The 71365-nt window shown below is 40.3% G+C and overlaps 5 protein-coding genes across 7 annotated transcripts; 1 reads left to right on the top strand and 4 right to left on the bottom strand.

The window, feature by feature from the left end:
- Positions 1-30069: 30069 nt before the first annotated feature.
- On the bottom strand, positions 30070-31492 carry gadd45ga (growth arrest and DNA-damage-inducible, gamma a). The gene is made up of 4 exons (XM_072433065.1): positions 31360-31492; positions 31147-31248; positions 30818-31028; positions 30070-30695 (listed from the first exon to the last, which is right to left on the bottom strand). Exons 1-4 carry the CDS (start codon positions 31410-31412, stop codon positions 30582-30584), a joined length of 480 nt encoding a protein of 159 aa, XP_072289166.1. The 5' UTR covers positions 31413-31492; the 3' UTR covers positions 30070-30581.
- A 4236-nt stretch (positions 31493-35728) lies between these two features.
- creb3l3l (cAMP responsive element binding protein 3-like 3 like) lies at positions 35729-43899 on the bottom strand. Its single transcript, XM_072432678.1, has 10 exons — positions 43753-43899; positions 42066-42225; positions 41048-41402; positions 40045-40148; positions 39612-39704; positions 39331-39437; positions 38990-39058; positions 38276-38360; positions 38073-38166; positions 35729-37461 (listed from the first exon to the last, which is right to left on the bottom strand). The coding sequence occupies exons 2-10, from the start codon at positions 42204-42206 to the stop codon at positions 37067-37069; spliced, it is 1443 nt and encodes a 480-aa protein (XP_072288779.1). The 5' UTR covers positions 42207-42225; positions 43753-43899; the 3' UTR covers positions 35729-37066.
- A 620-nt stretch (positions 43900-44519) lies between these two features.
- Positions 44520-57700, bottom strand: nim1ka (NIM1 serine/threonine protein kinase a). Of its 2 annotated transcripts, XM_072432600.1 has the most exons (7): positions 57617-57700; positions 54177-54500; positions 53422-53762; positions 53194-53306; positions 52110-52231; positions 45688-45834; positions 44520-45602 (listed from the first exon to the last, which is right to left on the bottom strand). In XM_072432600.1, the coding sequence occupies exons 3-7, from the start codon at positions 53715-53717 to the stop codon at positions 44844-44846; spliced, it is 1437 nt and encodes a 478-aa protein (XP_072288701.1). In that variant the 5' UTR covers positions 53718-53762; positions 54177-54500; positions 57617-57700; the 3' UTR covers positions 44520-44843. The 2 variants fall into 2 exon arrangements, with proteins under 2 accessions (XP_072288701.1, XP_072288702.1); XM_072432601.1 differs by lacking the exons at positions 54177-54500; positions 57617-57700 and having other exon boundaries at positions 53422-53809.
- Positions 57701-61933: 4233 nt separating this feature from the next.
- On the bottom strand, positions 61934-65586 carry znf131 (zinc finger protein 131). 2 transcript variants are annotated; one of them, XM_072432597.1, is made up of 9 exons: positions 65447-65586; positions 64773-64917; positions 64589-64690; positions 64259-64403; positions 64060-64168; positions 63663-63833; positions 63205-63577; positions 63003-63133; positions 61934-62637 (listed from the first exon to the last, which is right to left on the bottom strand). In XM_072432597.1, the coding sequence occupies exons 2-9, from the start codon at positions 64897-64899 to the stop codon at positions 62161-62163; spliced, it is 1635 nt and encodes a 544-aa protein (XP_072288698.1). In that variant the 5' UTR covers positions 64900-64917; positions 65447-65586; the 3' UTR covers positions 61934-62160. The 2 variants fall into 2 exon arrangements, with proteins under 2 accessions (XP_072288698.1, XP_072288699.1); XM_072432598.1 differs by lacking the exon at positions 65447-65586 and adding an exon at positions 65214-65350.
- Positions 65587-67167: 1581 nt separating this feature from the next.
- On the top strand, positions 67168-70823 carry selenop (selenoprotein P). Its single transcript, XM_072434056.1, has 5 exons — positions 67168-67270; positions 67729-67958; positions 68341-68553; positions 68639-68756; positions 69265-70823. The coding sequence occupies exons 2-5, from the start codon at positions 67756-67758 to the stop codon at positions 69562-69564; spliced, it is 834 nt and encodes a 277-aa protein (XP_072290157.1). The 5' UTR covers positions 67168-67270; positions 67729-67755; the 3' UTR covers positions 69565-70823.
- The last annotated feature ends 542 nt before the right edge of the window (positions 70824-71365 follow it).

Here is a 71365-nt window from a genome sequence, read left to right as displayed (position 1 = left end):
GCTGCCGGTGTGCACTGCGCTGACATGAAATCAGCGCAGTTATTCTCCCTCACTCATCCCTCTGACAAAGGCCAAAAGTCCCGACACATGATCAAAGACATCTTAAGATCTTTTTCTCTCTCTCTCAAACTCTAGCCGACTTCAAAGCTCCGAAACATCTCACGCTTTTTTGCTTAACAAAAAAGGAAAACGCACGCTGAAAACTGGCAGCAAACCTGAGAACACATGGTTTTAAAAGAAAGGGAGAAAAAAAGAGTCTTTCCCGCCTGCCGCACTTGAAGCAGGTGACAACATGGTGAGTCAGCGTGGACTTTCCAGCTTTTCTGTCTCTGATCTCTCTGGTACCTGCCTCTTTCCTGGTGACTCGGGGCATGTTTGCACTTAGAGATAACCCTGAAGAGGCCCGTGTTTCCACTGCAATGTCTGCAAGAAATATAGACTCTGCAAGTAGACAGTGACATCATGCAGATATTGGCCAAGAAATGTTGCTGTTTTGAAACTTAAAACTTGGTCTGGAGCTGCATTCAAACTCATTGTTAAGACTGAAAGTTCAAATTAATTCATTAATAATAATCGGAAAACAAATTTTCTTCCACTGATCCAAATTTGGTCTATGTTAGTTGAGCTTCGGGCAAATTTTGTCAGTTACGTAAGTCCTTGCTCTGGTAACAAAGTTTTAAACAGTGTTTCTGTGCGTATGTTTCTGAAATTGTTCAATTTACTCCAGATGCAAACACTGCTCTTTCATTATTTTAGTTTTGGGGCAAGAAACGTGGGTTAGCAATTTCTCTCATTCAAACGATCCAAACCAATTCAAAATGAGCATTCAGGTTGAAATGAAAAGGTTTGAGTTTTATGTTTGATTGCTGACTTTACAAAGTGCCAGTTTAGCTGAACTGTTATATGTTGTGAAAATGTGGAATTAGAACTTGTTCTTTGTACTGATTACATAAGGACTTGCTGGACAGACCTTTTAGTTTTTCGCTCTTTTCTGTGAAAGTGCACAACCCACAGAGTTATTTAACACCTTACCTTCTTACCTCTGAGCTGGACCATTTCCCTGAAGTAAAGGACATTCACCCTGTCTAAACTCAAAGGGCCGCTGCCGCCCGGCCCTGACTGCGGATCAGGACGCCTCCAGCACAACCTCATGTCACGGCACAGTGCGAGCCTAATCTTCCACCTTTACCCTCCTCTCTGGCTCTGTTCCTTCGTACTTTGGGACTATAGCATGCATGTTGAGTGTACAGTTACCTAGGTGCGAGAGTGTGCCAATGCGGGGTCCAGTTTCACACCGTTGCTCGAAACTCATTTGAGAAATAGCGACCGTTTCTTAGATATGGCCAAGTAAACAAAACAGCGGTTGGAATCTGCAAGTCGTCAGCTCACGCGGTTGAAGGGAATGTGTTGAATGCATTGACCAAGGACATTGAGTGCCTCTTTAATCACAGTGTAATCAAGTTCAGATAACGCTGTAACGGTTGTGTTACTACGGTGCGTTTGTGTGGCAGCTCCAGTTACTCACAACACAACATTTTTTACAGAATTTCTAAACGGCATGTAAACCAGGGACTCCAATTTTAATGATCTGCATTTCTGGACTTGGATTTGCATGTTTATTTGCAAAACTATGATTATTTCTGCCACTTTTATCTCAAATTCAATGCTGCTACACAGTTGAAGCTAATGATATTTCCTTTTAGTACAGGATCACAACAGTTCAGCCTTTTCTGAACTGTCCAACCAATTTGAGAAATCAAACTGGACTGCTAGTAGTAAAAAACTGCAGAAAAGTGTAGTGATTGTTGTTATCCTGATTTCCCTCCTTTCTTTTAAGAGTTACCACATATTCCCGGGAGCTCAGGGGTGACGGGTTAGAAGAGCTGTGCCTGCAACTGATCATCTGAATTAAATTGATGAAACCGGACTTGGAGGAAGGAAGGGAGATACTTCCTTTTGCTGTAAGACTCTTGAGTCAATGGCGTATACAAACAGGAAGTCTCCTTTTTTGTTGTTCTTAAAGTAACTTTTTTTCATGAATGAGCTCAGGAAATTCAGTATTGTTTATAGAATGTGCGGATGGGAATGCAAAGTTGTTGTTTTTTTGTTTAGCTTGTTTGCTTCAGCATAAAAACATAAAAGAACAGAGAACAGAAACAAGACTCAGGGGGATTGCTGCTGCAGATTGTGTCACATTGTTTTTGTAATGGCCTTCTTTCCAGCTGCCAAAAAGTACTTTCCAAAGGTATCCATTTATTGTGTCCATGGCAGGAGTTTTGTGGCCTAAATACACAGTTTTGAAGCATTCAACAGTAACATGCATAATACTTCAGACCCCTTAAAGAAGTTAATGGAAGTAAATAATACGTTTAGATTAATGTGCTGTCTTCATCATCCAGTCTAGACCAGCTCAGACCTTAAAAGCCTTCGACAAACAGTAGATAGTGGAAAATAATAAAATGTCTTCACCTGCGTGCGGCACATGAGGTCATAGGAAGTAAGTCAACCTGCAGCAACTTGAACATTACAAATACATCCATGTCTGTTTCAGTCTCCAAGCACAATGTATTCCAACTTTGGTTTACCTTTTAGTAGCTTTGCTGGATGGACATTTTTAGAGTTGCATCTGTTATGAATAATGTCTACAAATGTATTTAAATGAGGCAGTTTATGTGTGTTGCTTGGTCATTTCAGGACAACGCAGCTTGCAGCGCTCTCCTGTGAACGGTTAGATCATGCATTCTTGTTTTTTCTCTTATACAATTGTTGTATTGTGGGTTTTATGGTGCAGCAAATGAGCTGATATGTTTTAAGTTGTGTGTTATCTTAGAACAAAGAGAACAAAGACGCATGCCCTCAAAGCACTTTTTGGCACATGCAAAGCTTTACAAGACTGACAATATTTCAGACAATAACTACTTTGTCTAATGATTTCTGACCTACTAACTTCAAAGTGCACACTGACATTCACTTAGCTATTTGTGCATGAAGTGAATGCAACCTCTTCCCACCCAAAACTGTGAGTTCACTTCAGTCTATGCACAGCTGGTACTGTCCTCCAATGTTCGCACTAAACTTGAACACGCCCAGTGCACACACACAAATATGCACCTGTCTTTGCCACGCTAATGGCACGATAAACACAATCATCACTATGACTCGCCTGAGGCCTCGGGCCATTTCAGGAAAACTGGCTACATGCACAATCTGATCTCAAAAGAACTCCTGGGTACAGCCAGAAAAACGAAAGGAAAAAAAATGAATGTGTTTATTAAAAGAGATGCCAGATGATACAGATGGAATATATATGAGTTTGTTCTTTTCTGGATTTGCTGGTACAAACTGAATGTCATCACGTGTATATATAGGTGTATATAGAAAGTAGTTTATGTGTTTATGTGCGGTGAGACAAGGTGCATCCAGAGCAGACAAGCCCTTGGACAGCAAACAATAGAGACCCAGTAATTAAACCATTGCAAATGTTCTGAACCGTAATAAGAATACTACCATTTATCACAAAAGACATGTTGTTGTTGTTTTAGTGTATGCCATTAGATATCCTGCACCCTCGTGACTAAATGTGTTGAGAATGCCATTACTGCAGGGATGAAACTATGGTGACGAACGAAAACAAGCCAGAAATTTTTGCTTTTGGAGTTTATGTGTGTCATTAAATTAAGTTGTAAATAGCAATATATCTTAAAAACTAAACAGATTAGACATTAGCAACCCTCACCTGGTCTGAGTATGTTTTTAAAGAGTTTAGATCATGTTAATTGTGTCCTAAATATGTAAAATATGGATATTTGATTAACTTTCCACCTTCTAATATCATCCATGTGTCTTTGGTATGTTTATGAGAAATACACTTTTTGTATAAGTCTGTGAATATTACACTTACTGAAATAGACAATTAAAATTATCTGATCTTGATAAAATAATGAAAACATTTTGTACTATGACTAATGGCATAATAATAAACTCCATTTACAATTGTATTATCCATCTTTAATCATCTTCCAGCCTCTTCCTTTTTGCATGAACAAGTAGTGAATTGGCAGATTTGACCCTATACCTGTTTTTTGTTTGCTTTTTTGCTGAAGTTGACGAAGTTTTGCTGACATCCCACTTTTTTTAAACTATTCCCAATAAATACAGAAAGAAAAACAATGCCATCAATGTGATTTGATGGGCATGTTTTCAGACACACAAGACAGACAGCTATTTTTACATATACACAACATGTTTTGGCTCGGCTCAGTCGGCATAGTTTCCTGAGGGGAAGACTTGAAAGCTGGTGATAGAACTAGCAGGTAAAAGTGTGCTCGACAGATTGTTATCAGCTCCCTGGTCGTGTGTGGTGTTGTCCTTACAAACAGAGGCGCAGATAGGGCCCTGAATCACTCATATTGATTGTAGTAAAAGTACACACGAGCTGGCGTTTACCCCTCGCAACCATATGCGCCAGTGTTGGATGCAGGCAGGTGGTTGTGTGCTTAGGTACAGGTCAACTTTTTTTTCCTCTCTTTTCGTCAGCAGATCAGATAGTGGAGATGAGAGTGAAAACAAGAGGCGTGTGCATTTGCGTAAAAGGTCTGCATTATCAGCTGACCAGACAACATTTGTGTTTATACAAAGCTTTAAAAGAATACAAAGAGCCCCTTTCTAAAAGAATAATATTGTGATGTCTTAGTGCGGAAAGTTCCCTCGAGCCTGACTTGTTTTCAACCCAAGCATCGTCAAATAAACACTTTTTTCATGACTTTGCATGTTCTATTTTGTCTCTTTTGTTTCTGGTGCGCTTTGTGTTTTGGCATAATCTATAACACATAATGTAATTGTCCAATTTTCATTAGCTTGCTTATATTATGCAATATAAAAGCTGGGGTTCCAGACTATATTCTTGAAAATTAGTGTATTTAACTTTTTTCTCTCGTATAGTTTATTCAAAGGCAGAATTCTCTGACAAAATAAGACCTCTGCACGTGATCTGCATTAAATATTAGTAGAGTGAGTAACTTATCCATTGTTAAAGCTGCGCTAAAGCCATGCGCGTACTCAGAAATTCATTAATTTGAATATAAGCGTGTGTAAAATACTTACTTTTTCATTTTTGCAGTTTGAAAATTGGGTAATGCAGCTTTAAAAAAATTCCACTGGAGCCATATGAACGCGAGTATACAAAAACCAACATCCCCCATATCTCATATCTCATATCATATGTATAAATCTCAAATCATAACAAACATTGATTAAACAGTCAGATAACACAGATTGCCTTCAGCGTTAGTCTTGAACATATTGGACTTGGTTTCTCACTTTTCCTCCCCTTTGGCAAGCTCTTGTGACCTCTTTCCCTGACACATCTTCCACCCTTCAGGTCAAACACAGCTGAGTGCATCAAATAAGCTGCATTCAAACTTGATACATGTTCACTTTACAATTAACTGCTAATAGTTTTCGATCATGACTTCCATATGCAAACTGAGAGCACCTTGAAGTTTCCTAAAGAGGCTTTTCTGAAGTGTTTATTGGGATTAACCAAATTTGGTGTAAAATAAAGTGCACTAGTGTTAGATACTTCAAATTTCCCAGCTTTAGCGATCATATGGCAGCGACACCTGGTTGGATGTGTAGAGGATTGTGGTATTCATTCCCAACTCACCAGGAAAAATGGGCTTTAACAAAATGGCTGTATCCTGAGGTCAAAAGGTACACGTTTATTCAAAATAGTGTGTAAAATTAAGGTGTTGACAAAAAAATTAGTGATGGACAACACATTGTGGAAAATTGGCTGTTAAGTTTTTGCATTCAACATTACAAAAAGTATTATTTTGGGGGTTTGGGACTTAAAACATGCAGATTAATCCCCAGCTAAGTACTTTGGACCCAGTTCTCAGCTGAAGAACAGTAGAGCAGTTATCCAGTTCTTCTAACTGGCAGAGTCCCATTGTATCACAAATGACAATACATTCAGTTCAGCTCAGTTCAGTTGACTTTTTGTCCCCGTAGGTAAGTCAAATTGTGATACAATAATGACTATAACATGGCAGATAAAAAAAACACAGAATTGCGATAAAATTCAGACACGGACGAAGCAGTTTTCTCTATCTTCTGCGCCAATTCATTTCTGTGGTTTTTGATTGCTGACCATCATTTACATTAGAAGGTGTTGAAAACGCTATATTAATAAGATGTAAGTTCTTTTATACAGTGGCTGTTGGCTGTTCATTAGCATTACAAGTTCAATGTTTCCAGCAAAACTGACAGTTAAATTAACCCATTAAAAATACATTTCAATTATTCCATTGTCCTCCTTGACCTTATTTAACTTTTCACAATTCCAAAACTCTCTATTGTTCTGTGTTTGCTTTGAGTGTGGAGTTATGTTTTCAGACAATAGAAGCGGGTGCTGTAAACAAAAGGGGATGGACAAAAGCGCAGCAATGGAATCAACCGTCACTTTAATTACTGGGGCATCCCTCGGCCTAATTAAGGATGCTCGTTGGTCGCCGTGGGAGACAATGGCAGCCTGAATGAAGCGGTCTCACTGGATCAGACTGACTGACGTTACCGTGGCGATGACGGGGTCAGTGGGTTTGCCGTGCCAGTGGGGATGTGTCATGATGAATGGAGGAGCGTGCGTTGTGCAGAGCAGAGGAACAACTGGGATTAGCTTTAGCATCTGACACCGACAGAGATGCGACACGAGGTTGCACTGAACTCTGCAAGACACACGGCAATGATTGATGGGAGGAAATAGATGCAGTGTTTGAGTATTATTATTAAAATGAAGGGTGCAGTTATTCCACGTATTATCATGAATTATATCTCAAGAGAATGGCCTCTTTGTGTTGTTTAAGTAGAACAGAGTCACCTTTGAGTGAACGGATCAAACTATAGTCTCGAGATAAAGCCATTTTGCAAGTAGTCATTTTATTTGTGAATATTTTCTAATGAAAATATTAATAAATTGTGCTTGCCGTTGTTATAGTAGTTTAAGACGTTTCACATTTGTTAGACAAAGGGTATTCTTAGACCCCAGGAAGAATAGATAAATCCTTTGGACCAGAAAAACTGTTTTATTATTCACTGTTTTATTCATAACTTTTTGGTCTATGTATTGTTTTTGGACATAGTTATTTCTATCTTGTTTATTATGTATGTATTTAAGTGCTTCCTTGTCTCTATGAAGATGTTATTGCTTTGTCTTTGCACCTTTAAGATCTGAGAGCGCAATTTAATTTCTATTTTACAACCAAAATTTGATTGTGTGACATTTGCCATATTCATTACAGACCCAACCAATTGATTGCTCTCTTGACATTATAAAGCTGTGTTAGTCATAAATTTAACCTGAATAGCAGTATCAGCCAAACGCTCTCTCTCATAGCAGCTTTATAACTCTGTATTCTAAAGTTGTATCACACCTTTTCATACCGTTTTTCCATGATTTGCCTCCATTACCCGAGCGTATAACGTGGCTCAATCCTCATCTGGGCTTTTAACCTGCTCTTGTGTCAGCCTGGTTCATCGTAGAATCGCCGCAAAATGGGTAATTTTATTAGCAAGCACTTCAGTCCGCATGGGGCCCTCGCTGCTGTGTAAATATCACATTGTTGTCGAGCTCCCAGTGACTCCTCTGTGTCAATAAAGTGCGTCTGGCGTGGGGCATTGTGCTTAACTGCATCCGGTCGTAGCCAGAAAACAGGGCAGTAAACGGCACTACGAGGGAGAGCAAATGCTAAAGGGTGGCCAGTATGGACAAAAATATCTCTGTACCATACCCTCTTACACTGTTGATAGATTTAGCTGACATTTATTAGTTCATATACTTGCAATCTAAATGTAAAATGCCAATACCAATAAAGGTATTGGTTGCAGTTTCAGTGCTGATGGTGACTCCCCAACTGATTCATCTGTACTCAGCCACATGTATTTTCCTGGGTGGGTGAGTGCGTATTAGGTGTATGAGTGGGCATGTGTGCGTGTGTGTATGTGACTGTATCTGTGGGTGGGTTGTTGTGTGGGTCAGGCGCTTGTGGATGGGATATGGGCATGTTTTTAATGCACTGTAAAGCATCTTTGTGTTACATTTTAGAATCAGAATCAGAAAAGGTTTATTGTCATTGCCATTTTGGTGATTTGGTGCAACATGAAACAATGAACAATGATAAAACAACGTATATAAAATCATAAAGGGCATGCATTAAAGACAAACAATTTCAATCTGCTATAGGATAAGAATAAAAATAGGCTTACTATGTACTTTATGAATAAAAATAGATCGATTGACTGATTGACTGTATGACTGACTGACTGACTGACTGACTGACTGACTGATTGATTGATTGATTGACATTACAACACAAAAATAAATGGACTGTAACATTAAAAACATTAAGGTGTGCTATGTACCTTTTCTGTTTGTCTCCATGACAAGCAGGCGAAGCATATTTTTGTGAGGAGGTGGGTTTTTTGTTTCATAATGCATAGTGATAGTTACTTTTAATGCCATACCATGGAGCATTCAAGGAAAATAAATAACATCTCCATGGAGACCAGTAGGTGACAGACCGCCTACCTGAAATGCCTTTTGTCCACTTCCAAGTGCAGAAATATTACTACACATTTGTAATCATTTAGTGTTCAGTTTTTACTGCTTTTCCAGACAATAAGCTCAAAACGTCGCCTCCTTTTCTCACTCTCACAAAAGCGTGCCACTCTTTATCTCCACACGTCTTTTCAAAGCATTTTTGCATCTTTTCCACATGAGTTGGCCTCATCACTCTTCATCGGCAGCTTGTCTTTTTTGAAAGGTAGTGTCTCAAATGTCGTGCAGGCAGGAGCAGCAGCTGTCACAGTTACTGGCAGACCTCTAAACGCCAGAGTCTGTGGGGATTTCAACTTCTGGTCTCCCGGCTCCAACCTGCTGTCTACAGTCCCATAGACTTTCACTGGCTCCATCTTCACCCACACCCCATGATTGTAACGGGTCAGTACAATAGTGCCCTTTGATCTAGAACTAGAGTCTTCGCAATAGCAGCAGTTTGGTTGAAATAATAGTTAGTTTTGTGTATCATAGATTTGTTAATTTGTGTGTTAATTGTTAATGTGTACTCTTTATGTATAGTGTTGTCCTTTTCTTATGCATTAAGCAAATAACTGCAATAACCATTTTAAAACAGGAGACGTGTCACGCCAAGTCAACCACCAACTAATGTGAATGTCCCTAATTCAAATGCACAGCCTATCATGAATGTATGCAAGCATGACAAAGTGGCTATAACTCATTTTAATACTGCAGTAAAATGGTGACTAGCCATAGCAATTGTGAAGACAAGCATTGTAAAATCTTGACATTTCTTCAGAGTTTTTAGTTGTCTTGTGCACAGTGGCTATGTTTACATGCACACCCGAATCTAATTATGATCTGATTTCTGGAACTTTAAGGCTGTTTGAATGACCTGTAAACTCCAATATCTGACTAGCGAAAGCATCAGCATGATCAGAAAGAAATGAGTTAACTTGCACCAGATTTAGTTGTTCACGTGTCATTTTAATTATCGTACAACTCCAAAACCTGGGATTAATCAGGTTTTTGAGTGTACATGTCTTTTGGATGCAAAAACCTGACTATTTTTGTTCCATTTCCAGTATAATGTAGATTGGGCCGCAGAGTGCATCTTTTGTTATGAAGGAGAACGTACTACAAAGAAGAAAGAAAATGGCACGCAGAACAAAGAAATAGTACACTCCACATTCAATGACTTGGCCTAGCACGCACACACAAACACACACACACACACACACCCACACACACACACACACACACACACAAACACACACACACACAAACACACACACACACATACACACAAACAAACACACACACACACACATACACACAAACAAACACACACACACACACATACACACAAACACACACACACACACACACACAAACACACACACACACACACACACAAACAAACACACACACACACACAAACACACACACACACACACACGCACACTGAAGACACCCTGCCCTGGCCCTGCAGCAGCCTCTAATCTGCCCTGTTACCCTAAGGGCCCGTGGCTGGGGCAGCTGCTACTGATGGAGCCGGAGAGCCAGCTGCCCCGCGTACAAACACACGCCCCTCCTCTCATCCATTCATGGGGACAAAGGATTGGGGATAGGGTGTACAGGCCCATGAACCGAAGTGTGCCGTGGTGGTGAGGAGGGGGCGCTCAAGTGGCTTTTATGGAGGCTTTGTGTCTCCGCAACAGTTGGCAGCACGCGCGCCAATGACACGCCTCCGGCTTTTACTGTGCTTAAAGACAGTGGCTGCGTCCTCAGACCATACCTTTCACCGCACACTAAATCATGCACTGTATAGAAAGGTCTCATTATCGAGGTCATTTAGTTTGCAAGTGCATTGAAGTTATAATGCACTAACTCGGTCCTATTTGAATTATGATGATGAAATCATAAACGTAAAGTGTTTTATTTGACCGGGCTGTTTTAGGTTTCTTCTATGCATGCAAGTGTAGTAAGAAGTAAGTAAGAGTAAGAGCAGAAAGAAGAGCAATCTGTCCCTTTTATTCATACTTCATACATATTTCCATTTTTTTTTTTTTTTTATGTTTTGCAGGTTATATGTAATTTTATTTTTACTTACTTAATATAGTCATTTTTGGGGTATTTCTTCTTTTAATGTCATTATTATTGATTCTTTGATTTCTTTGTCAGGATTATTCCATAAATTAACTCCTTTCACAACATTGTTTCCATTACACGTTCACAAGTGCATGCATTTAGAATGTTGTTGTCTTTCATGTATCAAGGTCAAAAGTAAATGCAAGTAAGTAAATCTGATGTCAAATGTTTTAATTTAGTCTTATTGCAACAATGTTTCCTGTAATCCACAAAGTTACAGGTTGATGAACATCTATACAAATAATATTTATGCAAACTGTAACTGTATAGCCATAATTTGATTGATTAAAACCAGGTTGTTATAGATACTGTAAACATAAACGCAGGAATAAATGAGTGGTTAAGTCGTAGTGCTCAAAAACATTGAAAACTATTGCCATTTCGGGCTGTAATTTCATCATCCGTGCAGCATGTGCAGCCTGCTCCTCTCACTTTGTTCAAAACCTTGACAAAAACACAGGCGTTTTTCCTCAACAGGCTGATCTGGGAAGTGTCGGATTGGCCCTTGTATCCACGCTGCATTTACAGCTCTAAAGTTAGGATTACAACATGCATTAGAATCAAAGCTCCTCGGGTATAAAGAAATAAATTCAAAAACAACACTTCAAAGCTCTCCTCTGGATTGGTTTAACTATCTCTAACTGTTCCAGCGTCTGACTCCTGGTGCTATTGGCTGGCAGCAGGTCTCTGAGTCCTGATTGGCTGGTTGCCGAGCGTAGCCCTTGATTGGTGGATGGTCTGCATGGCGATTGCTGTGATTTGCCCTCGCTTTGTGCTGGTTTGTAAACACAGTCTGCAGCTGCTTTGTCAAAAGAGAGAATGAAAAGATGAATGAATTATTTGCTACAATTTGTGTGTCTGTGACTGTGTACGGAGTGCAATCAGGTGCAGTAAAACAAAGGTGGGCATATGGCAGATGACACACAGCGGTACTTGAAGGTTGCCGCGCACCTGCCACACCGCGTAAGAGTGAGTAAGACGACAACTTCAAAAGGCAACCTGTCCCCGAGGAGCGAGGAGTAGCAGGAGAAGAGAAAAGTACTAAGTTTCAAAGAGTCCCCACATGGCACACTTCTATGCCTGGTGTGTGTGTGATTGACAGGAGGAGGAGGCAGCCAAACGCAAATATGTCAGTTAGAATTACTGGAAATATTTTTGTTGATTGCAATACCTATCTTATCTAATCATCTAGTTATGGCTTTGCCTGGAATGTTCCACAGTATACCACATACATTTTCCATCTTACATTTGTGTTGTCATGGATGCTCACACAAACCTTGAAAAGCATTATTTTGGGGGGGGGCATCTCCTCTTCACAGATCTTACCTGTAACATTGGCCTGGTTACGCAATTGCAATTGACTGATAGAAATAGATTAGTTTAATACTTTCCCAGCGGACACTTCTGTGTGTAGAAAGGGAAGAGTTCGTGGGTCAATGCTAACGCTAAATCTAAATTTGAGATATAATAAATATTAGAATAAAACAAATGTAAATAACAAACTGAAGTAACATATAAACAAAAATTAGGTAGTCTTTACTTCAAATCTGAATTGGTTGTATCTTTATATTTTACGTATTAATTCAAGTATATATTTATAAATATATTTTTAGTAGTGTGGGTTTATTGCTCATGTAAAGTGCGTCCGAGATGGCGTAGACATCGAATGCCTGAAGAATTATGGTGATATAAACACTAGAGAAAATAAAACATGCGCAATCCAAAACACTCAAAGGCAGTTTCAGTCATAGTCGCCCACAAACGCCAACAAAGTCATGCATTGTCCAGTTCTGTGTTGGACGTCAATGAGATCGCCTTGCTCCCGGCTGGCAGAAAAAACTTGCCCACACACTCGTCCAGTTTCTGTAAATTAGCATTTTACAGTAGTAAAAAAACAAAACCTCCTCATTCATCATCTTACACGGAAAGAGCAGCATATTCCTTATATGTATTTATGCAAAGCAGCAGAGACAAGGAAGAACTTTTGCACTGGCTTTTCAGGTTTCAAGTATGTGCCAAATCGATGGGCATACGTGCCTGTGTTTGTTTTTACCGGCTCACTTGGGTGCAGTGGTTGCCGGGTAGAGCTGGAAGCGTCCCGTCCGGGTGATGTGGTTGGTCGAGTTGCTTTCTTTGTTGCACCTCATGGCACTACTCCAGGACAAAGGAAGAAACATGCAGTAAATAACGATGTGCTATTGGTTTCTGTTCTTAATGTGAAGGCTAATAAAATAAAGGCTGAGTTAATAGAATGATGTTTCACTAATTAATTACAGATCTAATCACTTAAATGATAATTAACCTAGAAATAAATTAACTTCCACCCTGCCATAATTATTGTGTGGGCTTTTGAATTGAATGCCTAATTATTAAAGTTCCATTTCTATTTCAAATCGTCATTGTTTACTTTCAATGTAATGCTTAAATCTCGTCCGTAACATGTTAAGTTACAAACAGTTGCAAGTCTTCCAATGGTAAATAATCCAAACAAACATCCAAGCATTGAGTCAGATGCCCTTTCGGAAAGAAGCATCGTCTTTTATGAAGTCATGCCTGGTGAAAACAAAAAGTTGAGCTCTTTTCACAACTTTTTGATGTTAAAGCAAAGAATAAAACGCTCTATAATTTGAGCCAAAGATTGCGCAATGACCTAATTTTCACCTGAATAGATGCTTACAATATATCTGTACAACGAACAAATACATTTTACTTTTAGTACATGAAAAAAGTTTGTACAGCTCCTTTAATTTAATTCTTTATGCTGGACCATGAGTGTCACCCCCTGCAGGACACTCTGTCCGCTCTGGAGAGCAGCTTCAGTGAGAGACTGATCCACCCTCGCTGTGTCAAGGAAAGGTTCCGTAGGTCTTTCCTTCCTGCTGCTGTCAGACTTTATAACAAAAACTGTTAGTACTGAACACTCGTAATACTGACCTAACCATGTGCAATTCTGTCATATGTGCAATTGCTGTTGGAATTCATGTGCAATTCATGTGCAATTACTGTGAAATTCATGTGCAACCTATGTGCTGTCGTGACACATATTCATGTGCAATTGCTGTCGTGATCACATGCAATGGTATTTATGTATTTATTTATTTGTCTATGGGAGTTTTTATTTATTTATAGGAGATCTTCTACTGAAAGTGTTTTTCAGACTTCCTATAAGTGATCTGTTCTTCTGTATCTACCTCTATATCTACCTGCGTTGCACCAATGAAATTTCCCCATGTGGAACAGTAAAGGAATATCTTATCTTATCTTATCTTTTAAAAGAAGCGAAAAAAGGTGTGCATGTCTAAGAATCACATTATCTCACACACATTATGGACTATTTATGTAACTGGACTATTTGTACAAGAATTGTTGTGTTTGCACGTTTACAATCATTTATTTTTTTAAAGTATTAATTTCCCATGGTGTTGCCTCTAGTTGCTTGCAATGTATTTATCTCACCTTTGTTCCTAATATTATATTACCCTTGTGGTTCTGCATAATTGATTCTGACTAGAATTGATTCCAACAGCAGGCGGCAAATCACATGGGAAGTTGTTTTGTAGGCAACTAGCTCAGCCCTCAAGTAATGGCAATATTATCTTTGGGTTTGTTTACACTTTGACACAATGCTATTTTTAAACCCGTCTTATTCTCTTGTATCTGCCAGATAACCTGAAATGCACTCACACTATTGACTTCCTTTCACGTCCTCACTGCGATCTATCTGAGGTCGTCTAAGGCTAAATCCACTGCTCTCAATCAACCACATGCTTTGTCCCTTATTTCCTGATAAAAATAAGCGTCCTAGCATGACCCTTTATGATAAGTTGCCATTTCTAGCTGCTTTGGAGCGATTGATCTAACCACAATTGTAGAGGTAGCAGATCTAGAGAAGCGAAAAAGTGGATTAGTGATTATCCTCAGACCACGTTCAAACGAAGAGGGACTTGTGGATTAGTTGAAAAGAGGATGACATCCACTCAAAGGAAGCACCCGAATGCACTTTTGTTAGAGAGTGCACACAGATGGAGACGAGCGTGCTTAGATAGATCTTGTGTTTACTTGCTGCAGCTGCATCCTGTTGAAGAAGTAACACAATATTTCAACTGTATATCTGCTGCACCCAAGCATCTCTGCACACACAGACCTGCTGCCTCAGGGATGGATGCATCTCACACTATTTTCAGTGTAGGCATCAATGTTGCAGTGCTATGTAAAGGATCAAGACACTTTATAATAGCTCCACAAACTAGCAAAGTGTGTCATGATCAGATGGAAATATATGTTTAGTTATGATGATACTGCAGCAGTTGGCTTATGGAAGGGTATGCATGCTAACACGATACATGCCAAAATAATTGTACTCTTGTAAGTGAAGAAAATATTTAAAAATAGACAAAAAAAAATGTTTTAGAATCTTAACACTGAAACACAATGTGCAAATAGTATATCATAGTATATCATAGCAACTCAAGTGTAAAGTTAGATGGGCCGAAACTGCTCTGAACAATTCATCTCCTAAATGAAAGTAATAACAGATCTTGACATGAGCAGTTAAAATCCCCTTTTTAATTTTAGCAAATGGCTGCAATGAAACATAGAGTGAAAGATTTAAAGGGGTCTGACTACTTGCCGTATCCACTGTTTAGTGTTTATCTTCCGGTATTGACAAGGGCTGCTTTTTGTCTTGTTTTACAGGGCGCCAAATGATTGAGAATGAGTCATGCTTCTGTATTCAAAATACTGTATTACGTTTTCATGCATTTGCATTATACATAATTTTACTATCTAAGAATTTTACAAATCTGGTTGATACAGGATTATACTTGGCAAATAAAGGTGCATGTGGAGGGTGCACCTGCTCGTGCCCAGGGACATGTTATTTCTCTGCCTGGAATGTTCCACAGTATGACATTAAACGTATCGAAGTTCATAAAGACATTCAGGGGATACTACCATCACAGTAAGGATGCAATAGATTTAATGCAATAGTATCGAGTTTAATGCCATACTTTCAGGCACAACTACTTCCTTATCCACAGATCCACAAGCAGGGGGTGGATCCCTCACCAGACAAAAGCTCATTGTGTACCTTTACAATTACAGTAAACTGTATGAAAATATGATGATGGGAAAGTTGTAAAAAGACAACTCTTATGATAATAGTAATGTAATCTTTCTATTAATTTCCTCATTTCTCTGTTTCCCTGTGTGTGCATGTTGTATAAAGTCCCATGTTTCCCATAATGAGGTGGTTAGCTAACTGGAAGTCCGTGTGTGTGATGGTAAATGAAGCCGGGCCAGGTGCCACAGGGACCAGTCTCTCTCTCTGTGCCATAACAATAGCAGCTGTAAACTCCAGCCTGCATGTACAGGTGCGGCTCGCTTTGGGGGAAACACGGTGTGATAACTGCTTATGCAAACAGCCGTCATGTGACCATTACAAAAACAATACACCAAAACGTCTGCTTCACCTCAATAAAGACTTTTCAAAGACTCTAATTAACGTTTTGTTTATTTTATCCCAATGATAAGATAAAATGTCCTAAAACAAGAGAGAACATTAAAAACAGATGGAGTGCCAAAATGGTCAAAAATAATCAAGACAATAAAAATGAGGGTTCAAATATGCCGGAAAAATCAAACATGCTTTACAAAATAGAAAATTACACTTTGAAGAGATAAAATGATAAAATATTTATTGCTACTACTCTAATATACAGTAATATTACTCGCTATTCTGCACAGGGTTAACACACTTCCAGATACCAGTATTTGATTATTTTGCACACAAACACGTATGTGTCATAATCCCCCGCCTTCCCATTGGCTACTGTATGAGCACTGTTTCCAAAGCAACTCGGGCATGCCTGCTAGAGGCTCCTCCCCTTTCAGGAAGGAGCAGCATGTCAACAAAGGCAGCATGTGCAGGTTGCTCTGTGCTCAGGACAAAACAGAAAGAACTGTTTTGAACTGATCTTTGCACTCTTGCCCCACATCCAGCTGATGTTTTCTGTTTGGGTGACATGTGTCTTCTTCACACTTTCAAGAGGCATGCAGAGAAACAGGCAGTTACATATAACACATACAAATAATAATAAAATAAAGGCAGAAAAGTTTTCACATACGAATGATGAAATAAAATGCAAGATTCTGGTTTATCCTTTGGGACATGTTTTGGGAAAAGTATTGCAACACTGAAAAATGTGCACAAGAACTCTTTTCTTTTCCTGTAAGTGCTTTGTGTAGCGTGTCATAGCTCAGCACCATGACATCAATCATTAGCGATAGTTTATAAATGATAGAAAAGTACAATTAGACAGAAAAGTATTAGTATTATTAGTGAAACGTTATGACTTTTTTACTGCTGCATTTTATTTTATTATTTTTACATTTCCAAATCACATCCGGTATCAAATCAACAACAGTGTTACATCTGTTATGCCGGTGTATCAGGGTCAATGACCTGTGCTCCAGCGTCACTCGTCCTCCAAACAACTTTTCCATAGTCCCTGCCCATTGTACAACGTGTTTACTGCTGTGAGAGGTAACACAAGTTCAGGAGATTTGGCACAGATCTTTGTCCTGTCCCAGGCTGGGGTTTGAACGAATATTTCTGAGAAGAATAACAAGGTTAATAAAGAGCATAACAGCCCATAAACATTCATAACATTGATCTAAATACCCTCACATTGGGACACCTATCATGTTGAGCAACGTCCCCCCACAGCCAATCACATTTCTGTTACCAACAGCAACAGCGTGTGTTTATGCCTGCCTCGAGGTAATCCTGCACTCTGATTGGCTGCCTGTCGTGGGCTCTCTGCACTACCCACGCCCCCCCCCTTCTCCCTTTCTCCTCTGCATGTGCTGGAGTAACATGGCAAAACAAAAAGAGCTTATTTTTGTTTTTCATCAGTGGCCGGACCAATGTATAAGCAGTTAAATGTGTAGGTGTCGTAGGCCGGCATGTCGGAGGGAGACAAATACAGCAATGTGCAGAGGAGGAGGAGGGATGAAAATGTCCACTGTTGCCATGCGCCCTCTCTGTGTTACTGGGTATGTTGCTATGAAAAAAGAGGTGCAAGGAAGAGGGGCAATTGCATCACCCCCTTGAAAAGTCCTTCGAAAACAGGTCTCTCCTTTTCACACCCTGCGCAGAAAATTTTTTGCCCTTCTCGTCTTTCACTGGGAGAAGTGCACATTTGAGTTCACGTCGGTTTTGGCTTTGCATAAGAAAGTGCAGTTTTCTGACTTGTCTTGTCTTGTTTCTTGTTTGCAAATCTGATCCACAAGCAGTGTATTGATAATGGTGGTTATATGCAGTGACGGTCAGCTTGGCCAACAATGCTAAAGACTTTAAAAATAAGAAATTAAAATAAAAGTATAATTTAGTTTCTGGTTATAAATCATCAAGTATACTTTGTCCACCGTTTGACTTTTAGCATAGTAAAATGGTGCCTAGAATCTGGTGGAAAGTACAAAAGTATAAGCACTGTGTTTATGTAGCACGTTAAGGTATTTATACTTTATACTCTTGTTTTATACTTTAAGATTAACAAATAGTACGTTTTACTGCACGAAATGTTGTACAACTGGACTGTAAAGTAAAAAGTACTCTTTGCAGCACTTCTTCCACCAATGTTCCACAGGTACTGCACCTTCTCCAGTTTGCATTTGCATCTTGCATGGCTAAAGACCTTGAAAACCATGCCTTCATGAGCAGTGTGCCTCTCCACAGACATGACCTGTAACTTGTTCACCCTCCACTCGGTTCTCCATTTCACTGCTGGAGATTTTGTGGCATTTTGCACTTTTTTGTTCCTGTCTTGCCTCCAGTGTCTTCAATCCTAAGTGTGATTGAGTCAATGGTTCCATGGCATAAAGTGCAATGAGATCTTGCAGTTTTCAAATTGCTGTAATTATGTGCTCACTGAAAAAAAACAAGTATTGCAAACTTAAATACCGTCACCGAAACTGTCCAGTGTTCTTCCGGTGTCTTTCAGAGTAAACATACAATACTGCTACTTGTTTATCACCTCGTGTTGCAGGTTGTTGTTGTCGAAGCCAAAGGGGTCAGCTGATAAGACACCTTCTTAGAAAATAGTCAGCTAGTTCACATATGACATTATTTCGCAACACCTGCCCACTTCAGGTCAGACGTATTGAGCTACCAAATGTATGCAGAGGAAAAAACATGTTGTGGTCATTTAATCTTTAACCAACTTTCCACCTGCGCTATCACAAGACTGCATGGATGATATGGTGTTCACATTTTTGCAAAGTTTCCAGCATATTTTTTTCCTTCAACCTCATTGGCCCAAAAACTTGACCTGTCTCCTAGTGAACAAGGTCATCCGGATAGAGTGTCTGTTGGCTTGGTGTGCTGTCCCGTCCTCCTCTCCTCCCTTCCCTTCCCTCTCTCCCCTTTTTTTCCCCTCAACTGTTCGTTCTCACAGTGTCCTGGCATGCAATGTCCCTGGCCGCTCAGCCTCCTCTCAAGGATCCCAAATAGTATGTGAAGTGTAACAAGAGATGGCTGTCTGGCACTTGTGCTATGTACTGCTGCGCCAACCAGACATCTTCTTTTTGCTGAACAGTGCATGGACTTCTTTGCCTTGACACCCTTTGAAAGGACAAACAAACATATAGTCAGATCAAATATTTATTTTATCTGTTTGGCATTTGGAGCCTTTACAGCAGATGGTCATGCCATGTCCAGGAATTCTTGCCCAATGGACAAGCGTAAAAGCTCTAGACCAACAACGAGCAAGCAAGCAATTGAGGAGGCAATCTGGCATAAAAGCTATGCTAAGTAAATGTTGTATGCAAATTAAAGGTGTTGAAGTCTCAGAATGTAGTATGGCATTGTTGCTTTGTGTTCCAAAATTCCTGAGCACACACAGAAGTAAAGGTGCATTGTCAACAGGCTTTGCATCTCCAAATGAAGTCAACAATTACTAGTCCAAAGAGTCAAGAGTCATTTCAATATTGTACAATTTTAGTTAAGATTGGGAATGTCTCATCACAAATCCTTGGATTCTCAGTCAAACCAATGAAGATTTTAAGAGGGTTAATAATAAAGCAATAGTAATACCGTAATGTTCGAACTATACAGCGCTCCTGAAGAAAAGCCGCACCAACGGAATTTACAATGAAAAAATAAATTGTACATATACGGGCCGCACCTGCCAATAAGCCGCAGGTGCTCACGTTTTAATATGAGATATTTACACATGCTGCGCCTCGGGTCTAATTAGACTAATTTCTCAGTGAATATGAGTATGGTTGTAATAAGGATGTTTTGCACTGTTGACAAAATGTTAGCGGATTTTTGTCGTTGAATCTGGATCTCTTTAACTAACATATATATTTATTTATTCATTCTAATATTTTTTCATATCTCGCAACAACATTTTTCAACGTCATCTTGGTATGTAAATAATGGTTGGCGTTGGGGCGTTCACACCCTTCTTCAAAGCAAACATGAATCAGATGCTTGGCACTTGGAACTCTATTGTAAACACACCCTGAGGAATTCAAATAATCCTTCACTGTATTTGCATTTTTGACTTATTCTCCACCTTACACAGAGCATGTACAGTATGAATCTTCCCTACATTGTCGTCTGATCCGTATTAGGAAAGGAATGAATGATGGTATGTCCTGTACTATTTTGCAGCACCATCGCCTCATCGCTTTGGAATCTGGAATCTGGAATCTGGAATCTACACCGGCGCGGCACTGTCTCTCCTGTTTACGCTCTCCTTGATTCTCTCCCTCTCTTTTTCTCCCTCTCTTTCTCTCCTTGACTCTCTCTCTCCTCCTCTTTCCCTCCCTCTCACGCTCTCCTTGACTCTCTCGCTCTCTCTCTCTCTGCAGTCTGGTGGTCTATAGTGGCGGCGTCTTTGATCAGCTCAGACAAGCGAAAACACATGCAACTTTCCACCCATTGGTTCCTCTGTGTGTGAGTCGCATATCATTGAGCTGCTTGTGCTTGTATGGTCACTGCTTCCTGTTGCCGGCTTGGAGGTTCCTGGCATGGCTTCCAGTGCATGTGTTTCAGAGAGGATAAGTGGAGGTATGTTAGTTATGTCACAGCCCAAGCTTGAGATTACAGACCGTCCTCCATGTTTGGCAACCCTGCGAGCATTTCCAGAGAACCACCTGGAGTTTGGCATTCAGAGTAAAGTGCAAAGATATGAAGAGAATGCTGAAGCCTGCAGAACAAAAACGTGGGCTGAAAAACAGAAACTATTCATGCATTCATTACATGCCAGAAATGTTTGAAAATGTGACTTGAAAAGACTCAGTGATTGCCATGTGTGGACTTTGTCAATATTTAGCATTGCGGGCGAAACATGAATTCTTGTGTCTTGCCTCGTTCCAAAAATGAAGCATGAAACTATTATTGAGGGTGTGACTGTGAATTGGAGATGGATTGGGAACATTCGTACAACTTATATTTAATAAGTTGTACACCAGGTGAACACCAGGTATGCATTAGGTGTGGACGGTGCACGCCAAGTAACACCAACTGAACACAACAGAAGGGTTATGTATTTTAGAATAAATGCTTTATCACCCACTGTCCAACAACTACAAGAACAAGGGAGAAGATGGAGAAGAGCAAAGTGGTCCCACAGCCCAAATTTGTATAACTATCCAAGAATGCTAAAGGTAGTTGGAGGATAAATGCTACTGCAATGCTAACGCCACCTACTGTATTTTGAACAATCTTATACTACTTGGTAATGCCATGTTAGAAAACCCTGAGACTCAGTTGGGACTTTACTTTGTTGTGCTTAAAATACTCACAATTCAACAGGAACGTCTTAAAAAAGGGAAAAAGTCGTGTCTCACATTGAAACACTCGACCACGGCCCATAATATGCGGCATTGAAAACTACATCTATTTCTTACAAAACGCCTTTTGCCTGGTTCCATTAAACTCATGGGTAAAATGTATGTACAATATATAGTAAAGGGCGCATTGGGTTAAGCATTCAGCTACTAACCAGAGGATCAGTGGTTCAAACAATACGCATTGAAAAGCTGGCGTAATTGCAATTTCAAAGTTGTTTTTGCCCTTTAAAAATACAGGCAAATACAACTAAGAGTGAGCTAAAATGTACAATATTGGAAGTAAGTAAAATGTTCACCTTATTTAATGTCTTTATAAGTCCATGTGACGGTTGAATATGTATTTTGGCGGCGCTTGAAATGTTTGTCTCTGATCTTAAAGACCTGCAACATTTGCCGACATCAATCCGAAGACAACTCTTTTGGGAAACCTTCTTTTTTCTTTCTTTTATTTGTCAATGTTAAATGTTTTTGCATGAGATTAAAAAAATAACGCTTCTGGGTCCGTTCTTTGACAGTGTATTTTCACAAACGAGCTACAGGGGGAGCTCCATCGGTAAAGTTACTTAGTTACTTACTTGTTTGACACAATGACCCAGTAAACAATAGTGTTTTTTATACTTGTCCACAAAATATACTGCCCAATACCTCTGCAATGATACAGCCTACATTTACAACACAGATATTTTTGCAATCAGGGTGACTAATAATACAAGCATCTATTTTCTGCTGTCCTCGCCTGCCTCTTGACTAGAATAATCCAGGCGAAACTCAAAGGCTCTCTCTCCATAGGTGTCCTCAAATAGCCTTTGCCATTTCAACTGATCTTGGCTTATGTAAAGAGGCTAGCCCAGCACGCCTCCGAGCCTCATGTGATCGCCATAGGCCATCATCCTATCACTGCTCACACATTCGAGACTCTCCCATCCCAGCGAGACATTTCAACCACCGGGCGATCTGTGTTTTCAAGGTGTCAAGTTGAAATCAGTAGATCATTTGTGAAAGTCAATATTTTGCTGTCAAGTTTTTGTTACCGTTGTGAAATAAAAAGTATCGGTAATGTATATTCTATTCTGTCTCTTTGGAATAAACAGCCTGATGCAATCCCTGGGCAATTTGTGAACATTTAGATAAACAAACCTTCACTTGGCAGTAGACAGAGGGGATATTTTTGGAAAGTAGTTTCCCAAATCTGCTAGCTTCCTATTTTCATTTTCAACATCTATTCAGAAAAAGAAATTGACCGAAATGTTGCAACCAATCTGCGCTAAAGGCTCTTGCTCCTGCTCAAGGACACAACAATAGCGCAAACAGGCTAAAGCTGGACTCTTGTTATAAGAGAACAGCTAATGTTGCTTTGATGTCATATTTTTCAATGTTAAATAAATAACGTATGTATGATATTTCATCTATTGCAGTATGTGTGACTAACTCTACAAGCTTCTAATCACAACCTTTCACACAGTTCAATCCCAGCAGCTAAATATCACCTGCTATGTTTAACTATTACAATCCTTTAACTGCAGCTGAAAGCATGTGATGACCTCACCCGGGGTTTGGATGACACCCTACCCTCCGGGACACTCTGCCTTTTGCAGGTCAGTTGTGTCCGAGTGCAGTCACTGTGTTTGAGTCATGATTATATACTTGGCGCAAACAAAGGTCTGATGAGGTCAGCGCTTCTGTGAGTGAGGTAGCGCCCTTATTTTCAGGTGTGTGGTTTATTACCGTGGTAGAGGAATGCCTTCTTTACTTGGACAGTGATACTAGTGTGTAGTTCCAGAAACTCAAAGCAGCAGTGAAGCCGAGTGTGCAGGTCGGGTCACACTGACAATATGATAGGTCCTTTACTCAAACAAAAGGTGTAACCGACCATACGTGTTTGTTGTGGCTGTCTTAACAACGGGTCTTGGAGACGCTTCTTTGTTTCTTCAGATTGTCTTAAGAGACACTCTGACGATGCAAAATCCTGTAGTCCATATTCTGTTTGTATGATATGAAAGATCCTAAAATGTTGAACCTGATATAATTAAGTTAGCTTCATGGTATCATTTTCCAAGTTCAAGAAAAATAGAAAACTACTTTACACTTATCGCAAAGTGTTCTTTTACTGTCCATTTTTTTTTCTGATGGACCGAGGTTGGAGCCATTGACACCTACAGTTGCAGCAGGGTAGAATGAGACAGAATTTATTAAGGCGGTTTGTGAAAACTGCTCCAAAAGTGAACATATAATGTAAAACCTACTTTTAAGCATTTTTAACTGTGTTCCCTCGCCATAACCTTATGCTCAAAGTTCTATTTATATTGATTCATGCACATTTGAGTAATCCTGTATTTCCTTGCATTTGAGTCTTGAGTGCTATGGGAATATTTTCACCTACCCCCTATCTCCGCCCACTTCTTTGTAGTTCCTAGCAATTATTTAGATTATTTAGATTTGCATTTTGCATGTAGGGTTCACAAGTATGCTGCAAAATCCGCTCTGCAGTTTTGAACAGCACGTCAAAGGATATAATTAAACCATTTGATATGGTTTTACAATGAACACGTGGTAAAATAATAAATGTTACAGTTTAATACTAAATACTTGAAAAAGGCATAATTTGCAGTTCAGAACGATCCAAGAGGAAGCCTTTTCTCAAGCACTTTATCATAATGTGCTTTATCTATATAGCTTTTGAACTTTATATTCTTTTATTTGTATTAATTGCTTTTCTTATCTTATGCAAGTCTGACATATCGTGTATCTTATCACAAATGCTGATTTAGTGACCTTGGCCACCGCGGCAGCCCTGAGAATTCCCCACACTGCCGGCTGAAGAACTCATAAAAGATGCATGTTGTACTCCGCAAGTGCAGTACTTAGACTCGAGTCACCCCACACCGTGTCACCATGCATCCATTTTTGCAACTCCCTGTATGCAGCCAGCCCGAGCCAACCGGGCCATGAGCTCATCCAACCGATCTGCAAGCTGAGAGAGAGAGAGAGCGAGAGGGAGGGAGGAGGAGGAGCAGGGTGCGCCAAGTGAGGACGGTGCCTGCCTGCCAGCACATCTTGTAATGTCATCCCTGTTGTGGTTACTGTAAGTCAGAAGAGGAGAAGGCCACTGCTCGGCGTGGGTGCGGGCGTACTAAATGGCTCTGGGAAGATGGGCGGAGCCTGTATCACTCTGTACAATCGGCCTGGGAAGCAGTCACCACTTACAGTCCGGGGACGAGTGTGGGAATCAGAGGAGATCCCGGTATGGGAGAGAATAACTGTAACTGCTGCAGTATAGGCAGAAAGCAGGCCATAACTGGTAATGATGTGAATATGTAGCACGTGAAAAATGAAATGCTCTTCCTCTCAGTACTATAGGGCAATCTACTCTGTGTAGTCAACAAAGTAATTACTGATCAGGCTGTAACTACATAAAGCATTAAATGATATAAACACAATCTGCATGAAAGAACGTCAACAGTAAAGCAGAGTATGTGAGGCATTAGGGTACGACATAGCATAGGGTAAAATGATTTAACTAAGCACATATTGCATAGTTTGATATAATATTGGATTGATTTAGCTTATGTTCAATGTCCCCAGAGTTAGTTTGCAACATGCAGCATGCACTGGGACGGTTTGCAGCCGAGTGTGAAGCGGCTGGGATGAGAATCAGCACCTTCAAATCCGAGGCCATGGTTCTCGACCGGAAAAAGGTGGCTTGCCCTCTCCAGGTGGGTGGGGTGTCCTTGCCCCAAGTGGAGGAGTTCAAGTATCTCGGGGTCTTGTTCACGAGTGAGGGGAGGATGGAGAGTGAGATTGACAGGCGGATCTGTTGTGGTGAGGAAGGAGCTGAATCGAAAGGCAAAGCTCTCGATTTACCGGTCAATCTACGTTCCTACCCTCACCTATGGTCATGAGCTTTGGGTAATGACCAAAAGGACAAGATCGCAGATACAAGCGGTCGAAATGAGTGAAAATGCTGCCCCCAAAAGCTGGCCCTAGATAAGCGGAAAAAGATGGATGGATTTAGCTTATGACCAAAATTATGATTTTTACCATTTGTTTGCAATATTATCATCTTTATTTCAAGCTAGTTTTGGCAAGGGCAAAAAAACAACAACAGAAAGTGGATGGAAAAATTAAACATTGAAGCTTGAAATGGAGTGGTAAGCTGGTAGTGTTACAAAAGTAGTATGGTTCATGTCAGACACGTGATCTATATGCCATCATACGCAGCCATCATGGTTCTAGTCGTTAATGTAAACAAATGTAAACTCCAAAAGAAAATCTGCATAAATTGTTCAAATATCGGAACAGTCCCAATCTTTACCGTCAGTTGTGGTGCTGACAATTATACAAGAAATTGCGTCATACAGAAGTATACCTGCATTCTGAAACGGAAATGTGGCTTTATTGCATCGAGTTATAAATTAAATGTTAATCAATAATTAGCATTGGCAATTAGCATTCAGGTAAAAACATAATTGAACGCCAAGAAATCTTCTCACAACAGAAACATAAGTGTCTAAAACATTGGTAATAGTGCCTTACTAAAAACAAATGATGTTTTAAGTGATTTTGAGTTTTTAGCATTTACAGTGATGAACATCTTTGCTAGTTTTAAGTCTGTGTAAAGCTGTTCAAAGGTGTCAGCACTGTCTGCCCGGTGAGACTTTCTGTGGCTAAAACCTTTCATTCTACATTTGTAAACGATGTTGGCATGTGTAAAAAGACAAAGAATAAAGAGTAAACACTCGCTTACCATAGGAACAATAATATGCCTGATTTGCAAACTGTGAAAAAAGCATACAAGAAGTGCTTCTTGTCAATGTATATGTATTTGCATAAAATCGTGTTGCTGATCTATTGATGTTTGTCCCCATAAGGGAGCCAGGTTCCCATAAAGTGAGTGTGTCTTCAGATTTTAGTGAATGTGAAAATATATATTTTGTACCATATGTAGAATCACACACCTAAATGTCCACCATGACTCCATACTTTCTTAGAATTACAATTATTTTAGCCTCATTGGCTTAAAATAGAGTGGGAAGAATATAGGCTACGGGTACAGAACATAATAGAATATAATCAGAAACAATTTGGCATTGGGCAGCTCGCTTCAACATATAGCACAGAATGACATGGCATAATTTTACCATCATTTCTGTTTTGAGAAACAACTTGGAGCCAACAGCCTCATGTCACAACCAACATCTAACAATCCAACACCTCCCTGAAACAGATTTCAACACAAATTAGCACATTTATTGCCTATAAAGTCTGGCTTTTTATCACAGTTGGCTCTTGCTGGCTTCACATGAGCAGATAGGAGCAGACTGATGTTTACAGTTTAATAAGCTGAAGTTAATAAGATGCGTTACTTTCTGGGTGATAAAGCCTACATAAGTCTAGTCTATCTGCGTTTCAGATCTCTGGCTCAGACTGTGTGCAGACAGAGCGACCGGGCGGTGGCTGCAGGCGCTGGCGCTGGCGCATACACCAGATATTTTGTTAGCTCGCCATAAATAGCACAGATCGGCTCAATAGCAGAAGTGGAGCTTTGTTGTGAGTTGAGCAGTAGCACATGAGTAACAAGTACGCTACTGCAGCCTTGCATCAGTTGTTGCTATAGAGAAATACTGTAGGGGCAGATAGTAGTTAGTTTAGGGGAGAAACAGAGGCCATCTATTACTGTCAGTGCAACATTTATCTCAACTGGGTCAAGGGCGAATGCATTGTTCCATTGTACGTTCACGATATGCTATACTTTGTTTTGCAATTTGGTTGGAAAGACATATAGATTATTTGAGTTGTGCTATGAAGAATTGTTATAGAATGGTTTCATGTGTGTGATTTCATTTTGTTGAAGAAGACAATGCATGTTTAGTTCTTGCATGTTTTACCGCAATTACAGGACAATACGAGACTATAAGGCAAATTCTTGGTTGTCTGCCGTACAAGAGACTGGGGGATGGGTGCGCTGGAATATATAACATTTACTTACACAAAGACGCTTAGTAATTAGTCATTCACTAGAGGTACGATTGCTGTCCTGAGTTAAACTGATGGAGACGAGCCATTCAGGTCACATTTTAATCATAAAAAGTAATAATCGTGACAGTTTTAGAAGCAAAATGTTGTCTTTTTAATCTAATCTATTGACCAAAAACACATCTAAATGTAAAGTCCTTTATTAATCTATACTTCATTGTATTCATGTGTTTCAGGCAAATGACTCTTTCCTGATTTGATGGGTTTTAGTTTGAATTGCTTAATTACTGGAAGCAGATAAAATGCAGGAGCAGTTACTTTTTTAAAGCACACATATTATGCAAAATGTTACTTTTTTGAGCTTTTAACCATTATAACACTGTTCCCTCATCAAACATACCTGGAGATGTATCCTAGTTTGATGGATTCTGTTCAGTTAGTCCTCTCTTTTTGAACGTTTCTGCCACCATCACGATCATTGTAACGGCATGATTACTTTGGCATGCTGTTGGGGCAAAGCGTTTGTTTCTCTCATCTCTGTAATTCCCTCTACAGCCAGAGTATGGGGCCAAAAGTCAATTCCTGGCATGGGAAACGCCACAGTAACATGAATTACTGCATAATTATTTGTCCTTTAAAGCATTTAACACACAAAGATGAATTTGAAAATAAGGATAAAGTGGTGAGAGAACTCATTTTAATTTGCAATGCGCTCAAGCCAGTCTGAACATGACTTAAATAGCAATGTGCGATACAGAAAGTATGTCTCCCGGCTTAACTGATTAACATTTGATAAAGAAAGGTCTCCAGGTTGATGGGGGCTGCCCAATGCAAACTTCCATAATTAATATTTTCCTTGCTAATCACACCCTTTCGCGTCACTGCCTCCACTGCTTTGAAGTGAATATGTCACCAAATGGATTTCCCCAGTGAATCAGTTGTAATTCACTTGATTACTATGATTCTATGGTTCTGATATGATTTGGTCACTTTTCACATAAATGAAACACTCCTCTCATTCTACCCAGGCTGGTGTTTTTTTCTGAGTGTCGCTTCCTTTCTTCTAAGAACAAGGAGCATGCGCAGTTTGTAACGAGCACCTCCATTTCACATTAAAACCAACACGTGCACTCTCGGACCGACTGCGGTGGTCGGAGGTGTTGCTTGGAAGTGAAGGTTGACTTCAATTGAAGCCGCATGTGTCTATGAAGTGGTTTGTTGGGTTTACTGTCAGTCTCGACCACAAACCTCCCCTAGTTTTCTTTACCTGCCGTGGCGCAACAACACACTGACCCTTATATTGCGAGTCTATTGTATTGTTTCCAGTACAGACGTTTGCTGTATTTGCATGATGAGCCCGGACATGTTTGCAAGATTTGTGCATTATGTGGACTCCTCAACAATGGGGTTGGTTGAGGAGAACTTAGTTGATGCAGAATGGTTGTGCAACAAGCAATTTTGAAACAATATCAATATGTTTACCTCATTTTTGTTTAGTTTTTGCACCAGGGAAGATTGTATATTGTAATTTAGAGATATTTAAATGATGCAGAACTACACACGCTGAATGGTCTGAGAACACATGAACAATATGGAGAAGAAAGTGGATCGACTTCCAACTGAACTTACAACATTTTCAGTGCAATATAGAAAATAATGCATATTTTATAAGTTTTTCATTATCATTACGTTGTACAATGCACTAATGCAATCATTCAGGGTGCAACACATGGAAGAACTCTGCATAGGTTCTTTATTTTAATTCACTTACTCTCTTTATATAACCCATGTGCTATTTTTGTGAGCAACATTGTGCTTTGTGTCACATCAATGTGGCTCAAATCAGCCATGTGCCATATTGTGTTGCTTCTTTAGTCTTATAATTATATGCCGTCTATCATTTAATCAACAGTAAATATGCACCCTCTGCTTTCCTTTTAAATATAGGCTAGTGTTTGGTGCTTACATGCTACTATTAAAATGTCATTGTGCATCTGTATCATGGGTCTATAACTGGAACACTTTGAGAAACCCTTCTAAACCCATTTGTGGGTTGCATTATCTTACATTGCAGTGCATTATATGGTCATATTTAGAATTACAGTTGGCAGTTTGGTTTAAAAAGCTCAATTAAGAGTGGCACGGGACATCAGTCATCTCAATGAACAAAGAACAACCCCTTCCCCCACACCACTACTACTACTGCTGCCTCTAGACTTAGTAAAGTGCATGTCAGCAGGTTGTTTGTGCTGCTGCTACTTCTGCTGGCATACTACTACTACTACTACTACTACTACTACTACTACAGCTTCTACTACCACCACAAACTACTGCTCGTATCACATACTACTACACTCTAGGGTGTTTTCCTCTTTGTGCCATTACGTCTGATCTTCTCATCTACCACCACCCACATGACTTCTCAGCAGTTACGACTCTGCACTAGACTTCCTGGTCTGTGCAACATGAGGGGAAACACAGTGATGAAGAAATATCTGACAAGATAGAACTTTGTTTTGAGTATTTATTAAGAAAGTAATTAAAACGTTACAATCAAGAAAATATGTTTGCATTGATTTTGCATGTTTCAAGTAAAAATATATAGTCCATGTATGCAGCTGTAGCAGGATCAGTCTCTGCTCGCTCCATCCATTTAGCCTTGCACTGAAGGCTTATATGCAAATAAGAAATGTCCATATTGTTTCAATATGTCCTTAGTCCTTTCAAAGTCCAACTTCTCATCTCTTGCATTGTCCACTTTGCTTCTATTGGTCCCTTCAGGACACAATCCACCACTTTTAGCCTTCTCGGTGTCCATTATCCTCCATCTGGTCCTCACATGACCTTAGCTTGGATCCCAGGCGCCAGCATGTATCCCTGGATGCACCGGGGACAGGAGGCTGCCTCTGCTGCGCACACACTCGCGGCAAAACCTCGTTAATCCAGACTGGAGAAAAGGCGGATCAAGATCTACGCCTCAAACTCTTGGAATTTCTTCAACAATGTTCAGGTGGCGTGCAGTTCAGCGTTCAGGCAGAGTGATGGCCGGCACCCAGTCGTAACCGCTGCGCTTCTCCTCACAAAACATCCCCAGATTATCCAAAGAGGAGTGCTTCCACGGGCTTGCACTGGGACTCTGCAACATCAAAAGACAAAGCATTCGTTAGAACAGCCGTGCTTGGACCGCGATGATTCACTCTGAGCCGTCCCCACTCGCGGACCGTGACGCAGACGTGGGTTTCTGCCGCTGTTACGTACCGTGACGAGAATGCAGTGCACGTCCTTGGGCTCCCCGCTCTCCTCGGCGCCCACCAGGTCTGCGAGGCGGTCGATGTCGTTCACCCGCACCACGTTGATGTCGTTGTCGAAGCAGAACGCCTGGATGAGCGTGAAGTGGATCTGCAGCGCGATGTCGCACTCGTACTCCTCGTCCGTGGCCAGCACGCAGAACGCCACGCTGTCCGGGTCACTGCGGGGAGAGAAGGGGGGCAAAGGGGTTACAATCTGGGACAAAAGTGACCGTTGCTGGATACTATTTTTTTTTTTAAAGTAAATCAAAAGATACAGTGATAAGACTTAATACTTACACATTCATGACTTTTGCGGACTCGTAAACGCCGACTGTCAGGTAGTCTTCCTTTTTAGCGGCGAGAAGCAGCTCCTCCAGCGCCGCGCCTGCACTTTGCACCCTGACAACACAAACACGGCACCGTAAGAACACCGCGGGACACGAAACACCGGAGAACGCGCGAAAAACAAACACTTTTGTGCCGTGGCAGTAGGACTGTGCGCGTATTTACCTGTCAGTGTCCTCCATGGTTGTCTCTTGTCCTTGCATCTCTTCCAGAGTCATAGTTATAATCCACAGAGCGTAAAGAATCCGGTTAGAGTGACGTGTCGGTTGGCGGTTGGTGGCGGTTGCTCTTGTGTGTCGTGCCTGTTGTTCTGAGCCCGGAGCGCGCGGCGCGGCTTCTTATAGCGCGTCAGCGTGGTTTCTCGGCAAGGGGCGGTGCTTTCCCCCGCGCGCCTGCTGCCATTGGCCGAGCGCGCGCTGCCTGGGTGAGGAAAGCAAAAGTCCCAGAGCAGAGTTCAGTGCCGGGCTTGTTGACAGCCCCACGTGGGGGCGAGGATTACGCGTTTTCAAGAAATCCCCCCGGCTCGAACCTTCCACTAACAAACCCTGGCCCTGTCGTCAACGTCTCTGCTTTGTGAGCCTTCTATGTGACCTTCTATAAGCACTGGTGTTGCATATTTTACATTTTATACAGCTGCCTCTCTCCTCTAGTTCAGCCTATATTATTTCATTGCATGTAGTTGCTTGAGTTTGCTGTCTTTCTATTACACCTTGCAATTAAACGTTATACAACAGCCACGCACCAAATCAATAGCAAAAAAATGTCGTTTTAAAGCGATCTTGAAATGTTTGCATGTTTACCAAAGCTGAAAAACATGTTATTTGGTCAATATGTGGGCAAACACTTGGATAGAAAGCTTGCTCTTCTCAGTATAGTCTGGAACTTCCCAAGCAGCTATTTTAAGAGCTGTGTGTGTGTGTGTGTGTGTGTGTGTGTGTGTGTGTGTGTGTGTGTGTGTGTGTGTGTGATGATGATGATGACCCCAGTGGCACGGGGAGGTGCAGGGGCCGTTCTGGAGCGGCCTGTTGCCCCGGCACACGCCACTCTTCAGCCTTTGTGTGGAGCGGGCGCACTTAATTGGCCCCGGCGCTGTCTTGACTTGACGCGTGTCGGGACAAAAAAGTCGACTTTGTGGCACTTTGTGTGATAACAATGGACGTCCACCTGCTCCCGGTCCTCCTCGCAGCCCCCGGGGGTCTTTGAAGGCGGCACACACTCCAGCGGCTTTAGTGGCCCTTGGCAGATGCTCGACAGATGCGCGTGGAGACCCCCTTTTCCTCCCTCTCCCCGTATTGACACGTGCCGGGGTCACTTATCAATTTTCAGTGCAATATCGGTGCCTCTAAATTGGCGCTAGTGAATGAATGTGAGAGTGAATGGTTGTCTGTAATGTCTATGTCTCTGTGTTGGCCCTGCCACGAGTTGGCCACTGTCCAGGTTGTACCCCGCCTAAGGCCCGAAGTCACTGGGATAGGCTCCAGTCACCCGCGACCCCGAAAGGGAACAAGCGGTAGAAAATGGATGGATGGATGGATCGGTGGAGGTGTTGGGGGCAAACACTGGCGTATGCAAAGTGTTTATGCTTTGTTCATTCAGGTGGAATTGTGGCTGAGTTGTATCCAAAATAGGCCTGTACTTCAACAAAGGAGGAGAACCCACTGACCAAAATATCATCCCAAGAATGAGTCGTCATCTGTGACTTTAATGCAGACAGTGCCATGCTCTCATGCTCATCAAAATCAAACTGTTCACTGGTTTCAGGACCTTTAAGATGATCTATGTGATATGCAAACTGCAAAATTCTAATCACTTGAGTTTAATTGCATCAGATTTGGCTGTTTAAATGTCACAAAAATCCTGTTACAGCTTCTAAATCTGGTCATGATCAGATTTTGAGTGCGCATGAAACCTGAGCCATGAAACCCCCTGAGCTTCACTCCGATTACCCCCTAACACCGGTGCTAGGCCAATAAATCTGTTTGATACTGTCAATTATTCACCGATTACTATGATATTGTCTTATTTAATGTCGATGTCCATAATCGTTAAACATGTTCATATTTTACCTTTAGGTTAAGTGCCTGTGTGTGTCTGTACCCCTGGTTGGGAAACATTGACTTATACACAACAACTGTAGCTTTCAGAATGATGTTGTTCCAGAGGCTACATCACATTGACCCATGATGTTGGATTAGGCTGATGAGGGCAGGTAAAGCTGTCAGCGACATCATGCACTTACAAATATCACACTCACAATTTCACCAAGAAGCTTTGCAAATACAAATAACAAAAGGTGAAATACTGAGAAAGTACAGACTATGGGTCATGTGATGGGTGTGCAGCAAAATCAGGCAATGACATTTCAGAATTACACAATCAGGAGGAAGAGCTGATGAAATGAAATATCATGTGTTTTTAGCTGGAAGGGCTCGGCAGACTTCCTCGTGACTCTTTTGTTCAAAAGAAACTGGGACTGTTCCTGGCACCAGGTGACAAACCTGGGCTGGGTCAACATTTCCACTGAACCCGGGAACTCAACCAGGACCTTTTATCCAGGACCATACCAGAATACAAAGCATGCATGTATTTTAAAAGTAATAAGTAATATATCGGCACACACTGTAGGTACAGGGGCTATTGTGATATTCAATAATCGGGGTATAGCTGAATAATCTGATGAATAAATGCAAACAAGATGAAACACACATGAGCATACACATGAAATAATGTAATCATCTTGTAAATTAATCGTTTTTCTGGACTTCTGAGCAACAATGGGGTGGTAAAAGGCTAGATCTTTGCATTAATCCACCTTACTGCCACTGACAAATGAGCCACATCAGATAAATAAATACCATTATAGTTGTGGAAAAGATTAAGCTGTATCCTCTAGACTCTGTATTAGTTACCATTAGTACTCAGATTTTACCATTAGTACTCAGGTCTTACCATTAGTACTCAGGTCTTACCATTAGTACTCAGGTCTTACCATTAGTACTCAGGTCTTACCATTAGTGCCATTTTAATTACAATTCTCCAGTTAAATTTCCCCCAAACGCTCACAACAGGGTCAAAGTTGTTGTCATGTTCAAATGCCAAACCACGCTGACGTTTCGATACAAATGTGAGTGTTTGGTGACATTTCAAAGACCTTTCGTCCTCCACGTTTGAATCCAGAGTCCTGTGCGTTTAGTGAGCAGCGTGCGCCCCCTGGTGGTGTGTGACGGGCCCGACCTTTGTCCTACATCACAATCCCAGACATGCTGCTGGGAAGTCTTACAGTGTGATGACTCAGGGCCCTCTTCAGGGTGAGGAGGGCCTAATGGTGAGTCATCCTGTTTTTCCCTCTGTGTTTCCCCACAATGTGTTTGTCTGGGACAAAAACAAGGCAAATGCATTTCTTGATTATATGAACTGTTACTCATTATTATTATTCGTTTGGTTCATATGACCGGAATAAAAACTTCCTTGTCTCAATAAAGAAAACGTGGTTGCAAACAAATCAGGGGTTTCCCACAGAGAGGCACGGTTTGTCACTTTGAAGAAGTGGCCTGAAAATAATTCCTCAGGACTTTGCAAAACCTCATGCGCATGCGTAAATGAAAACATGATGTAAATGTGGGTTGTTTGCATGCATAATTAGTTTTAACGCATGTACAGGTTTAGTAGGATATCACTGAATATAGATATGAAGCTGTTTAGTGGTGGCAGAGGCTCGGAGACAAGGTTCACCCACAAACCAGAAGTTTAGCAGTTCAGAACTTTGTATAACGTCATCGGGCACGTTGACTCTGTGAATGTCTTATGTTCTGGGGCAGGTCCACACCAAACTGACTGAGGGTGCATTCGAGTTTTAGATTGTGCAAAGACTCTTCCATTAAGTGCTCTAAAGTCTCAACATTTGTGAACTTGGACTGACTGTAGCTGTGGCAGGTGCTTTACCATCATCACCATCACCGAGCTAAACAGAATAAATACAAAGTCATGGTGTAAGACCAAAATGGTATTATCATTTGGCCAAAAAGTGTATAGTACAATGTTGCCTTGCTGTGCTCAGTAATCCTACATCATTTACAGGTAGGTGTGAGCTTTAGGATACTCACAATGTTGTTGTTGTTGTTGTTGTTTTATGGCGGTTGGCATCCAATTGTTGCATTACCGCCAGACTTTATTCCTCAGACTTTTCGTAGTCCTCAGACTGTCGTAGTCCGTAAAAGTACTCCTTACTCCACACACAATCTTTTCACATCTCATTATCTATTAGTATATTTTCATGTCATAAAGTGGTAACTCAAAGTCTTCCACTGCTTTTGAGAGTTCACACTTCATTGTATTTGGTAAAATCCAGCTGTCACTCAGATCATGTGACAGGAAGTGTTTAAAGCAGCGCTGCACTCAACCATCACTTTATGACGATCTCAAAGTAACAGATTGTTTCAGGATTAGATCCAAGACAAACTTTTTAAATCACCGTATCACTCCTCTGTGCACTTAATGACATGCTCTCCTTGTTTATATGGTAAATAAAAGGCAGTTGTTGATGTATAAAAGGTTTATTATAGACGTCCAGACATGTCTTATACATAAACAATTCAAATGTACAGCCAAGTGACAATCATAGCTTATTTACACAATGCCAAACGCCAGTGCTTGATCACATGTAAAATCTCAGAGGTACTGTTCCGAAAACAAGATTATGGTAAATACCAATAATGACAAAAATATTCATAAAAACATAACAAAAAATGCCTCACTGACAAAAACAGTTCATTACATTTTTGGACATACTTTACTGCGACACTTTACGGACACTTTACGTATCAAATCCCTTTTTCCAGTGCCTAGTCTCAAGGCGTACGGCCTACACAGTACGAGAGGTGCCCCAATTAAGGGAAAACGAGTGAGGGGTCTGACAACTACTGCATGGTCAATGGTTTGGCATCTGCTTAAACTAGAGTTTGCATTACTCATTGCTTCACTGTACAACATCAAAAATAAAAAAATAATTAAAAGAATAAAAAGAAGCATTCCAAAAATGAAAGAAGCATGACACCCTTGTTACAAGGGAAATACTAATACCTTTACAAGTCTTCTACGTGGCCAAATGTCCTGCAATGGCTGAAGTATCACAGTGGTCCAGCAACCACGTTAGGTCAAGCATCATGAGGTTAAAGCAGCATTCTTCTACTACGATTAATGGTGAGGGCTGATACCACCAGGGCTGCACATACATGTTACAGCAATATCACGTCACAGAGATATGGCTGTAACTTCATTATTAGTTCCCTGAAAAAGTCCAAAACAAATGTTCAGATAAAAAAAGTGCTGTTTAGAAATAATTTAGTTTAGCTTAGCTTTGTGCCCTCTAGAGGTTAGCACAATAAAGGGTTTCCGTTAAAGTGACTTTTTTAGTTCTCTAGTAAAAGTTGGCGTTTTACTTTACAGAACATGTTCATCTTCAAACACACAGTACTGCATGTGTTTTCCTACTCTAGTGCAGCCCTAGTTACCACTTTGAGTCTATCAAAGTTATCCCTGGACTTGTATGGCATGGACATGATTGCTGTTACTTCATTCAATAAACTCTAGGACACATTTGCATTATCATTTTTTGATGATGTTCACACAATGTCAATATCTTTTTAGGTAGCTGATCCAGTAAAGAAACTGGGGAATCTTCATCAAAGTTGTCCTGCCTCAAAAGAAGATAGATCAAAGTGCAAATGGAGTAACAGTAGTACACCAAGAGTTGATTAAAATGGGGAAGAAGAGATAGAAAGCCTAGATAAATACCATAAAGTTCCCCTTGCATCTTTTTACAAACGTCCCTAGCTCAAATGATATAGCTCCCTCTTCTGGCGCACCTCGTGTACTACATCTCATCTGAACGGTGCTGTTGTAATATGACAGACGGGGGATTTCTCTCTATCCAGTTCTCTTTGGAGTTTTGTACCTCATAAGCCACGGCAGAGGCAGACACCTTATCTACGGGGCCTTCCTGTATCGTGTCCCCGCCACCTGCCTGCCCGGGTTTGATGTCCAGAGCCTGGCCGGGATTGGGGAAGTCCGCAGATGAGTTGCTTTTGACGTTTGTCTCGGAGTCGGGCTGCTCGACATGCTGGTAGTCTGGAGTGTGGTTCGTCTGGACGCCGGCGAACAAAGCGTTTTCTACTTCCTGGGGCACTAAGATGACGTCGTCGTCTTCAGGCTCGAAGTATGGAACGGAATCGCTGTCCGGAGGCAGGGAGCGCAAGGTCCTGGAGATGACTGGAAAGAAAGGAAGAAATGAGAATATAAGAATGAAAAAGACTAAATTGTGCAGTGGTTAAAGTGTTGTTTTAATGAAAAAATTCAAAATGCTTATTTACATTTACTGCATGTCCCGCATAATATTAAATAAAAAGTATAACGCAGTACGTGTTTGGATTAAATGATTAATTGAGAAAAACAAAAAAGGAACTAGTGATTTGTGTCAATGTTGTGTGTGCTCGACAACAACTTTCAATTTATTTTACATCTTCCTTTGCAAAAATAAAAACATACATTTGATATCTGTCGAACTGAAAGTGACACAGAATTGCTCAAGGAATTCCTAAAAAGAAATTTGCTCTGCTGTTCATTTCATTTTTTAAACAAGGCGAATTTCCCTTTCATTCCCAAACAGATTAGCTCATGTTGTAGATATTTCTTCCTCATTTCATTATCCTTTGCAAAGTCAATAAGTCTAAAAAGCGAGTCAGGAGCACTTTTAATGTATTCTGTCCGCAACAATCATGTTCTTTTGAAAGTGAACATTTTTGTTAATCGAAAACCCTCCGCTTTTATTGCTGAAAGTCGGCGGTAAATCTTTGTTAAACCTTTTCAAAGGGTCGTCTTACCCGAGGACGGGGTGTACAGCTCCTTTTGATCTGGTTTGCTGCCAAAGGGATTGACAGAAGGAAAGATGATGAGGCAGAAGGACAACAGGAACACCTGAAAGGAAAGTCCCAGACACAAAGTTAGCCACGGCACAGTATCGGCTCACACAGCGCGCTAGCGACGGCGACCACGGCAACGGCCCTGTGTGTTCTACGGCTCTTACCATAACACATGTGCTGGTGGTGCTGGCTTTCAACGTGGACATCTTTACCATGGACTGGAGTTTCTTCAGCTGCTCCACCAACGATCTGGGAAGGGAAAACAGCACAAAAACCGTCAGAGAACATTTTACTACAAGTGTGAAGATGTTATTTGGTTTTCCGTTCAATTCAAAGCCATTTTGAAACAGATTTCTTTATCATCTGATTTGGACACATTTCAGAATTGCTCATTATTATCATTATTATTCCCAAACATTACAACATTGATTTATTGTCCGTGTGCGCAATAGGCAAGGCAAGGCAAGTTTATTTGTAGAGCACATTTCATACACAAGGCAATTCAAAGTGCTTCACACAGCAGGAAAAATGCAAGAAATTACAGAAATACAATAAAATTAACTAAATTAAAAATTATCAATCCAACTGATTTTCTAAACTAATAAAATCACAAACAAAAGAGCAGAGTGCAACGATAAAAATTAACTACAATAAAATTAACTAAATTAAAAATTATCAATCCAACTGATTTTCTAAACTAATAAAATCACAAACAAAAGAGAAGAGTGCAAAGAAAAAATCCTTTCAGTCATAAGTAGTAATAGCAATAGTTTGACATCCTTGCAACAATATCAATTAGGGGACTTTTTTGGATTCTTTTCTCCCTCTTTTCAACCCTTAAACCATTTCCCGTCAGTATAAAAGGACGTGGCTCTTACATGTTCTGTTTCTGGAGCATCTGGACTTTCTTCTGCAGCTCCAGGTTGTGCGCTGTGCAGATGGCAACCCTGGAAAAACACAGACAGACTTATTGACTTTACAATTGAGAAGAAAAAATATATATGTTGTAGTTTATCCTACTAACAATTTAGAGAAAAAACAAAGTGTGATTTTCTCTTTAAAAAATATATATATTATTTTAGGAATTTCTCAAGAATGAGTCATCGGAATTTACATGATGCCAATTTGCTTATATATTAAACCAGGCAACAGTATATAAAACAGCTGCACCATGAAGCCCTTGAATGCCTAATAACTCCTCAATTTAAAAAAGTCCCACCTGTTTTCCAGTCCGTCCACATAGACCTTCTTCTTCTTGCGGCTCTCCTGGGCGGACTGCTTGTTGCGGATCTTCCTCCTGACCCTCTTCAGTGTCCTCTCCTCGGCCTGTTATACAAAGAGCGCCTTTTCACAACCAGACTGGGAGCAGTTGACCTGCTCACAGCCTTAACCACACAAATACTCTTATCCTAGTAAAAGGAACAAAGTATCAGCGCATCAACTACTTTGACAATCACTAAATTGTTGCATTGTAATGCAAGTCAGATCCCAATATGTTACCTTTGTGAGGGGCATGTGTGCTGGAATAGTGGCGCCCTCTTTGGCCAGAAGACGCTTCTCCTCCTCTGTGAGCACGATCTCTTTGAACAGGAACTGGAAAAGAAAGTGTACTTTTAAATTCTTTCTAAACAGAATCCAAGTTCCTATGTTTGTGACTTCTGTTCATTGACAATGGCAATAAACCTTTTCTGATTCTGATTCTAATGAAAGGGGCACTATGTAACTTTTCTTCCACCGGCTTGTCTCCATCAAAACAAATGTAACTATAACACTTCCATAAAGACAGAGTTACAGAGTTTAACGTCATTCATTAGATTGTTGAATGTTGTGGAAAAAAGTGACGTGTTCCATTTGAACTTGTTGCGTATTTAACCGACTGCGTCTTGGTTGATACAGTCCTGATGTCACAGAGAGGAGGAAAAACAAGCCAAACCTGTTCTGTTTGTTTGAGCAGTGGGTCATCGGCCATGTCCAGAGTACAAGGCAGCTCAGCAGTGACGTCCTCCTCTTCCTCCATGTCCTCACCAACCAGGTCATCTGAGGGGGACAAAAACACCACTTTAACATCGCTGAACCTTTGATTAACACATCTATTTTATTACAACTTGTTCTGAGTTTTCTACTCCAGCTGTTTCCATGTTCACTTGGATCCCATGAAGAATAGTCTGGTGATCCAATCAATAAATAAATACCTGGGCCCAAGTGAACCACACAAACCATTCTTATTGTTTTTGTAATAACAATGGCCATCATCATCATCAATTCCTTTAACTATTTAAACATTTGTACTACTATACTATCAAATAATTACCACTAGGACACAATCTTCTCTTACTACTGTTTGTCATAAGGATCCGAGCGCAGTTACCAAAAATAAAGACAAACTGTACATTGCTGAATAAACTGATTGTTACAAACTTTTGATTCTACAAAACCTCTGAAAGGTGCACTAGAGAGCTGCAACTAACCATTATTTTAAGTGTATGAGATTTGAAATATGGTGACTGATGGCTTTTGGTGAATATTTAGGAATAAAGGGTACTTATGAAAATCAGAAAGTTAATTATTTTTTCTGTATGGTCCAGTAATAATTCTGATAAAAAATATGATTACCATGTTTTTAATAGTTGACTAGTCACGATTACTCCAGTGGCTCCATTGCACTGTGTAGCTTATGGGGTCTAACAAGAGGGTGTTTTTGTTTTGCTTGAAATGTTCCACAGCGTGGCATTTCACTCGTCTCTTTTGCATTTGTTCAATAGGTTTATTTATTGCTGAAAGAAATATCTTTAAAATATGCATTCTACTGGTGGTGTCACGTTTGTGGTTCCTTGGAAATAGACTTGTTTGACATACTGTAGAAATGTTTAGGCTAAACAGATTCATGGCGACGAGCAGGTGGCGTACCCTCCACCAGAAACGTGATGTAGTTGTACCTAAATCAATGAAGACGTCTGTGTCCAGTTTCTCTGCCCGGACACTCTGCAGCTCGTCCAGGTCCCGGTCTGGGCCCTGCAGCAGAGAGTAGCTGTGATCGGCTTGGACCATCAGCGCCTCGTGGCTCTCCAGGTGGACCTCTCCGGGGGTCGCGGGGCCGGGCTCCGAGTGCACCGGGCTGGGTTGGGAGTAGCTCGGACTGGGCACCATGTCGCTGCTGTGGTGCCCTCCTCCGCTGCTGTCGTCAGAGATGCCACTGTCACTGCCCAGAGGAGAGTGAGAGGGACACACTGCGTCCATGTCCTCGTCCAACAGGCGGGACAGGAAGTCTTCAGTGTCCAGGTCAGGCAGGATCTGCAAGAGGAAAACAGGGATATAGAATGTAGGCTAGCTGGCTTAGGATAAGTTGAATGAATAGAAATTAAGGTTTTGTGATTTCTGTCATGTTTTTCTGATTTTAATGCATCTTTTTTCCTGTTGTGTGAATTACTTTGAATTGCCTTGTGTACGAATTGTGCTCTACAAATAAACTTGCCCTGCCTTAGAATAACCTCCATACAAATGCAGTTGTTTTTTTCAGGACACGGACCGAGGTAAATTTTGTTGGTGGTTCAAGCCTTGTTTTAGACTATGGCATCCAGTTTTTCCCCTATAAACACCCTGGAACCCCCTGAAATAATTGCGAGACCCCCAGGTTGAGAACCACTACATTAAACGATTAAAGAACTAAGAAATCAAGACAAGTGATGGAACTTTTTATGTTACGTCAACACTAAACTTCATAGTTATACAGGATTATGTACACACAAAGCTTATGGTAAAATTGTGTGTTGAATCACCATTGTACATTGAAGGCTGATAACAAATAATAATAATAATAATAATAATAATAATAATAAATTAAAAAGGTAGGGATACACAAATATCAATGGAATAAGCAAACATAATTGCGGGCCTAAGTATAATTTTGCAATCTGTAAAGAAAGATATCATGTTGTATCCAAATAGTTCTCTTACATCTTGTTCAGACAGCCAGGATTCGATGAGCTCGTTCGAATCTGAAAACAAAGGCTCTGTAGATCCGTCCGCACCGTCGTGGAACAGCAGTCCTAACAGATCTGTCCCCTCCATGTCCGGGAGTGCTTCAGTCAGCGACATCTGCTGCAAAAGTCTGTAACTATAGGCAACAAAACCAACACATTACGTCAGAAATATGTCCACGTGGCATATGTTATTGCAATGATTGAGATCCTCGTTCCGGGCGGTAGAGGGCGCTGCAGCTTTGGTGTGTAAAAGCTGTCTGGTGTAGTGTGATAAAGCAGCATGTTCAGTAGAGGTTTGCACAGGGAGACTTTAAAATACCTTCTTTTCATTAAGAAATTATGAAACAGACAAAACTTCTGTTTCAAAAGCTCCAGACAAAGCTCTAGGTATATTCCTTTTAAAACAGCTCACAAACACATACTCTAAAAGAAAAACAATGGTGGCCATAAACTTGCTGCATTTATTTGGTACAAGATTTACCCTATAATTAATCTAAAAGCATGCTCACAATGGTATTAGGAATAGTCACTATTTGATTACAATTACCTTTTTTATTTTTACTATGTTTATTAATAATGTAACAACTTTTGATGTGCAATAATAATGTATATATTTTAATAATCCATTATAAACATTATTATTCATAATAATCATAAATATTACACTTTCAATACCAAGCAAATATTTAATTCACAATGAAGAAATTGTTAATTAAGAATGGTTCAGGCTTAGTAACTATTTAATGCCATTAACCCTTAAGTAAGTAGTTACTAGACTTGAATCATTCTTAATAAACCATCTGTGCATTATGATTAAGGTGTTTTTTAGCCTAAATTAACTGATAACTAGAAAAACAGATATTTAATTAATGTAATTTAAATCAACAGATATTCAAATTATTATGGTAATGCGTCATGTTTTGATGGTGAAGCACGTAAAGTATTATGTAAACAACATTATTATCATCATCTTCTTCTTTGGTGTTTTATGGCAGTTGGTATACAAGTGTTATATTACCGCCATCCACTGTAGTTGTACGTTAGACTTTACACTTTATCCTTCAGACTTTTATTCTTCAGACTTTATTATTTGTATTATTATGATTATTATTATTATTACTACTATTATTATTATTATTTAGCAACAAGGTCAGAGTTTTTTTAATGACCTCATCGTTTATTGCGCCCCGCCCCCACATCCGCATGCCTTTGTCACAAGATGTCTCTTTAATGTACCAAAACCAAAACAAATCACTGTTAAACCCACTAAAACACGTCTCATTTGAATAATATTGCATTGCACACGGAGTACAAATGCAAATGTAGGGAGCACGATGTGACACATGGATAGAAACCGTTTCCTCCTGCATAATAATGACTGACTTGCAGACAGTGGGCTACAGCAGGACAAAAATAAATAAATAACGTGACCTACATGTTATGCAGTGACCCACTAAGGAAGAAAAATGCAACTAAACTACATCACATTTGCTTTACAGTCGTTTAATGTCGAGAAACTACAGCGTGATCGTGTATTTAACCGATTCACAGCCGCGTTTTGTCTCATAATCCAGACTTTGGGAGGGTGTGGTCTTTATTGGCACAGCTAAACATAGTTATCTCTGCCAAACACTAAATAATCTGGATGTGAAAAATCTTACCGTTTTAGGCCAGACGTGGAAATAGCATTGGAGTGTGTGTCCCGTGGTGGTTGAGGTGTGTATTCGACGTTTGTCCGCAGATCCGCCCACTGCTCCTGCGCTCAGGCGAAAGCACCTTCCAACGAGGCAGAAATTGCGTCACACGGCGCAGAGGCGGAAGAGGCAGGTCTGACTTCCGCTTGGCGTCAGGGCTTCTGGGAGTTGTAGTCCGACACGTAGAACAACCCGAGTATTCTCCGTCTTTGCTCTACTAGTGCGACCACCTGTGCCGCTTTAGTGCTGCACAACCATTAAGACCATTAAGATTCATTAATGCCACATGAACGGTATACAACGGGTGATTTACATAGAAACATTGTCTTTTTTTCCAGAGTTCTGATTTTCAACATTGTAATATGTTGGCATTCATGTTTTTTAGGAACATTTTGATGACTTTTTCCCATTCAAAAGAGCTCATATTTAGTTTTGATTTGTCATGACACTTTGGAACCTAAAGATTATTATTCCAGTTTCTCTTTGTGTGTTACGATTGATAAAACTGAAACTTAAAGTGTATCATTTTTATACTATTTGATGTTGTGCTCTACCCTGTATGTGTTTCCTCAGGGCACATTAAACAGCATTGCATTTTGAAAACCACACCACCAGTGAAGCCTTTGATATTTTTGATTCATTTATTTGAGTCTGGATGAATATGAACAGCAGGTAAATAAAACATGCATGTTTGACCAGTAAACGTTATTAAGTATTTAAACTGATCACATGACCGTAAAAGGCAAAAGATACTGTGTCGTTAATGAAGCAACTTGTTGATGATTTTTTTATATGTTGATGAAGCATAAGGCTTAATAAATAACGTAAATAAATACAGATTTGTGTTTTGATGATACCCTTCTCTGTCACGAGACAAAATTGACTCACCATAATCAACATTCTCACAGAGACTAGTTAAGTTACTATAAAAAGTTATGAAATCCCAGATTTCAGAAGCTACAGAATAATTCAACTTTATGTTTTTAAAGCCAACTCCTAAACTGCTATGCAACTTATTGGTTTTCTACTCATGCTGCCTAGATTATTCACTTCTTATTCTACAGAATTACACACAGTTTGGACGTGTGTCTTAAACTGCGGTACACTTTTAGTTTCTCTTTCTTATTGGCGGTTGTGTTCGGGGCCACTCGTGTGACCACAGGAACACTGTCCACAGCCCTCCTCCGGTGAGCGCGGTGCAGCAGGATCCTGTAGACCCCAGTGATGGAGCTGCGACAGTCTTTGCCCTGGTTATTCAGGACGTGTTCAGATGTGATTCCTAATGTTTCTAAGGATTCTTTCACTTTCCTCTCTTCATCTGTCAGTTCAGAGGCGTCACCCTCTGCCAAGTACAACGGGTCCAGTTTGAAGGGCTCTAAGGCTCTGGGAAAGTCAACAGGCAGCAGCCACTCACAGCCCATCATCTGCTCCACTGTGCAGCGGTCACTCGGGATGGGCTGAAGGATCCCTCTGATCAGCCTCTGGCACGGCTCGGACACCCAGGGGGGCAGCACGTACGCCCCCTCCAGGATGCACCTCTTCAGTTTGGCTACGGTGTCCGCTCTAAAAGGCATGGTCCCAGTCACCATGAAGAACAACATGACTCCCAGGGCCCAGATGTCCACATAAACGCCCAAATAGTGCTCGTCCCGGAAGAGCTCGGGGGCGGCGTACGGGGGGGAGCCACAGAACGTGTTGAGAGTCTCGTCACGGCGGCTCAGAGTGCTGAAGCCAAAGTCCCCCACTTTGACACAAGAGCTGCTGGTGTAGAACACATTCTCTGCCTTCAGGTCACGGTGGATGATGTTGTTCTCGTGCTGCGGAAGACGACCCGTAAAGAAAGGGCGACATTTGATGGCTGTACTTTACACTCGTATTTGATTTGAATATTTGTGTGCTGACCATGTGTTTGACGGCAGAGAGAATCTGAGCGAAGACAATCTTGCTGTTGGCGTCAGACAGCTTTCCTTCTGTGGTGATCTTGGTGTAGAGCTCGCCGCCTCCTGCGTACTCCATCACCAGGTGCAGCCGCGACAACGTCTCTACAACCTGACCAGGGCAAAGGAGCGAACAATTGGGCTCATTGTGAAAGCACATATCCCAAATCCACATGCAGTAATTCAAAAGGTAAGCGTTAGAGGTGGTTAGTAGAAGTAAATGTAAAATATCGTGAAAGGAACTCTTAAAAATGAATTACTTCAAAAAGAAACAGAAACATCTAGTTAGTCAAAGATCAAATTAATCCTAACTACATTGTAAAGACCTGCTCAAAGAGAATGGGAGTGTGACTTTAACTCCTAACGGAGCTCCAGAAGGACAAATGTATCGTTGGCAACTCGGATCATATTCTTATCTCTCTAATCTTCCTGCTTCCGAAGAGTGCACACGCTTTTTTGCTCGCTCCGCTTGCTATCGCTGCTTTCCTTATCTATTTTGCTTTTTAATCAGTTTTTGTCTTCCAAACATTTTTGCTTTAGACTTTTTCAAGTAAACCAAGGTTTTAAGAACATTTTTCCAGTTTTAACGACATATCTGACGCCAGCGACATGTCCGGGAGAAGAAGTGAGAAAGACTGTGAACGCAGTCGGAAATATCAACAAGAAATAAATGAGCTGAAAACACGGATATTTGTTTTGGAATCTGAAAAAGTTCTTCACGATACCATTCCTGTGTCAACCGACGGTAAGAAGAGCACACTTTTTACAAGAAAAACTGCTACTTTCAACCTAAACCGCAGTGACTCTGTGTCGTTTCCAAAACTGTCTAAAAACCAGAAAGACCAGGCTGTTTCTTGGAACAAACTTGGAGCAAAGCCTAAACGATACAAAGATAACGTGAAGTCACCTAAAATACAGCTCACCAACAGATTTTTACCACTTTCAGAGATGAAATGAAATGAAAAAAGGAAAGATGACGTGGCCAAAATACAGCGAGGAGGATCTGTGCCAGGAGCCAAGGTCAAGATTGTTTTAGTTGGGGACGGCGCGATAAGTCACATGACACATGAAAAGATAAACACACATTCTTTTCCAAGCGCCACTGTTTCTGAGATAACGTCACTCCTTCCAAATATTATGGCTAAGCATGGAGGAGCTAAACAGCTGATTGTGCACGTGGGTGCAGTGGACATGCGGCGGGAACAGACTGAAGTTTTGAAAAAAGACTTCTTGAAGTTATTCGACGTGCTTGATAAAATGGAAATCAAAACTTTCATAAGTGGACCTCTTCCAAACATCGACAGGAGGATAAACAAGTTTAGCCGGCTTCTTCAGCTGAACACATGGCTGTCCAAAGAGTGCTCCCCGAGAGGACTACACTACATTGAGAACTTCTATCTATTCTGGAAACGAGAGGACCTGTTTAAGAGAAATGGCCCCCACCTATGCAGAGGTGGAGTGAGGGTGCTGACAGAGAACCTGCTCCACGCTCTGAGGCATTGGACTGGGCCTGGACAGGGTCCAGAGCAGATAGTTAGAGAAGAGAGGAATGAGAGAAGAATTCCTGCTCCCTCAGCCAGAGACCGAGCCAATGTTTCAACATCAAAAGCACCACAACCTCAGCCTCCACCAAAGGATTCATCAGCAGCTGCTCCACCACCACCAGCAAAGGATTCAGCTCCAGCTGCTCCACATTCACCTCCACCGCCTCCAGCAAAGGAACAATCTTCAAAGGCCTTAGACCCATCTGTGACAAGCCCAACAACATCCCTGTCATCGCCCCTGCCTTCACACCAGCCCTGGGTTCCCCCTGCAACATCTACTCCCACTAAAGATTCATCATTCTCCTTCTCATCTCCACTCTCACCCATGGGCCTTCCCAGCCATTTTGAAAGTCTGATCAAATCAGGCATTAAGATGGCTCCACTCACGCCCAATATAGCAAGGGCTATGCCGACTACACCAACAAAAGCCCCACCACCCATCCCCCCTCGCCTCTCACCTGGTCCCAAACTCTCCTTGGCTACAAAAGCCCCACCACCCATCCAACCTCGACCTGGTATCTCCCATAGCTAGGATGCACTGGGTCTCAGCGTTGCCGGGACTTATTGTCACATTAAAAATCAAACCAACCCGGGGCCCTATGTAAAAAGAGCCCCCCCTAGTGCTATTTCTGTAGTCACATCATCACACAGATGGAAAAACAAAATGCGAGTCAGGCCCAATCTGAGAAATGTGATTCATATTCCCTGTGAAAAGATAAAGCCCAGTCCCACTGAAACTAGTTTGAAACTTGCTGTGCTAAATGTCAGATCCTTATGTAACAAATCTCTCTTAATTAATAATTTTATTTCTTCTTATAATCTTGATTTTATGTTTTTAACTGAAACATGGCTTGACAAAAACACAGGAAATGTAGTTCTGATAGAATCTGCTCCACCCAACTTTAAGTTTGAATCTGAAACACGAGAAAACAAAAAAGGGGGTGGAGTCTGTGCTGTCTTTAGAGATGAAATAATTACCCGCAGGTTGTCTTTTGGGGTGTTTTCATCATTTGAGTATGTATCCTTTAAAATGGAGCTAAAACGGTCTCCATCCATTCTCTTCATTGTTTTATACAAGCCTCCCCAGCACTGCCAAAGTTTTATTGATGATTTTACTGAGATGCTTTCAGTCATATGCACAGACTTTGATGGTTTGGTCATTACAGGTGATTTCAACGTGCATGTTGATAATGTTTGTGACAGAAACGCTAAAGAGCTTGATGCTGTCCTTGAAACCTTCAGTCTTACTCAGCATGTGAGAGGCCCCACCCACAGCAAAGGACACACTCTAGATCTCATAATTACAAAGGGGGTAAATATTTCAAATGTTAATGTGATCGATGTTGCTCTGTCTGATCATTTCTGTGTCTTCTTTGACCTGTCTGTTTCTCCCCAACCTCCGGTTGGTCCTGCAGTTGTTCAGAGGAGACACATAAGTGATGGCACAGGTGCACTGTTTATGGAAATGATAAACTTTGAAAATGTCTCATGTTCTAATGTAAATGATTTGTTGAACTCTGTTACATCTAGTGTTTTGAATGTTCTGGACACCATCGCCCCTATAAAGGCTAAAATGGTTAAAAATAAGCAGAAGGCGCCGTGGAGAAATGATGATTCGGTCAGGGCACAGAAAAGGGAGTGCCGCAGGGCCGAACGGAAATGGCGCAAGTCAAAGCTCCAGGTTCAAAAAGAGATTTACAAAGAAAAGCTGAACATGTACAACCTAATCTTATGTAGAACTAGGGAAAGATATTTTTCTGAAATAATTGGAAGCTGCAGTAACAACTCGCGTGTCCTGTTTGCCACAGTAAACAGATTAACAAACCCTCCAGCTCAGCTGCCGTTAGAACTCATTTCCACATCCAAGTGTAATGAGTTTGCATTATTCTTTAATGACAAAGTTCAGGACATTAAAAATGCTATAAATCCCACAATGCAAAAAATTACCCTAAAACCACCAAGACACTTAGAGCTAACTCACTTTGCACCAGTAACTGACAAAACTGTCCATGAGATCATCACCAGTCTGAGTTCATCTACATGCTGCCTTGATGTGTTACCCACCAGATTTCTAAAGTCTGTGCTGAACAGTTTGTTAGCACCATTCACTCACATAGTTAACATGTCGCTTCAATCTGGAACATTCCCAATGTCTTTGAAAACTGCGGTCATAAAGCCTCTCCTAAAGAAGAGCAGTCTTGATGCCGCAGTACTGAGTCATTACCGGCCCATCTCTAATCTGCCATTTTTGGGCAAAGTCCTTGAAAAGGTTGTTTACCAACAGCTCACAGATTTCCTCTTAATAAACAACTCATTTGATGTTTTTCAGTCAGGTTTTAGACCTCATCACAGCACTGAGACTGCTCTTGTCAAGGTGACAAATGACATCCGCCTGAACACTGACACGGGCAAAGCCTCAGTCTTAATTCTGTTAGATCTGAGTGCTGCTTTTGACACTGTCGATCATGGGATCCTCTTACAGAGACTAGAGGACTGGGTGGGCATCACTGGCACTGCCCTAAACTGGTTAAGGTCCTATCTGGAAGACAGGAAGTACTTTGTTGAAATTGGTAGCTGTGTCTCAGACCACATGACCCTGACCTGTGGAGTGCCCCAAGGGTCAGTCCTGGGTCCCCTTCTGTTCAACCTCTACATGCTGCCGTTAGGTCAGTTGATACGCAGTGAAAATGTGTCCTATCACAATTATGCAGACGACACTCAGATCTATGTTTCACTATCGGCAGGTGACTATGGACCAGTAGATTCACTCTGTCACTGCATCCAACAGATCAGTTTGTGGATGCAAAACAACTTTCTCCAGCTGAACTCAGACAAGACTGAAATAATCGTTTTTGGCCCACAGAAACAAAGAGAAAGTGTTAGCGGTCACCTCCAGAGTCTCGCTCTAAAACCAAATTAGAAATCTGGGGGTAATAATGGACTCAGACTTGAACTTTAATAGCCACGTCAAATCAATAACATCAGCAGCTTTTTACCATCTAAAAAACATTGCCAAAATCAAAAATATAGTGTCAAAACCAGATTTAGAGAGACTTATCCATGCGTTTGTCTCCAGTAGATTAGACTACTGTAACGGCCTGCTCACTGGCCTCTCCAAACGAGCTGTAAAACAGCTGCAGTACATCCAGAACGCTGCTGCTCGGGTCCTGACTAGAACCAGGAAGTATGATCACATTAGTCCTGTTCTCAGGTCTCTGCACTGGCTCCTGTGGCTCAGAGAATAGACTTTAAAGCAGCTCTGCTTGTGTACAAGTCTCTCCATGGCCTAGCACCAAAGTACGTCTTGGATATGTTAGTGCCATATGAACCATCTCGGACTCTGAGGACCTCAGGGACCGGCCTCCTGCTGGTGCCAGAGTCAGGACAAAACATGGGGAATCTGCGTTTCAGTTTTATGCAGCTAAAATCTGGAACAGTCTTCCTGAAGATGTGAGACAGGCTTCAACTCTGACAATGTTCAAATCTAAGCTAAAAACAGTTTTGTTTAGCTGCGCATATGACTGAAAGGATTTTTTCTTTGCACTCTTCTCTTTTGTTTGTGATTTTATTAGTTTAGAAAATCAGTTGGAATTTAGTTAATTTTATTGTATTTCTGTTTCTGTAATTTCTTTGTGATTTGAATGCATTTTTCCTGCTGTGAAGCACTTTGAATTGCCTTGTGTATGAAATGTGCTCTACAAATAAACTTGCCTTGCCTTATAGTGGACATACGCCACTTTACATGATCACTTTAATGAGCTTTTAATTGTGTTACAATAGTGTTTCGTCATCATTAGTTCACTCAAAGTTGTGTTTTGATTGATTTATGCATGTTTGAGATAAGCGTGTTTTGTCCTGTAACTGAGGCCCGGGTGCTCAGAAAATGCCTGTGTTCGCCTGCCCCCCATCCCCGCCCACATCCCTGTACTTAGTTGTGATTATTTGTGTAGAAGGGTTCTAAAATGTCACGTAGCCACTTTTCAAAAACAAAAACTGACAATAAATTACAGTGTTACAGTGAAATGTGACCGTGAAGAGTTCTGCCGTTTTCAACAGGAAGTCAATGGGCCTGTTTATATTTACATTATGTCATTTTAGATCAGTATTGTGATTTACAACTAATAAAACGTAAACTAAGGATTTACTTCTGTTATAGTTCAATAATAAAGAGCTATTCTCCCTGATGCCCTCTGGGAGGCGCTTCAGCAGGAAAACTAATTAATTTGCCAATTCCTTTATTCCTTCTGCCGTTCGGCCTCAAAACACAGCATGAGGACTGTAATCAGGCATAGTAAGTTACTTTTATTTGTTTTATGTTGTAAACTGTGTGCATAATTTCAGACCGTTGCACTTTATGCCTTATTTGCACTTAATGCCTTATTTGCACTTCGATGCTGATGCACTTGAGCCGTGTGGACTGATGTGTGTCGTCTTTTTTATGTTGCGATCTGTGACTGCAAATGGAATTAAATAAAGTTTTCTGAACTGAAGTGAACTAGGATAATGCTTTAATCTCCCATGTCTTGAACCTGAACCAAGATATTTACAGACAAATTATAGAACATTCCTGATGCATTCTAAATCATCATCTGAATATGGTTATCGATATCTATAATTATATATTATATATGTATCTATTTATATAATACAACATATCGCCCACCTCTAGGGACTATGGCTGCTTTTGAGTCATAAATCCATCACAGTTTTGAGTTTGTTTGTGTTTTACCCTGAGAGGAACAGCAGCACACATGGCAGGCTTGGCTTTAGGGATGGCACGGTTGTCCCCGGGTTGGTTGGCCATGTTTAAGTGCATATAAAAGAGCTTATGTGTGGTTCTAACCTCATAAAGCCGGATGATGTTGGGGTGATGCAGTTTTTCCATGCTTGAGATTTCTCTGGACAGTAGCCTCTGTGTTTTCTGGTCCAATTTGGTTTTGTCCAGGATCTTAATGGCCACTTTGTCTGGTTAAAAAGAACATATAATAGCTTTTTGTTAATGTAATTCATCATTATAAAAGCGTTGTAAAGTCGGGATATTTACAAAAATGTTGAGTTTATAACAAAACTGTGAAAAATGTTTGTTCTTGATAGAGGATTATCCATATTAACCACTTAGTTTTCACATAGAGCTTGACAGAGAGTGAGAGATTATTTCAGATAACTAGAAAAGTTAAACAAATAAGATTTGTTTTATATTTCGATGCTATAGCCAAAGTATAAGTCACTGTCTTCACTGCATAATCTAAATGTTTTATGGCCAACAGGATCAAAATGGGTGCTGTGTAACTAAATACTAAAAAGTTCTTAAGTGGTAAATGGTGTGGAGATATCTAATTGTGCATCAGTATACATTATTCATAGTGGCATTAGGCTCACTTTCAGTTGACATAGGTTACAGCAATGGCTACATTTAAAATGTGACTCGTAATGTGTAGCTCCCATTATTTTTGGCCAAATGAAACCACTTGGATCGATACAGAGCTTGGCCCAAACATGTACAAACTGAGAGCAGATAAACAGGCTTTCTCTCACATACACAGACACAATCTTTCCCCTTGCACCGTTCTGCCTTTGATGAGGCGTGCAGCAATTTTAGCCGTCGCTACGGAAACTGGAGATCTCTAATCAATCCATCTGTTCAAGGACAGCAGACATTCTGTCTCATTGTGGCTGAATCAGCCCCTGGCCAAGCCCACAGATCCTCATTTGTTGATTGCAACATAACAACGCACTTGTCGTAGCCCATTGATGAAAACAGCACATCAGACAATTCATCGCTCTAATCCAATAAAGGGAAGATGGGGAGTGGAGGTAGATTTGCACTACTAATGTTTAAACTACCTTACAAAGTGCTGTGTAAAATCTCTTTACATTAAACCTTTGTACTGGTTGGGCAATTATTTTGTGATGACAACAAAGCCCACCTTTTGTCAGGGCATGAATCCCCAGCTTCACATGGGAGAAGTTCCCACTACCAATTTCTCCTCTGATTTTATAGAAGCCAATTCTTCTGCCAACTGTCATCTCCCGGACCATTCTGTAAGACATCACATAATATCATGTTAATATTTTGTATTTCAAATATGTATATCTCTTGGTTTTGACCTATCATAAAATAATAAAAGTAAGCGTATGGTATATTGATAAATAACCTGTCGTCTTGGCACATGTCGAGGTTGAGTCTCTCCAGAGGCGTGAGGCGGCGGACCGTAGCCCCCTCATCATCTGTGTTGATGTCAGAGCTGTCCTGTCGGCTGCAGCGGCTGAACCTGTGAACTGTGCCCACTCCTGCTGTTGCTGAGCCCTCCACTGAGTCTCCATTAGAGTCTGCAGTGTCTAAGCTCCCCGCGGTCCCTGTCGGTACTGACTCCCTCGAGGCACAGGAGGCCTTGGTGGTGGCAGTCGCAGCCTCCTCTGGGCTGTTGTCCACAGGGCAGACTGCAGTCATCCTGCCCAGGCTGGAGGAGGATTAACTCATGGCTGCCACTGTAGACTGGAGCAAGAGGTCGAGATCTATACTTAGTAAGACTTTGTCAATGGATGCAGGCAAAAGAGAGTGAGTGGTTTCCAACATGGTGCTTGGACACAATGAAGAAGTCTGATGTCCTTACTATTTACTTACTAGAAGTCCTAACTATTCCAACAGGACAGGCCGGATGTTTTGTATGTTGAACTAATAAATTGATTAAGGAACGTCGTCAATCTGTGATGGCAGGTAAATGTTGATTGCTTAGTATTTAATGTGATAAGTAATACACATTTAAAAGTAAGTACCCATTGACAAAACCTTGATAGTTTTCTAGTTTATAGGTCTAAATAATAAGTATTGTTTATTATAATCCACTGACTACTGACTTATTGATACCAACATTTACCAAAACAAAATATGCCACCAAACTAAACTCACCTTAAGCTATATAATTACAAAGCAACATATCTCCACAAGGTCCTACATCCTCATTATGTCTCTGCAACAGTCTGTCAGGCCTCAGCAGTGACAGGTGCAGAGGCAGGTGTAGAGGCAGGTGCAGAGGGATGCATGCTCTCTGTAGTGTGCTCCTGCAGAGGTTCACAGGGCCCTGGTGACCTTGGGGAGTCTCCTGTGTATAAATAGGACACTCGGGGTGAGGAGCAGGCGGGCGCGGGGCTGGAGGCGGGGATGGAGGCGGGGCTGGAGGCGGGGCTGGGGGGACAACAGATGATCCTGTCAGGGGCTGTGCGGGAAGATAACCTGTCAAAGAGCACAACATATTCAAGAGGAGTTCAAAAGTGATCTGGTTCTACAATACAAGCATGAGACACAGACTGGAAAAATGGAAAACTTGAGGTGGGTAAATTAATTCGAAATTTAGGACCAATCAGCACAGCTCTAGAAGATGGTACCGCATCCCAGACTAATGTACAGTACTTCACTCAGTACTTGAACAAGCTGTAAACAGACTATGGTTGCCGTGACTACCATATAAACTAATTACATTGATTATACCACATTTCCCAGGCAAAACAACACACTGAAAAGCAAACCCGAAGTCTGTAAGCAATGTTCAACATCAGCTGGAAATAAGTTCTGCACCATTTTGTGAACGTGGAATTCTTGGAAAACTGAATGGACCTTTATTACTGATTTATTGGATTGCTGGGTTAAAGCCTTGAAGATTATAAGAATTCATTAAAAATACAATGATGGTGGGTTGTAGTACGCTCAAATCTGATCCATCCTTGTATACAAAAGTATGTATTTATTTTTATCTGAGAAAGCATCTCCACAACACATAAAGTAATGAATTATTTCCCAAATTTCATAAAACTTAAATCAAACTTGAGGATGAGCAACACACAAATAAGATTGAGATGAATCAATACAAGGGAAAAAATTCTTCTTTATTTTTGCCCTCATCAAACTAGAACATATTATGAGTCACTAAAGACGAGCGAAAGCTTTCTCTTATAAAGATTTGACCGAATGTACCACACCAAAAACTGATCTGTACCTTTATTTGCGTCTCTGGAAAGTTAACATTTTGGGTCAATTTGGCGATGTGTTCTGCATTACTCTCCACAATACAACCAAACTAACCAGTGCAGAAACAAGATGGGTCACGTGTCACTTTCCATTTCAGCTCAAAATTAAGATGAATGAATCCGTGTTGCAAAGGTAAAATCAAAGCGATTCAGATCGGCGCGACCATCTCTGTCTTCAAACACTTTTGGGCTGAATAACCATTGATGAAGGGAAACCAAAAGCCCAGCTAATAACAGCGACAGAATACGCTTTGGATATCCTTTTAAGACGCAGCATACAAAGGACGCTTCGGCAAAACTGTGCGGAGAAACAGGACGCATTATAGGCCAGGAAGATTGAGAGCAATCAAATTGAAATTGACATTTGAATGGTTGCAATTAACAAGTCGCAAAAGCTGCAGTTTTTCAGGTGACATAATCTCCTGCAAACAACAAACGCATCCTGGCACCATGGGCTCTTCTAATAGGCACATCCTCCAGAGCCTAGTTTAGTTTGAGCCTTTTGGCAGAAGAAGCACTGCAATTGTCATTAGATTTATGTTTTTATAGTAGTTCAAAGTTCACATTTAAAACAGGTCCAGGAGCAATCAAATTTGAGAGAAGTTGTAAATATGAACTGCTAAACTAAGACATTTACATTTCAAAACATGTTTGTATAGGTCTTTTTTTTTTTACATTTGTTGTTTGCAATGTAAATATTGGGAGATTTGCAAGTGATTAAAATGCAAAAATCAAATCACAATCTTAAAAGTCTTACCATGAAAGACAGTGTTGAGAGGACGTTTACTGGGCTGATATTGAACCGGTTGAAAGTACAGAGGAGATTTGATCCAGGTAACACATAGCGTTGTGTTTTGCGTCTTGGATAACAGCGGTATTGGTTGCTTGGCGATGGATGCTGACCAATTGTGTTTGTTTGTCTTTTTTTCTGGCTGAGGATTAGGCATTAACTGGCACTTGGGCTCAAGAAGAGGCCAGCACAGAGGAAGCATGTGCTCAGTTGAAATGGAGAACAAATGGTGCATTTTGTGGAAGCATTAGGAATAATAAAAGCAATAGGAAGACTCAGAGCTGTTGCTAACAATTAGTTTATCAGTTTAGTTAGATGATTTTCTTTAGACTTTTTAAAAAACATTATCAACCATTATAGTTTGAAATATGGAAAAGGAATAATTACGAATAAAGTGTATTCATGATTAAAATCAGAAATTCTTTATTATTTTTGACAGTTATTTAATAAGGTGGTAATAGTCTGTTTTAAAAGAGTATTGTTTTGTGTGTGTTTTGGAGTCTGTACAGTCCAAATAATAATTACGATGATGAATTTATTTACACTTATTTTTTTATATTTGACGAGACAGGATGAATCAATTAATTGTTACAGTCCAATAAGAATTGTATGGTTTAGTATTGGACGAGTGAATGGATTCCATGGCACTGAAGAAAGGTTAATTTAGCCTGACTTTAGATAGAAGTCTATGTCTGTGGCAACCCTCTTGTGGCTAACGCTGCACACTTTGTACTGTTCTCCCCTTGGCTCATACGCCAGCAACAGTTTGTTTGTTTTTGTGAGTAGATAATTTATTGGTGCATATGGTCCTTTGGTGCTCAGCTTTCCAAAATGAACTGTTGGGGTTTCAACTTTTTCAAATTATATGTGTCCCGGAAAGTGGACATTTTGTGTAATAGTAAAACTGTGAAACCTTTTGGGTTATTCGGTACATGCACTCAATCCATTCGGGGCTGTTTCAGTTGTGAGATCTGTTCATTTTCAAGAAAGATATCCTCTATTTTGAACAAACAAATGTCAATATATTCCCCCTCTACCATTGGTGGGTATATGGGACATATTTTGTATAAAACTGGGACAAATCAATAGGTTTAGATCAATCTGCCGGTTTATTATTAGCTTTTTTCTGTATTTATTTCACAGCGGTTAATCACAAGATAAAGTCAGCATTTAGGGAGGTATGATATTTTTATGTAATATCTACTACTCTGCCGTTTCATCTCACCCGAGTCTACATTCTCTCTTGTCCAGTCTCTCACGCTAAAGTGTTCCGAGAGCCGAAAGCGAGCCACCACGCCCCGGGCCATACCGCTGAAAAGTGGCTTGAAAGTACACTGTGGGTTGTTAGGGCCCAGGTACACAGGGCAGTGTCATTTTATGGCATGTAAAGAACATTATCAGAACATAGGGGCGTGAGACCACATTCAGTGCACCAGAAACAAAACACCATGAACATACTCCAAGAACCAATGCTGCTACTTAGTGCAAATCATCCAAAATCAATTCCACAAGCCATCATTTATGTCCTTACTCACCGGACAGTCAATCGTGAGTGAGGCTCCCTGCAGACAGAGCTCCAGAGGGTTTGTCACAGCTCTGGCATCAGCAGCCACTTCACCGTCCCGTCTGCTGCACCTGTGGACCATTGATTACACACTGCATTTATCTATAATAACTCTGAACGAAATAACCTCTGACAAATATATCATACTTAAGATTTACCAGTTTCACCAGTTGCAAATTAAAACGACTCATTCTACACAACAACAAATTGGACGCATACGAAAAGAAAATATTTGTATGCTTTCCAGTTTGCGGCGAAACCAGATTGTTGTTATGTTTTGTTATATTATCTTTTTTTCTGGTAATAAACAGGATTCTACGTAATTGTAATTGCATCCTTGATCATTATTATTCATATGTTTTTCACCTGACAGTGACTAATAAAACTCTAGTGTTCAATTGACATTCGTGTTTGCTGTTAAAAACTTCAAACAAAGCACAACACACAAAACTTCACATGCTGAAATATAACTCGTCAATTACTACATGACGCAGTACTTTAGTCTGACAGACTTACCCGTGTTTTCAACAGACCATCTGACAGCAACTGACAGGAATAAAGTGCTTAGCAATAAAAGAGCTACATAGCAAACGTGGTAACAAAACTAGGTTCAATTTAATAGACAATTCACTTCTTTGTATGTCATTTTTTTCTGATGTGATTGGCGTATTACTCAGACAAGAAAATATTTGAGAACATTTTCAGATTGGATAAGTTCAATAAAGGAATTAAAGTTAACAGTATCTTGTATCTTTCTTTTAATTTGGATTTCAAAGTGTTGTATTGAAGAGAGAACGCGAATGGAAAGGGGCTGTTTCATAATGTCCGACTGACAGAGCATCAAACGCATCAAAAACAGGACTAATCAGGACTGTTTATGCTTCAAAAGTATGTAAATTTCTCCGCTCAGTCCGGATTTCCAATGCATAATAAATTGCAGAAGACAAATGTGAATCTGGTGAAGACACAACATTTAAATGACGAGTTGTCTATATCTTGCAATATATAACAGATGAGTAGGGTTTTTTTAATACATAAAGGGAAAACACATATGATAAACATGTATGTAATCATGTAAAGCTAATTTCTATTTATTTCACTTATCACAAACTCGGGCTACGGTTCTTATTTCAATTTGTCTACTAATCAAGAAAGTCATTCTATTGTACACTGAGATTATGTACATTTTTAATAAAATAAAGATACAAATATGCCACTGTACGATTTCTAGATGAAGCATATTTACAAAAAAAAAGTGTGTATTATGGATTCAAATAACAAATTGTGTTTTTATTTGATTATAATTCATAATTGTATTTATTTTGTTTTAGTAATGCCGCTATATATAAAACATATTTTGGTACATTTTAGAGTCAAGATAACAATAATTAGTCAACAAAAATAGTCACAATTATTCCGATTACTGGTTGCAGACCTACAATAACTTATAAAAGAAAAACATTAGCTAGAAAATGGTTCAATTCGATTTTAATAATAAATTGTGTTTTTTACCATTTAATTTACAAATAAGACTAAAATAAGGCTATGCAACAAGTGCTGGTGTCATGTATTATTTGGTTATCTGGTTAATTTCCGTGTTACACCTTAATAACTACATCAAAATAGCTAAATTATATTAAAGAAAAAAATAAAGCCGGTGAAGTTGCACAATCGTTTGGCTAATTAGTATTTTGTAGGCTACAGCTGAAAGTTAGCTCTATTATTTATAACAACAAGCCCAAATGTAATGACGACCTACCTGCTATGATGGCCCAATAACTGTAATAATTTATAAATCAGTTATACACCTGATTGTTTTGAACATAAATCTGATTTGTGATCCCGCATCAGTGACAGTCAACAGTGATCCTCCCGCCTCAGCACGCCATTCTTGACATTTCCAACAACTGTACATGTGCTAAATGACTCAAATAAAGACGCACGCGCAGCCTTACCTGAACACACCGCACCGAACCCGCAAAACAGAGCATTGCCCATCGTTTAGGATCCTCTTCTCGGCGCTGATGGGGATGACATTGGTTCTCACTGCTCCCGGGTAAAGTCTGAGCTGTGGAGAAGAGCATTAACATAAATAGCACGAGGGTTGACCAATAGGAGCGGGGCTGGCAAAGTCAAGAGTGTGAATTGGCCAATAGGGGGCGAGGATTACGCGAAAAGGGGGCGGGCGGAAATGATTACACTTTCAGCACCAGGAGCTGTTCACCGGGCGCTCAGGGGAAACTAGCCGGGGAAACGTGACGCTGCGTGGGGCTTGTGGAGTTGATAAGCTTTTCTGGAACAACCATGGCAACGGCGGGAAAGTTACGTACACGTGATAGACTCAGATGGTGGGCAGGGGCTTGTTTTTTTTGTAACTAACTGGGAGATGTGCTGTTTTTGAAAGAAATAACCAATAGAAAACCCGCAAAGATTGAGACTTTTCATTATTTGTTCAGGTTTGGATCCATAAATAATAATCTCATGGCTCATGGTCCTTTCAGCTGATATCAATCACGTCTTTTGGAGGTAAATATTGGTAGTGTTTTCTGAGGACTGTGAAAAATGATTTAGCTTTTTTTAATTTCTGCTGACAAAGTTGAAATTGATGGCCGTTTTTGTCTCACGTGAATAGTCCCAGTAATTACGGAGTCATGAACTATAAACTAGGTCAATAAATATGCAACTCAAACAGCTAAAAGGTTAAAATAACAAATTCTATGTTAAAATTCTTAAAACATGTGATGTCAGGTGACCGCAACCTACAACAAATATCTCTGTAATCGAGTACATTTTTGGGAAGGCTATTTGTATTTTTTTAGCAGATTTTTAAACGTGTACTTGTAATCGAGTAACATTTTAATGTACCTGTAATTATTTAAATGTAAAATCACTGAGTCCCAGTTGAATCAAAACATGGTTGTCTTGCTGCTGTTTCTGCTTCTTTAGTGCTTAAAAACCCACAAATCCACATAACAGCACTGCATCGCCTGCTGTGATTGGCCAAAGCTCTGAATATGCGGATCGACATTTAATACTACATATTAATCATAAAACGGTTAATTCAATCAAGTTTTTTACAAGCGGTTGATCAAAAATTACACTAAAATTATGTTAAACAGTAACTAGTACCCTGTAGTGTTTGTCGTGTGTAATTTACTTTCCCTTAATTAGGTAGAAGTAGCGTACTTACACATTTTTAGACATGTAGCTGCACTTTGACTTGAGTACAAAGATTTAGTACTCTTTCCACCAATGACAAATTACGTTAAGAATTATGTGGGCCGTCTATTGCCTTTGCATTCCACTACCAGACAGACGAGAGCAGAGTAACCAAACATGTAATAAAAGAAAGAGTAAAGTTACAAAAAAAAAAAACTACAAGTAATAGTACAAAGAAGCGGTCCAGAAAATGTAGCAGAAGTCAAACTGTAAAATCTGATTTAGGCCAGTAATTTTATTTATGTATTTAAGACAAAAGCTTCCTGTCCTGAAAATCTATACAAATATAAATGAATATAAGATAAGATATCCTTTATTTGTCCCACAATGGGGAAATTCCAGTGTTGCAACACACTGGAATTTATTGAAACATAAATAATAATTAAAAACAATGGTATTTTTAAAGGATGGCCAACAAAAATTAGAGAAACAAAATCATATCTGACGGAGTGGTGCAAGAAACACAAATGTTGAAATTCTTTAATGTGGTCAACAAAGTTTTTGTCACTTGTAGACTTACTCACAGTGGAAAGAGCTTTGACTCAAGTAAGAGTATTATTACGTTATGAAATATATCCCCATGTGTAGGAGTAAAATGTATGTTGGATGGATTAGGAGTCTCACGGAGCTTGTATTTCCAGTCGGTAGCATATTTTGGTTACTTAATATTTACACCTGCAAATTGTTACTTTTGTTTTTTCAGTCAATTCTAACCAGTATTTATAATACTCTTGTTACAATGGAAGTAGTTGTTGAACCCAAATAAGTGGCAGTAACTCCATATTTTTTTGCTCCATTGTTTTTGCTTTGGTCTTTTGAAATCCTGCTTATAATGTGTGTAATATAACCAATTTCAATTTCAAACTAGATTTCAGGCGCAAACATCCAACATATGATGATCAAATATGTCCTTTTATGGCTGCATTTTTTGTGTGTCTGTGCCTTTTCAAAAGAAAATGCTTAACAAGAAATCAGGCCGAAAATGTCATCTTAAACAATGACAATGCACTCATTGTATCGCAAAGTAGCTTAATTTAATTTAACTTGGGATATCTTGTCAAATCAAAAACTCTAACCTAAACAAGAACATGAATAAGGAATGATGAAAAAATTGATGCGTGTAAAAAATGTTAAATTAATCAACATATCTCTTCATCAAGAAGAGTTGGAGCCAGCAAAGGACTTTTGGGTTGACCGAGGACAAGCTGTAAGTAACATGCAGGGTTCAAAGTTGAGCGTTTTCTCCAAAATACTGAAAATCCTTATACAAATTCTTAAAAAAGTGATTCGGCGTCCTCATACGATCACAGTCTGTTCCACATCTTCCATAGTGACCTCGCCCGCCTCCACCTGCACCACCTGGATCTCCACCCCGGCCTGTTTCAGTCTCTCCACGTCCTCCTCGCACATCTCAGCCACTCCCTCCTCGTTCACCACCACTGTCGCCGTCTGCTCCATCTCCATCACGTGAACAGGCTCCACAGTGACGTGCTCTATCTGAATACTACCATCCTCCAAAAGAACGTTTGCAGCCGCTTCCATGTTATGTGCGGCTATAGTCAATGCAGCGGCGGCAGCGGCGTCTGGGGCCATCAGCTCATCACCATCACCGGACTTGTCCTCGATGGAGTGGATGTCCTTCAGGTGTTCTTTGAGTTCTTTGGAGTGGGTGAACCACACATCACATACAGTACAGTGGTTGGGCTTGTCCCCCGTGTGGCACACGAGATGGTCCTTGAAATCCTCCCAGATGTTGAATACGCTGTCGCAAACCTATGTGAGGCAGTAAGGTAAATGATAGAACATTTACTATTCACCGAAGAAATCCTCATACATTGTAACATTATTGCATGCATTTCATTACCTAGCAACATTTAATGTAGTTATTTGTCAATTTGTGAGAAAAAAAAGCAGAAGCATAAACTCTAGTAAAGAAAGTAAAGCAGAAAGAAAAGTAAGAAACTAGTCTGTTACAAATTGATATATGTTGGTGAATTTGTAGCCATTTGCACTTGAAATAATGTAGGGTTGGTGGCCTTTACACGAAGAGCATCAATATAAATATTTGTGTATAAACATTAATCTGCTTTTAACAAAGATGTAAAAGAAAGAGCAATGCAATTAGAAAATACTAATACCTGACATTCATAGATTTTCTTGCGCCCCTTCTTGGCTCCCGCTCCATTCTGACAGGCCGTCATATGACACTTAAGCGTGCTATTCCTTGCAAATTTTTCATGACAGTCTGGACACTCATAAGGTTTTTCACCTAAGAAAGACGTGGACTGTAATGAGAATTTTTTGTGGTATCCAGAAGGAAAAAAATAATTAAAAACACACCTGTGTGTTTTCGTAGGTGCTCCTTAAAGTGCCCAAAGTGGTCAAAGTTTTTTTGGCAGTATTCACAAACATGCACTTTCTTCTGTGGCTTTTGGTTTAGTGTCAGGTCGTCTGTGTCGTAATGAAACATGCTGACGTGCTGCTTCAGTGCGCCCTCCCTCGTGTAGGCTTTCCCACAATGAGCACACACATGAGGTTTCTCCACTGAGCCCACGTGTGCCTTCATGTGCTGCTTTAGGTGGTAGTACAACTTAAAGCTGCGATTACAATTACTGCACCGATAAATGTTGTCTACTTGAGAAATCTGGACTTCTACCACATCTACCTCCAAGGATTTAGAGGCAGTTACAGTTTCCTCCTGATATGCAATTTCCTTTCAAATATGAAAAAAAGATGAATCATCTCATAGTAACAGATATTTATGACTAAAGATTGTTCAACACAAAAAGCATACATACCTCTTCTAGCTCTACTTTTTTGACAACCTGCACTGTTGGCTCCCCCTGTTGGTACTTGCTGGTGATGTCGGCAAGAAGAGCCAAAGCAGAGTCATTCGATTCAGCCTGAGAAAGCTTGGATACATCTATAACTTCTTCAATAGCAACATCTTCAATTACTTCGATTTTCACCTGCAGAATATAAATGTTCAAAGAAATCCATTCTATTAAAAATGTATAATGAAAAGGTTCTCAAAGCATGTCTACTATCAAAAATCTAGAGGTAAATGGGAATTAAGTTCACACCTAAACTATTATTTCTGTGCAGTTTTCTGTTAGTTTTGCATTTTGTTTTTATTCATGGCTTAGTCAAAAAATTTATATATTCAGTCGTAAAATATAAAAAAGAAAAACTGACCTGCTCCCCTTCTACTGTCGGTAGGGATTCTGTGATCACATTTGAAGTCTCTGCTATTTTTCTCTTTTTGCCCTTTCTCTTTGTTGTTGGAGGAGAATTGGTGTGTAACCTAACATAATTACAGGGTAGAGTTAGATGAACTCTTTCATAGGTGCTTAGCATGTTCGACCCAAAAAATGTAGCATGTTTGAAAAATTACCTGCCATCAAGTGCTTTGATTGCTTCCTGCATCTGAAGATATTCTGCTGCCTTCCACACATCATGTGCCTCCTCTTCTCCAGTTACAGCCAAAGTGGCCGTGTATGTAAACTCCATCAGGTGACGAAAAGCAGTGTTACTGACTCCTGGAGATCAATGACAAAACGGTTAAGAATTTTGGGAGGATCCTGGTATTAAATAATTATCATAAAAATAACTTTTTGAGTGCATAATGCTTGTTAGCATAGTTAAACGTCTATATTAGATTAGACTTGTATTAGATCAGTTACTCAGTAAATGGATGCATTTTGAGGGTTTGAACATAGAATACCTTCAATCTCAACCAGTGGCTCCTGAGTAAAATCTTGGAAGAAGTTATGGAAAAACTGACTGCAGGCAGCCAACACAGCTTTATGGGCTCTGAACTGGTGTCCTACAGATGACAACAAAACCAGAAATGGACTTATAGCAAACAATGTATACAGCCACTCTCAAGCGCATGTTACAGCAATTACCATCCACAATCAAAGTAATGTCAGTGAACTGATCCAGCTGCCGCTGTTCGTTCAGTTTGTCCATCATGGCTTTATAATGATCTGGATATAGGGTGTCATCATCCAATTCCACTTCTACCTCCGCCATAGTTCAAAGGATTCTGATCTGTAAACATCAAACAGAAACATGATCATCAGCTAGCTACGTCAGTCTCAGACGATTTACTCTACATAGTACTTCCAAAACACGTCTTTGAAATAGATACAATAACTGTCTTACATTTTGTTTGTGATTAGACCAAATTATGCACGCGTATTATACATAAGCTTATAAGTTGGTTACTTCCTATGACACATGTGTTACTGTTAGCTTCAGTGTAGCATTAGCGCTAGTAAGGTTTTAGCTCACGTTACAGTGGCAGATATTACTGTTTGTGAACGATAGCATCTAAGTTCTCTTACCCGAAAACCACGACGCCATGTTTAAGTTTTTGAAACAATAAACAAGAGGAATAAGCAAGCGATCAAGCCACAGACCCGTCGGTAACGGGCCTCTTAGCTCCTTCGCCATTTCGTGTTTGACCATCAACATTACGTCATCAAACCGCGCATTAAAATACAAATTTTCTAAGCGTATTTATTTATTCTAGGCATTCAGAGATGTCGATAATATTGGCAACCACGCATACACATACCTGAAGTTCAACTGCTGCCCTTCCGAAGAGTACTTAGAGATCACAAAATCACCAACGCGTGTAGCACTCTTCTCCGCTAGTAGCTCCGAAAAGGGCGGTCGATCTACTTTAGGCCTCAATTTCCCAGAAGCCCCTGCGAATCACGCATGGACGCCGCGCAGCGTTGCCTGGTAACAGGTGTTTATGTCTAGCACTTCCGAACACATGTGCGCCACGGAACGAAGTGCGACAACTTCGCATATATGTGACATATTCATGTATATTAATCATGGTATTAAGTATTGTATTAATATTCATAACAATAATAATACGTGACATATACGTGCAAATAGCTGTGATGGAGAGAGAAGAGTCCTGACCATGTACAGTACACCTACTCAACTAAGTACATTTGTAATAGAAGTAGCAATTTCATAGCATATTAAATAGAAAATTTACGCTTTAAAGCTAAATTGTTGTTTTAAACCGTCCTCCGTATGTTTTCTGTACTCAGTAATAGACAATATTAACTGTAACTACAATTACATGGCTAGTAATTATGCCTACGTCAAAAATCTACATTATCCAAAAAAAATCTCATCTCATTTACAGTAACTTCAGTATTTGTGAGTAGTTTCTTTCTACCCCTGGCAAATGATCATGGTGAAGGTGGCCAAAGTCAGTCCCTCCTATGTATTGCACAATCTTTAGGCCCTTCTCCTTTGTCCCACTTTATTCAAAAATTGTCCCAATCTTTCATTGATCCCACATGAATTGTGAAAAATGACAAATCCAGACATTTTTGGGTGTACTGGCATTCGTGGCTGCTGTAATATGGTGGAACTTAATGCCATACCAGTTTCTCCATGCATGATATGATTGATTTAAAAAAAAAAAAAAAAAAAAGTTATTGCACTACTATCTACATAGTTTATCCTGGCCTGGCCACATTCAACAACGTGCCCCTCTTTTTCTACAATTATGTGGTCCATAGGCCCCTGTTATAACTAACAGTAGGGCTGTGTTTTATTTATTCATTTGCAACTGGATTGACTAGGTGTTTAGTTGAAAATAAGACCTCTAAGGTTCCTTGGTCCAAGTCTTGGTCAGCATCTTTCAACATTCATAAATGTTGAGAGGTGTCGAGACCCCTCTCAACAACTTGCATTGCAAAAACGTTTTTGTCGCTCAATGGATTTTGAACCTTACCACATGCCAAACGCTATGGCTTATGTCATTGTGACCTCAACGTTATAAATATTGTAAATAAGTAACTTTTTTTGTCTCAGATCTGTTGCATGCGCCACAAAGTTGCTGAGTAAGACCAGGTCAACTGTACACCCGGCTGTTGCATGGTCACACTGACACTGGGTCATTTGTTAATGGCAGACTTAAACATACATAGGCTAATGACAAGTACTCCTTTCATGCTGCAGAATATAAGTTGCTGCAGAATTTCCAATGAATGCAAAGTGTTAAATTTACATAAATGTTTCTATTGTGTGTTTTTTTTTTCTCTCATGCCATTTGCTTCTTTCCCTCTCTTTTTTAATCATTATTTTCTATTTCAGCATCAAAACAAGATTTAAAATATCTTCGTATGTTGGAAATTTCAGAGGTACGTTTTTTTTTATTTCCACAGTTGTCAATTGCTTTTTCTGATCTTTAAAAAGTCTAAACTGTTGGTCTCAGCAGTTAGCCCTGACTGAACTTTGTCCTCCTTACTGACAGCAACAACAGGGGCAGGCTATAAAAGGGGGAGTGCTTGAGGAAGAGACTTGTTTTTGTTCGAGCAGTTGCAGTAGCAGCAGCGTTCAAGGGAGTAGACATCTTTTTCAGGGGTGAGTCCTTGCATAACTTGCATAATCTCGTAATTTTTACCTCTATTGTTTAAAAGAATCGTGCATTTATAACATAGCTTGTTAGAAGTAATGTTTTTAGAATGCAAAAATAAACAGTCTACGCCTTACGTGACATTATACCAATGTCTGACGTATATTGCATGGATTTATTTAATGACTAGATATGGAATGGCTGCACAAGTAAAAAAAAAATCTTCAGTTGCACACTTACATACAAAGTTATGTTTATGTTATTCAATTGTAGAGTTACACATATTGTTGACTTCTGCAACTTTGTTCTGTTTATTATTATTTTTTAAACTTTAAGATGCAACCATCAAAAGTTAATGAAAGCCTTTTGTTGACCTTTTGTACCATCGAGCGACCAATCCTTGTTTTTCACTCCTCCCATGTTCTCCTTTTTCACTCTCCAAATGTCCCTTCCCCTTCCCTGGTCAGCAGATTGTGGGTGTAGAAACGGAGCGGGGGATGTGGGCGGGGCTAAGCCTGCTCCTCGCTCTTGGCCTGCTCCATGGGGGCGGGGCTGAGAGTGAGGGAGGGGGGCCACGCTGTCAGACGCCCCTCACCTGGAAGATCGGAGAGGTGGAGCCCATGAAGGAAGCTATGGGCAGGGTGACTGTGGTGGCACTGTTCCAGGCCAGCTGACTCTTCTGTCTGGTGCAGGCTGGCAGGTACACACTGTTCTGCTTTGTGAGCTCAGTACTGCTTGTGTGTAAGGGCAAGTATGAGCACCTACAAGTGCATGTTAATACATGTTTAGTAAGAGAGACACAAGTCCAACAGCAGCAATGGAATACAGAACAAAATATTTTAAAGCATTTATGCGCAGGTTTCAGCTTCTTGTTATAATGTAATATTTGAGGACTTTTTCCCATTCAAAACATATGTACTACACATACATCATATTTTGATTTAAATTGTTATTTACTATTCATCTTATTCCGACTTTCAAGGACAAGGAGGACAATTAAATTAAACCCTCTACATTACATTTCCCTTTGACATTTTATAGGTAATAACAAACATCAACGCCTTCTTTTTGCTTCTCTTTAGAATGGAAAGCCTGCGCCAGAAGCTGGAGCAGCAGGGGCTTCAGAATATAGCGTACATGGTCATCAACCACCAGGGGGCGCAAGCACAGCGCCTTCACCCTCTGTTGAAAGAGAAACTGTCAGCAAACATCACACTGTACAAACAGCCAGAAGATCAGCCTGATGTGTGGCAGATTCTGAAAGGAGAGAAGGATGACTTCTTCATCTATGACAGGTTTGATATCCGGAACAGGGGAAAAACATAGACAGATACTTTTCCATTATATTTCTAAATACTTTTAATACCTTTTTTCCATCAGATGTGGACGCTTGACCCAGCACATTTCACTTCCATATTCCATCATTGGACAGGGTCATGTTGAGAAAGCTATTCGTGACACTTACTGCACACGCGTCTGTGGAGACTGCACTCATGAGGTAACTATATTATCCAAATTATGTACACATGGAAGTATGCACATCAGTATATGATGGTATGTATGCAAGTGGTTCTTTGTATGTGTGTGTGTGTGTGTGTGTATATGCATGACATACATACACATACATTGCAAGTGTATATGTATTTGTATGTGTGTATATATATATATATATATATATATATATATATATATATATATATATATATATATATACATTGAGTAAAGTCTGTTATGTGTATATATAATGTAAACATGATACAGTGGAAAATAAATGTAATTGAATTGAACATAACTGCAACTTCGTGCACAATACGCTGCACATATAATGTTTCATAACTAATATGTTTATAGTTATAGGGAAAATATGTACGATAACTTAGCATGGTAAAGCAGCATAACTGTACGAAAGAACAAGAAAGCACAATGTATATGATAATAAACAATACACTTTTCACAAACTTGAATGCTAAGAAGATTGTCTTGTCTTTTCTCCTCCTAATTTTCAAACTCAGAGCTCAGACATTCCAGAGGAGTGCAAAGAGAGTCCAACTGAGGTTCAGCCGAACCCAGAGGCTGTCCCAGCTGCAGACCCACACCACGGGCACCGTCACGGGCACCATCAAGGGCACCACCACGGGCACCATCACCCCCACCCTCCTCCTGCATTGGGCCGCCATGACGGGCACGAGCAGCACCATGTCAACCAACACCAAGCAGGCCAGCAGGGTCAGAGTGATTTTGACCTTAGCCAGATGCAGCAGGTGGCACAGGTAGCGGTGCAGCCTCAGCTCATGCACAGGCCCTGAGCTGTAGAGAAAATCAAATGAAAGTCCAAACACAGCTGACAGTGGACAGCCGAGTCTGACAACGAGGCTGCTCCTAAAGCCAGCTGATGTTGACACTGACGGAGGCTGTTTGGCAAGGTGGGTCCAGGGGGCGAGCAGCAGCCTGTGGGCCAGTGACAGTGTGAGGACGCCCTGCCGGCCTCCTGACAGTGACACGGGCCGACGGGCGCAGAGTTCAACACTGTCACAGAGACCTGACAATGACGAGCACCCCCTGCTGCCTGACCACCGCCACAGCCAGCCGCCCCCTGAGCCTGACCCGCACATGTTCAGAGCTGAGAATGACAGCGCATGTAAATTAGCTCTAAAGGTTTTTTACCATAAGCTCTGAACACTGCGGGTCATCGTGGCTCCTTTTACCAACTAGTATTACTCTGAGAGAGGAAGGAGGAACTCATTAATAATGTAACAGCATCAAAACAGGTATAACTCTACAACTATAATATTTGGATTCAGTAAATCCAATTCTACAATTTAGTTATCATAATTATTCATTTAGGCTACAAAAACAGTAGGTGAAGGAGAAGCCCTGTTAAAATAATTGTAGTTGTAATCAAATAGTAACATTTTTCGATGTAATCCCATAATACATAGCAGTGTCCAGAAGCTCATTATGTCATACGTTTTATAGGAATAATTTACTATCCTGAGTTCCTCTGATCCTTTCTCAGAAGTGTAACTTATTATTGTCATGTTCAGTGGTTCAGAATCTCCATATTGCTCCTTTCTTCATTTATGAAGGCAGATGCACAAACTATGCTCTAGTGGCGTCTGTCTGAAAGTTAGAAGGAGGGAGCGGAGATGCTTTGCTCAGAACATGGCCAATAAAAAAAAAAAATAGTTAAAAAGCGTGTGACTTGAAATGCTTTCAAACTATACATTTTATTTAGACCAAAATATGGAATGCATTAACTATTTGAAATCATTTCACACATATGTTATGTATTATTTTGCACTTGTCACCTGCATTCCTTAAATTTTTAGGTAGCTTCTAACATTTTACAGCAGTTTGAGATTAAATACAACAGTAAGCCTCCAGTGTACGGCAAAAGTTGAAGGAAAAGGGTTGGGATATCAACAGTTGGAATACTTTCTGTGCTTTATGATGATTTGTGGGGAAAGACCAAAAAGTCAACCTGAAAGTCTGATGTCTCTGCAGAGAAGTATTTTGTGTAGAAGTCAAATTTGTAAAAGTTGAGTTGAATAAAGTACTGGAGGAAGTCTTAACAGTGTCTTATTTTGTTCTATTATGTATATCCTGGTGAAAGGATAAAAAAAGACTTACTCACTAGATGCAGCTACTGAAATGCATATTTAAGAGAATTCTAATCTAGAACCTCAACCAAGGCATTTTGGTCTTGAAAAGCAGTGATTTAAACATGACTCGCTCTATACCTAGACACTAGTTTGTGGATAAAGGCATCATGACAAATCCTTGTCAGTAGAGGGAGTCATTTTGTCCACACTTGACAGTCCAAAAGGATTAAATGTCTGTGAAACCAAGTTGTAAAGTGGCTTTAAAATGTTTGGTTTGTGGCTTCATTTTTAAACAAATTGTTATTTGCTTAAAACACCACCCCACAGTTCTCAGTGAACACACTTCATAAAGAGACCCACAAGTTTTATTTATAAATAGCTCGACGTCCTTCAGGTTGTATGCACTAGATTTTCTCATTTAAAATTCATGTAGGCTTATTATATTATATGATAATACATTTGGGGATGAGCTGGAGAAGACTTTGGTCATTCTCTCCCATCATCA

This window comes from Eucyclogobius newberryi, unplaced genomic scaffold, assembly GCF_026437365.1.
Source record: "Eucyclogobius newberryi isolate DKJ021-1_F unplaced genomic scaffold, fEucNew1.0.hap1 SCAF_6, whole genome shotgun sequence".
In the NCBI taxonomy this organism is placed as follows: domain Eukaryota; kingdom Metazoa; phylum Chordata; class Actinopteri; order Gobiiformes; family Gobiidae; genus Eucyclogobius; species Eucyclogobius newberryi.
This window is presented reverse-complemented; position numbering and strand designations above follow the sequence as displayed.

Coding starts and splice junctions, on each gene's coding strand:
- gadd45ga (XM_072433065.1), bottom strand. CDS start 31,412: ATGACTCTGGAAGAGATGCAAGGACAAGAGACAACCATGGAGGACACT. Junction 31,029..31,146: donor TCCGCAAAAGTCATGAATGT/GTAAGTATTAAG, acceptor CTCTCCCCGCAG/TGACCCGGACAGCGTGGCGT. Junction 30,696..30,817: donor TGCACTGCATTCTCGTCACG/GTACGTAACAGC, acceptor TTGATGTTGCAG/AGTCCCAGTGCAAGCCCGTG.
- znf131 (XM_072432597.1), bottom strand. CDS start 64,899: ATGGCGGAGGTAGAAGTGGAATTGGATGATGACACCCTATATCCAGAT. Junction 63,834..64,059: donor CGACAGTAGAAGGGGAGCAG/GTCAGTTTTTCT, acceptor TATATTCTGCAG/GTGAAAATCGAAGTAATTGA. Junction 63,578..63,662: donor AAAAAGTAGAGCTAGAAGAG/GTATGTATGCTT, acceptor CATATTTGAAAG/GAAATTGCATATCAGGAGGA.
- nim1ka (XM_072432600.1), bottom strand. CDS start 53,717: ATGACTGCAGTCTGCCCTGTGGACAACAGCCCAGAGGAGGCTGCGACT. Junction 52,232..53,193: donor GATTCATGCCCTGACAAAAG/GTGGGCTTTGTT, acceptor CTTTTTAACCAG/ACAAAGTGGCCATTAAGATC. Junction 45,835..52,109: donor ACATCATCCGGCTTTATGAG/GTTAGAACCACA, acceptor TGCCCTGGTCAG/GTTGTAGAGACGTTGTCGCG.
- creb3l3l (XM_072432678.1), bottom strand. CDS start 42,206: ATGTCGCTGACTGAAGCACTCCCGGACATGGAGGGGACAGATCTGTTA. Junction 38,361..38,989: donor ATGCTCCAGAAACAGAACAT/GTAAGAGCCACG, acceptor TTCCCTTCCCAG/ATCGTTGGTGGAGCAGCTGA. Junction 38,167..38,275: donor CCACCAGCACATGTGTTATG/GTAAGAGCCGTA, acceptor CTTTCCTTTCAG/GTGTTCCTGTTGTCCTTCTG.